Source organism: Impatiens glandulifera, chromosome 5 (assembly GCF_907164915.1).
Source record: "Impatiens glandulifera chromosome 5, dImpGla2.1, whole genome shotgun sequence".
In the NCBI taxonomy this organism is placed as follows: domain Eukaryota; kingdom Viridiplantae; phylum Streptophyta; class Magnoliopsida; order Ericales; family Balsaminaceae; genus Impatiens; species Impatiens glandulifera.
Genome location: NC_061866.1, coordinates 40,697,733 through 40,769,821, shown reverse-complemented (window position 1 = coordinate 40,769,821; position 72,089 = coordinate 40,697,733). Strand labels below are relative to the sequence as shown.

The 72,089-nt window shown below is 30.3% G+C and overlaps 5 protein-coding genes and 1 pseudogene across 5 annotated transcripts; 3 read left to right on the top strand and 3 right to left on the bottom strand.

Annotated features, from left to right (window-relative positions):
- Positions 1-4,290: 4,290 nt before the first annotated feature.
- LOC124939350 (transcription factor bHLH92-like) lies at positions 4,291-5,155 on the bottom strand. Its single transcript, XM_047479830.1, has 3 exons — positions 4,850-5,155; positions 4,437-4,772; positions 4,291-4,365 (listed from the first exon to the last, which is right to left on the bottom strand). Exons 1-3 carry the CDS (start codon positions 5,153-5,155, stop codon positions 4,291-4,293), a joined length of 717 nt encoding a protein of 238 aa, XP_047335786.1.
- An 18,390-nt stretch (positions 5,156-23,545) lies between these two features.
- LOC124939349 (transcription factor bHLH92-like) lies at positions 23,546-24,323 on the bottom strand. Its single transcript, XM_047479829.1, has 2 exons — positions 23,995-24,323; positions 23,546-23,914 (listed from the first exon to the last, which is right to left on the bottom strand). Exons 1-2 carry the CDS (start codon positions 24,298-24,300, stop codon positions 23,546-23,548), a joined length of 675 nt encoding a protein of 224 aa, XP_047335785.1. The 5' UTR covers positions 24,301-24,323.
- An 18,457-nt stretch (positions 24,324-42,780) lies between these two features.
- LOC124939348 lies at positions 42,781-43,895 on the top strand (annotated as a pseudogene).
- Positions 43,896-46,369: 2,474 nt separating this feature from the next.
- On the top strand, positions 46,370-48,243 carry LOC124937745 (DNA-directed RNA polymerase V subunit 7-like). Its single transcript, XM_047478065.1, has 2 exons — positions 46,370-46,500; positions 47,475-48,243. Exon 2 carries the CDS (start codon positions 47,483-47,485, stop codon positions 48,056-48,058), a length of 576 nt encoding a protein of 191 aa, XP_047334021.1. The 5' UTR covers positions 46,370-46,500; positions 47,475-47,482; the 3' UTR covers positions 48,059-48,243.
- An 80-nt stretch (positions 48,244-48,323) lies between these two features.
- On the bottom strand, positions 48,324-51,289 carry LOC124937744 (protein transport protein SEC23). The gene is made up of 2 exons (XM_047478064.1): positions 50,447-51,289; positions 48,324-50,248 (listed from the first exon to the last, which is right to left on the bottom strand). Exons 1-2 carry the CDS (start codon positions 51,128-51,130, stop codon positions 48,656-48,658), a joined length of 2,277 nt encoding a protein of 758 aa, XP_047334020.1. The 5' UTR covers positions 51,131-51,289; the 3' UTR covers positions 48,324-48,655.
- A 2,707-nt stretch (positions 51,290-53,996) lies between these two features.
- On the top strand, positions 53,997-55,419 carry LOC124939347. The gene is made up of 2 exons (XM_047479828.1): positions 53,997-54,362; positions 54,991-55,419. The coding sequence occupies exons 1-2, from the start codon at positions 53,997-53,999 to the stop codon at positions 55,417-55,419; spliced, it is 795 nt and encodes a 264-aa protein (XP_047335784.1).
- The last annotated feature ends 16,670 nt before the right edge of the window (positions 55,420-72,089 follow it).

Here is a 72,089-nt window from a genome sequence, read left to right as displayed (position 1 = left end):
TTATATTATTTATTTATAAAACCATTCATGATAAAAGATTTTACCACGTGTCCTTGTTCAATTGGCCCAGTTCTTAGGAGTGAATTTTTATAGTTTGATTTTAAAATTAATAATATAACGAGAATTATTTAACTGAGTTCTTAAAGAGGAAATATTAAAATAATAATATTAATTGAATGTTTAATATTATAATAGTTTAGAGTTATATATTTATAATAATAATAGAAAAGTTAACTAACATGTAAAAATTTAAGAATTAATTAATTAATATATAAAGTGTAATTAATATGAGATAAATCATAAATTTCTCTCATTTGTTTAATATTTTATCATCCTTTTAAAGCGAAAAAGTGAGACAAACTGTGATTTGTTGCGTAAAAGTACAAATCAATGAGAAGCAAGACTTTTGGTGAAAATATCAGCCACTTGATGTTTAGTAGGAATGTATTGAACAATTTTTTATTGAACAAATTAAAAATTGATTTAAATATGTTTTGTGCGAGCATGAAATGCCGAGTTGGATGATAAGAATGCAACACCAATATTATCACACCATAAACTGGAGAAGAAGAAAGTGAAACTCGAAGTTCATTATGTATAGATTGAATTCAACAAAGATAAAAATTGAATATGCAAGAGCACAATATTCAGATTTAGGACTAGAGCGAGCAACTACTTGTTGTTTCTTAGAATTCCAAGAAATGAGGTTGTCACCTAAAAAAATACAAAATCCAGTTGTTGAACGACGATCATCATGACATCCTGCCTAGTCAGCATCAGAGTAGGCAACAATAGTGAATTGTGAAATTGGACAAAGAAAGATCCCATGACGAGGAGCATGACGAAGATATCAAAGAATACGTTTAATCGCGCCCTAATGAGAAGAAGTGGGAGTTTGCATGAATTGACAAGCTCAATTGACAACAAAGGCTAACTCAGGACGAGTGAGTGTAAGATATTATAGAGTCCCTACTATACTCTGATAGAGAAACAAACACCATAATGTTTAGAAAGAGAGGAGCCAACAAAGACGAGAGTGTATAATGATTTTGCTTGAAGCATATCAACTTGAGTGAGAATATCGTCAACATACTTGGATTGACAAAGAAATAAACCATCTTTGATACGAGTGACTTTCATTTCAAGAAAATAATGTAATTGACCTAAATCATTAATTAGAAATAGTTTATTTAATTGAAGTATAAATTTTGTTAGAAATGATTTAAAGTTTCATGTGAGAATAATATCGTCCCCATATATTAAAAAATATGCGGTTATTTGAGGTCTATGAAATCAGGTGATAATAGAGCAGTTTAGAGAGTAACATACCAAATACGAGGATACTATTTAAGACTGTAAATTTCTTTGTGAAGTTTGCATATATGATTATAAATATATGGATGGACAAAATCGGGTGGTTGTGACATGTAAACTTCTTGTTGTAAAGACTCATGAAGAAATGCATTACTAATATCAAGTTGATGAATGAACCATGTGTAAGATATTGACAAAGAAAGAATAACATGAATAGTAATCGGTTTTGCCACAAGATTGAATGTCTCTTCATAAGCAATACCTTATTATTGATGGAACCCTTTAGCCACAAGACGTGTTTTATGTCGATCAATAGACCCATCAACTTTATGTTTGAGTTTGAAAACCCATTTATATCCAACAAGATTATGAGATGATGTACGAGGAATAAAAAACCATGTTTTGTTCTAAATAAAAGCATTATATTAATTTGTCATGACAAGACGCCATTGCAGATCTTTTTTAGCTTTAGTAAAACACGTATGTGTAGTAGTGAAAGAAGTAGTAGTGAGAGCTTATGAGGACATGTATTGTGCTTTGTTGTATGTGATCATCTGATGAGTAGAAGATTTATGTGCATTAACTATGGTGATAATTGGTTGTGATGAAGGAACGATAATAGTAGTAGAATATTATGATATAATGTTTGGTGATGTTGTGGAAGTCGAAGAGGGTGATGGTGGTTTAGACAGGTGCACAAGGACCTTGCTTTTAAATGGAAAAGTAAGTTCGTCAAAAGTGACACGTCGAGAGATAAATATTCGTTCATACAAAATGTGAAGACACTAATAACCTTTGTGAGATGAGTTGTAATTAAGGAAACCACATTCAATTGTATGAACATCGAGTTTGTGTTGATTGTACGGTCGCGTGAGTGGATAGCAGTAACACCCAAATGTCTTAAAAAAACCATAGTCATGAGAAGTGTTAAATATAATCTCAAATGATGAACATTGATGTAACGTCGGAGTAGAAAAACAATTGATAAGATATGTAGCCGTTTCAAAAGTTTCACTCCAATAATGTAGTGACATAAATGCATGACCCAATAAAGTGAGACCAATTTCTGTAATGTGACAAAATTTTCATTCAATAATATTGTTTTGGTCACTAGTATGTGGACAAGCTAAGCGAGGTAAAATACATGATAATTCGTTAATGATTTGAAATCTCTTTATTCTTCTCCCCATTAGTTTGCAATATTTTAATTTTACCACTAAACAAATTTTGGATAAGTCGAAGAAAGTTGATAAATGTATTCAAAACAACAAACTTTTTATTTAGCGAATATATCCATGTGAATTTGCTAAAATCATCCACAAAATGTACGAAATAATGACAACTAGTAGACGGAAATTCAGGAGTAGATCCCCAAACATCCGAATTACTAGAAGAGCCATATATATAGATTTAGAAGCCGAAAAAGGTAATTTATGTGCTTTTCCATATTGACATGATCCAAAAAATATTATTACTACTAGAAATAAGTAAATTAAAGTGTGATATAACTAAATATGTAGTAGCACTAGAAGGATGTCCAAGTTGTGAATGACGAATTTGAGCCGGAGATCGAATACTAATAAACACTTGTTTATTAGAACATGTTGAAAACGAACTTTCAATATAGTCAATACAATAAAGTCCGTCCTTGAGTAATCCCTTAAAAAGCACTGTCTTCGTATCTTGGTCTTTAATAAGACAAACATTCGGGTGTAATTAAAAAAACACGTTATTATCTGATGAAAATCTCGCGACACTCATCATATTTTTGGTAATATTCGGAACGTATAAGATATTCAGAGGCATATCATTTCCGACTTTAATAGTTTGAGTACATGTATAAGGAGCATGTACATATATATTATTAATATAAGAAGTAATATTGTCGATAACACCTAAATCTGGACACCAAGTGTGATCTACATTAATGGACGGTTTAACTAACATTGTCGTAGGATTTGTAGAAAAATTAAAATGAGAGCACTCAAGAGAACTATGTCCTTGTATATTACATATTTGACAACGTGGATTATAACAACAACTTTCGGAGCGATGACCAATTTTATGACAAAAATTACATTATGGACGATTATTGTCTCGGTTCTGTCTTTGGTTCTTTCCGCCTTCATGCCCATAAATATAAGCAACATTCGCCGAAACGTCTAAGGAAAAATATTTTCATAATGAAATTTTCTTTTTTCTTGAATATGAGTCGTTGTTCATGATTTAGAAAGATGTTTATCATCTCATTAAACGATAGATCTTGTCTGGAAAGTTAAAGTACATATAATTGACTCAAATTCGTCTCCGAGCCCGTTGAGTAGAGTTAGTTGCAAATCTTGATTAGAAACATATTGTTCAGAAGACATCAACGATAAGTGCATATGACAGGTTTCTTCTATGTTGAATGAAGTTAATAAAAGAATCACTACTTTTATGTACGTTTAGGAGTTGACTCTATAACTGAAATAGTCTACTCTTTGATTGAGAAACATAGTTTTTTTTAGGGTTTCTCCAAGTTTTTGCGCCAAAGTTGATTTTGAGACTTGTTGACGAATCTCGTCGGTCAATGTTGAAAAAAGTCATGTAACTACGATTTAATATTGGATACACCATTGTTTAAACTTTGAATTACTGATTTGAATTTTATTCTTTTGATCATCTGTTTTTTGAAAAAAATTGTAAGAATTTTTAAAATTCCCTCATACTATATCCATAAAATCATAACTTATCATGATTAAAATAACTTGTGATTTTCAATAGATATAGCTATGTTTATCAAGTTTTACGTTTTCATATATCATTAGTAGAACTGAGAAATTATATTGTTCTTTCTGGAGTTTTTCTTTATAAACTCTATTACCAAGTTTGATTTTAGAATCGATAATATAAACCATAACTAGATTGATTGAGTAATAGAATAATTAACTAACATGATAATAAGACAAACCATTTTTATCTCCTTTATTTAATACTTTATCCTCTTTCAACTTGAATCAATGTCTGCTGTACAGCCTCTATTGCTGCTTGTGCTTCTTTCCAATCCTTGTCCTATAATCATTTTCAAAATTTTGTAAATACATTTATTAAAATTAGTTATCAAAAAAACTAGAAATTTTTACCTGTGAAATTAGGATATGAAGAAGAGCTGAAATCTGATTGTTAGAGAAACTGGATTGAATAGATTTAGTCTTGAATCCATTGTTCTTTAAATATCTAAGCACTTCCAATATATAATTAACACCTGAAGAAGATGAAGAAAGATTCTCCACTTTCAACATAATCTTCTTATATTCTTCTCCGGCGACTTCATCCCCTGAAAATGACGTCATCGACGATCTCTTATAATTAGCCAAACGCTCCTCCAACTCTTTGTTTCGATCTTCCATCTCCCGCCGAAGCTTCTCCATCTCCACAACCTCTTTCGCCGCCACTTGTACGATCGTGTTCTTATCATTCTAAAACATAATAATAATTTATGATTTAATTCATGAAAACATCATGTAAAATTAATTTGAAACAAATTAATCATTACCTTTGTTCCATGGGGTAAAAGAGCAAGAAGGTTGGAATAGCTTTCCTTTTGTTTCTCTCTCCTAATCCTTTCATTAATCATATGCTTATAACCCCTTTCTCTCACCTCCATTTCCGCCGGCGCCGGCTCCGGCGAACTCCATGTCCTCCTCAAGAACTCCACCATTCTGCGATTCACATTAATCCGGCTGCCGTCGGTGAGCCTTGGTAAGTTGGTCCGGTGATTATAGGGGATGAAAGCGCTGCTGCTTCTACGGACCGCCGGAAAAAATGGGGTGGTGAAATCATATTGGAAGAATTCTTCCATTCTTAATTTCTTCGATCGTGGGAAACTTTAATTTATATACATATAAACGGTCTTCTTTGGCGCGTGAATGAGACAATGCGAGCATATTGCCAGTTCATTTAGACAAGTGGTGCATTAATTAGACGGTCAGTTGGGTCAACTTTGATTTTGTTTGTTTCAATTTATTTTATTATAATATTATCATTAATTTTGAATTAGAATATTGCCTTTTTGGTTATAGATATAACAATAATAATAAAAATGTACATATAGTGTAGATATAGGATAATAATATGTATAATAGATTTAATTGGTGGTTTGGTTGCTAAATTATCTATCTATACTATATTATATATAGTATAAATTATATCCTAAACTTGGTATAATATCATAAAGGATAGGAGTATTACTATTTTTTTTTTCCTTAGTTAACCTTACATATAAAATAAAAAATTCTCAACATACTCTTCATTTTTTATCTATCATTTTATCTCTCTTCAATCCTAATCCATTTCTTCTTCTTTAACCTAGGTTTAAATCTAGTATGAAATTAAAGTCAATCTCAAGATCAACCGGAAGAACTTAACTTATCTTTACTTTTGCAGAAGAAAATACTAGGGTTAGAAGTTTATCCTTGGTTTGATGGACTATTGTATCTTGATAAAGAGGAGTCATCGCCACAACTAAGCGAAGAAGAGCTTGCAACCCATATGTCTATTATCAAGATGATTCAAGAATTCTATATAGATTATATACTTGATGAAAGCAAATTTTTGCAATCTAAATCGCTTTTACAGCTCATTTAGGCTCCAATCTTTGTTGTTGGACGACGTCGTAAGGGTGATAATAATCTTCTTGAAGATGAAGCGGTTGCTGTCTTTTGCCTTAAATTATTAATTACAGACACACTGAATAACCGCGAAAGAATTATGTTTTTTTGGTAGTGTGTTTTTGAACTCACAGCTAATATTGTCAAGTCAACTTCAATGCCTTGTCCTTTGGTGGAAAAGGCTATTTTTGAGCTAAAAAAAATATGTCATCTACTGCTACTATTCAAGGAAGATGTAACTGACGAGCTTCTTAAGTCATTGTAAGTTGAATTGAAGCTCAATACCAATGTGTATTATGAACAAATAATCTAGTAAGTTGTGCAACTAGTGAAAACAAATGCAATTCAAGTCAAATCTAATGTATGTTGGCGAACGATAACTTCCCTCGTCTCCATCACTGCACGGTAATGTGAATCGGTTTGTCAGATCTTTAGTTCTGATGGGAGGCTCAGTTTTCTATCTAGCAAAATTATGTGGTGCTTCTGAAGATGAATGGGAGATGTGGTTGATGTTGTTGCTGTTGTTGCTGTTGGGAAAAAACGTATATTCTATTCCCTACTTGATTGAAAAACATAGGAGCAAATAAAACACAAGTAAAAGCGGAAATAAATAACACAATGCACACACAATATTTTTATGTGGAAAACCTCCTCAAATCAAGGTGTAAAACCACGGGACTTTACGTCCAGTTCAAGCTTCACTATAATCAGAGTCGGGAATACAAACAAGGTATAACAACCTTTTAATACCGTAGAAAGATAAAAGGGAATAACCAAAAAGACACAACTTTTGGTCTCAAACAAGTCAAATAAAAAACTCAAATTAGGAAGAACCTTTAAGCCACAGAAAACTACGTTTGAATCTCCGATCGTGAGTTTGATGAACCTGCGCGGCTGTAGGCGAAAATCTGCTACAAGATTTTCTCTTTCTTCCTCTCTTTTAATTTTTTACATCTTCTTCTTGATGACGTCAGCCGCTCTTTAAATACTAGAGCAATTAAGTTATAACATAACCCTTTAAAATTTTATAATACCCTTAATGAAATAAAAGTGAACTTGAACCACTATTGGGCCTTTTCATAGTTAGGAGCCCAAATAAAACCCAACAAACTCCCTCCTCACAACTATGGGAAAGATGTTGTCAACACAACGGTTGAACAACAAAACTTGAACTTACTTTGAGTTAGTGCCTTAGTCATCATATTGGCGTCATTATCGTCTGTATGCACATTTTCTAAAATTAACAACTTTTCATCTAACGCATCCCATATCCAATGATACTTTACATCAATGTGTTTAGATCTAGAATGAAATGTTGAATTTTTTGCTAGATAAATATCGCTTTGACTATCACATAGAAACACATACATTTCTTGCACAATATCAAGTTCAAATAATAACTTTTAACCCAAATCAGCTCATTACAAACTTCTATTGCTGCAATAAGTTCAGCCTCCGCGGTTGACAACGCAACACACTTCTGTAGTCTCGATTGCCAAGAAATAGCTCCCCCTCCAAAATTAATCAAATAGCCTGAAGTGAATTTTCTTGAATCAACATCACCTGCCATATTTGAGTCGGTATAACCAACTAAATTCGGATTTTCATTTCCAAGACAAAGTCTCATACTTGATGTGCCTTTGAGATATCTCAATATCCACTTCATCGCTTCCCAATGTTCTTTTCCCAGATTTGAAAGAAATCTGCTGACAGTACCAACAACATAAGCTAAATTTGGTCTTGTGCTAACCATAACATATATAAGACTACCAACAACTGAACTATAGGGAACATTCTTCATATATTCCTTCTCATCATCGTTATAAGGACTATATTCAGAGCTCAATTTAAAATGAGCCGCTAAAGGTGTGCCGACACTTTTAGCATTCTCCATATTGAATCTTTGTAACACTTTCTCAATATATTTTTCTTGAGACAACCATAACTTTTTCATCTTTCTGTCACGACTGATTCTAATTCCAAGAATCTGCTTTGCTTGTCCAAGATCCTTCATTGCAAAGGACTTCCCTAGGTCTTGTTTCAACCTATCAATTCTCGCAGCACTTTAACCAACAATAAGCATATCATCAATATAAAGTAACAGAATAATAAAATCATCAGGAGATAATTTTTGCACAAATACACAATGGTCAGAAGTAGTCTTTTTATATCCGTGCTGCTTCATAAATAACTCAAACTTCTTGTACCATTATCGTGGAACCTGCTTCAAACCATACAAACTCTTATTTAACTTGCAAACACAATTCTATTTACCCTTGACCTCAAAACTATCAGGGTAATCCATATAAATCTCTTCCTCTAAATCACCGTGAAGAAAAGCCGTCTTCACGTCCATCTGTTCAACTTTCAAATCAAGACTAGCTGCCAAACTCAATATAGTTCTAATTGAAGTCATCTTAACAACATGAGAGAAAATTTCGTCAAAGTTAATTCCCTTTCTTTGACAACCAAACGAGCTTTGTATCGTGGAGCTAAAGTGTGATCATCTTGCTTCAGTCTGAATACCCACCTGTTCTTCAAAACTTTCTTTCCTTTTGGTAATTTTACCAACTCAAAAGTATGATTATCATGTAGAGATTGCATCTCATCTTTTATAGTTTCAACCCATTTATGCTTGTATTCACTATCCATAACTTCTTTATATGACTCTGACTCTTCCCCATCAGTCACTAAAACATATTCATTAATAGAGTATTTCGTAGAAGGTTTTCTATCTCTTGTCGATCTTTTATATGGAATTGTAGATAATTCCTCTTACTCGTTACTAATATTCTCCACTTGAACGTCATGTTCATCTTGAGAATCATCCTGTTGCAGCTGATTTTCTGTTGAACTGGGTGATTCAGATAATTGAACTGGATTTGAATCTATCCACTCACATTTTCCCTTCAACTCACTATTTTTAGCTTTATCAATGTTTTCAATAGTCTTATCTTCATAAAAGATGACATCACGATTTCTGACAAGCTTCTTCGCAACTGGATCGTATAATCTGTAATCAAATTAATCTTAGTCATAATCCAAGAAAATGCATTCTCGACTCTTCACATCCAGCTTTGATCTTTCATCCTTTGGAATATGAATAGAGCACCTGCATTCAAATTCTCGTAAATGATCATACACAATATTTTTACGAGTCCATACCTTGTTTGGAACTTCACCGTCCAAAGCTACTGTAGGACTCAAATTAATAACATGTACTATTGTGAGTAATGTTTCACCCAAAAACGTTTGAGATAACTTTGCTTCTGAAAGCAAACATCTAATCCTATCAACAATTGTTCTGTTCATCCTTTCTGCAAGGCCATTCAACTGAGGAGTCTTTGGAGGTGTTTTTTGATGTTTAATTCCTTGTTGTCTGCAATATGCATCAAATGGACCACAATACTCATCACCATTATCACTACGAATGCACTTGATCTTCTTAACGATCTCTCTTTCAACAAGAGCATGGAACTCTTTGAACTTGTCTAAAACCTCATCTTTAAACTTCAAAACATATACCCAAAGCTTCCTGTAATGATCATCAATAAACATTACAAAATAAAGAGCATCACTAATAGTTTGTACCTTTAAAGAACCACAAACGTCTAAATGCACAAACTCTAAGACTTTTGACTTTCTTGAAGGAAGATTATGCTTGAACGATACTCTAGTTTGTTTTCCAGCAACACAATGAGAACATTTCTCCAAATTGGTCTCACTCAAACCAGAAATAACATTTTTCTTAACCAACAAATTCAACTCCTTTTTCACTAATGTGACCATGTCTTCTGTGCCATAATTTGGAAACATTTTTACTCCGTACAACATTCACACTATCCTTGCATATCGAAGTTTGCATGAAATATAAATTAGAATATTTTTCTCCTCGAGCTATAATCAAGTTACCTTTAGAAATTTTCCATTTTCCAGAACCAAAACTACTCGTGAAACCATCATCATCAAGTTTTCCAATTGATATCAAATTTAGCCTAATATCTGGAGCATGTCGAACATCCTTAAGTAATATTTTCGACCCATTACCAGAATCCAAGCAAACGTCACCAATACCAATAACCTTACTTAAGTCGTCATTACCCATCTTCAATACTCCAAAATCACCTGAAGTATAAGACGTAAAATAGTCTTTCCTTGGCGTAACATGCAAGGAAGCTCTAGTGTCAAACACCCAACTCGACTCATTACATACAAGGTTGATTGTATTCTCGTCGTGGACAATGACGAGATCATTTGAAGTTGCTAGTGACACACATTCTTCTCTAGTATCTTTATTTTGATTAGATCTACTCATTTCACATTTCAGCTTAAAGCATTCTTTCTTAATGTACCCCTTTTTACCGCAATGATAAAATTCAACTGACTTGTACTTTGATCTGGACTTACTTTGACTCTTATGTCTCGCATTGTCTTTTCCACCCTTGTTCATCCGTCTCTCCCTATTTTCAGTAACCAACACATTTGAATTTATCGAAGACCCTTGAGATTTTCTTCTCAATTCCTCATTCATGACCCCACCTTTGGTCATCTGTAGAGTTACTGCACCATTAGCAACAGAATTACAAAGAGAAACCTTAAACGTTTCCCACGAATTGGGTAGAGTAGTAAATAAACAGAGTCCTTGAACATCATCTTCAAACTTAATTCCCATGTCTGACATCTGATCAAGAACACCCTAAAACTCATTTAAAGGATCAGCCATAGAAGCGCTATCATTATATCACAAATGAATTAATTTTTGAAGCAAGAATAATTTATTACTTCTAGTCTTTGAAACTTATAAATTTTCAAGTTTATTCTATAAAATTGTGCATTTTTCTCATGTTGGATGTGGTTGTAAACATTCTCTTCAAAAAACTGACGAATAAAACCACATACATGTTCATGCTCAAAATTCCATTCCTCGTCAGATTTGGATGCAAGTTTCTCACTACCAAAAATGGGTAAGTGTAAAGCCTTAACAAATAAAAAAAACTTTCATCTTTCATTTCCAAATTTTATAATTTGAACCATTGAGCAAAATCATCATACTTGTGTTTATCTCTATAATTCAATCAAGTCCTAAATAGTTAACCAAGCTCTGATACCACTTATTGGGAAAAATATATATTCTATTCCCTAATTGATTGAAAAACTTAGGAGCAGATAAAGTACAAGTAAAAGCGGAAATAAATAACACAATGTGAACACAATATTTTTTACGTGGAAAACTTCCTCAAATCAAGGAGTATAAACCACGAGACTCTACGTCCAGTTCAAGTTTCACTATAATCAAAGTCGGGAATACAAACAAGGTATACCAACCTTTCAATACCGTAGAAAGATAAAAGAGAATAACCAAAAAGATACAATTTTTGGTCCCAAACAAGTCAAATAAAAAACTCAAATTAGGAAGAACCTTTAAGCCCCAGAAAAATTCCGTTTGAATCTCCGATCGTGAGTTTGATGAACCTGCGCGCCTGTAGGCGAAAATCTGCTACAAGATTTTCTCTTTCTTCCTCTCTTTTAATTTTTGACTTCTATTTCTTGATGACGTGAGTCGCTCTTTAAATACTAGAGCAATTAGGTTATAACATAACCCTTTAAAATATTATAATACCCTTAATGAATTAAAAGTGAACTTGAACCACTATTGGATCTTTTTCATAGTTGGGAGCCCAAATAAAACTCAACAATTGCCTCACAAAATCGAAGAAATAAGAACCAAGTATCAAAACTTTTATACAAATTGCCAAACGCAGTGAAGAGAACCGAATCGAGGCACAATTTCAAAGAGTATCAACGAACATTATCAATCAATCACCGATTATGTTAAAAACAAAAACCGAAAGGGTCAAAATAAACCAAAACCCACACATGAAACATGCCCATGACCGACTCCTACGCCGATTTTATATATATTGGATATATAGTTAAAATTAGAAAAAAAAAATAATAAACAAATTGAAATGTTTTGTTTTTTTTGAATAAAGGAAATAAAAATATTTAGTTGATAATGAGAATAATTATAAGAGTTTGTTCTTCAAATTATCTTTATAGAATTACAAAGAGATAATTCTATTAAAAAATGTATTAAGTTAAGTGAGGTAATAATTGTAACGGTTGGTTGGGTAATGTTAACTTTCTTAGGAAAATAGTTAATTAAACTTTTTATTAACTATTAATGGAATTTTTCAATTAAAATATTAAATTGGTTTATTTATTTTATAAAATAGAAATAAAATAATAATAAAGTACCTAGTGTCAAAGACTTAGTCAACTAGGCTATGAAGTTCAAATCAAACTGGGCCTTGAGCGAGATGGAATGTTAAGGTAAAAAAAGAAATGGTCATAATAATGCATAAGACAAAATAAGAAAATGCCAAATTAAAGAAAGAAACGTGGAAGGCCAGGGAAATTTGACGAAAAAACCATGAAGATAGGGTTATTTGATCGGGTGGTCACTTGATAAATTTATTTGCTCTCATAGTCACTTTTATTTTTTTTTACGAAATTATTCTATTCGCGTAACGCGAAGTGGATTAGAGTTTTATATAAATACTCAAATTTTTATTTCATTCATTTCCTTTCTCTTTCTTCTCTCTCTGCTCTTGTTCGACGGCGGCAGCGAAGGCTACGACGACGGCGGCTACGGCTAGGGCGACGTCAGAAAACATCAAAGATAAGAAAATCCTAACACCTTAACCCTGAATCGATGTTCATCATAATGTTCTTATTACTATTATCTTCATTTCAAACAATTTATGTTGTTCTTAATCAAACCCAAATCCTAAATCAATTTAATATGTTCTTATTATTCACATTGGTTCATATTGGTTCATATTTTTGTTCATCTTATTGTTCATATTTGTCGATGATGATATTTGCAGATCATATGGGTTCCGTTTTAAGGAAGATTCATTTCGCGTTTCGCTAAGTACTTCGCGTGCCGACTGTGCCGCTTCGCGTGCCAACCGTGTCGCTTCGCGTGCCGACCGTTCTGTTTCGCGTGCCAACTGTGCCGTTTCGCGTAACGCGATGTGCCTTCGCGTGACGATCGTGCCGCTTCGCGTGCCGACTGTGCCGTTTCACGTGCCAACTGTGCCGCTTCGCGTAACGCGATGTGCCTTCGCGAAACACAAAGTACTTAGCGAAACGCGAAGTGAATCTTCTCTGAAACGGAACCCATATGATCTGCAAATATTATCATCGACAAATATAAACAATAAGATTACAAAAATATGAACCATAAGAACATATTAAATTGATTTATGGTTAGATTAAGAACAACATAAATCGTTTGAAATGAAGATAATAGTAATAAGAGAAGTATGATTAACATCGATTCATGGTTAGGGTGTTAGGGTTTTCTTATATTTGATGTTTTCCGTAGTTGCCCTAGCCGTAACCGTCGTCGCTGTAGCCTCCGTAGCTTTCGTCGCCGTTGAACAAGAGTAGAGAGAGAAGAGAGAGAAAGGAAATGAATGAAATGAAAAAATTTGAAAATTTATATAAAACCTTAATCCACTTCGCGTTACGCGAAAAGGGTAATTTCGTCCAAAAAAATAAAAATGACCACGAGAGCAAATAAATTTATTAAGTGACAACAGGTCAAATAATCTTATCTCCAGGCCATTTCGTCCAATTCCCCGAGGGCCATGTATTTGATTGAAGTAGGGACCCACGTTCCTTCTTCATAAAGAATACACGAAAAAACTTCTGTTTTTTGGGAACTTTTCTTCAAGTTGTTAGAGATTTTTCCTTACTTTCAGAAAACCTAAAAATCACTAGGGACCACCGTCTTTAAAATGAAACTTTCCAGCTATCTACTGAACTGAATCATCCTGTTCTTCTTAATCTGAAACAAAAACAGATTGTCTGAAACATTTTAATAGCGAAAATTGTATTCATGGTTGTTTTTAGTTAAGCGTTTGCTATTCCTAAATGTCTCATGGTGATGCTAGAAGATTTTGTTGATGTAATGTTGCTCTTATGTTATTTGAATGGCTGAAATACGATTTCTAAGGTGATAATGAAGAGAATAATGATTATATTTTCTTTAGTTTAGTTGGAATAATCGATTAGGTATCCTGGTATTCAGTTTGATTTGACTGTTGTAGTAAGAAGAACATAGCAATAACAAAAGTTGTTTTGATTGAGTAAATGCAGTAAGAAAAGCCACACAATAACTCAAATATATGATATAGATTTTGGATGAGAACTCAATGAAATGATATTTGAATGATGGGTTGATGATTATACTTTGCCTTATTACTCTTGCTTGACGATTATGATCATTCTTTGTATAACTTTCTTCAAATTTAGCATATATCCTTCTCTCAATTAAAAAAAAACAAACAAATAAATAAAATTCCTTACAAGACCTCTTAATAGTTAATACACAACTGCACCTTGAACCATCAAAGCCAAAGACACATCCTATTCAATCTTCTCTTGCCCAAACTTACATTGGGTCTGGTTTGCCTAGTCAATTACCTATGTTTGGTTGCAGATTCATTTTGTAATTACATTAAGTCTTGTTTGGAGTTTTTTTTTTATTTTTATTTCTTTTACTATCTCTCTTTTATCTCATTTTGTTTTAGGTATTATTGATATACCTTCATCCACAGGTAATTATCTTAATTTTTATCTATTTATTTCTCGTACCATGACAATAACTTAGACGCATGCCTTAAGAACAGATTGATACAAACCTGTAGTCGCATGATTAAGTTTGAATTTATCCTTATACGCATATATTACGGTGGATTAAATAAACAAAGTGTAAAAGAAATATTTTGTGTAAAATGACCAAGAGTTTATAATAGAGACCATCATTGGATGGGCATAATTGACATATCGTTGTTATTCTTTCTCACGTGTAACCAATCAACGAATCTTGATCACAATCTCTTTTATTCGCGTTCGAGAACGCACAATATTTTATTTTTCCGATTTCATAAAGAGAAAATTGTGCGTCGATTCTAAAAAGTCAAAACTAGTCTAATCGATATCATTAAATCATATTTCGGTTCTTCACCTCATTTTATACGAGACGACTTCTGAGAAATTCGTACTCTCGTTTTTTTACGAGGTTCGAGAGGTTCGAAAGGAAGGTAAGCCATGTGATTTAATAAAATCTACATTAAGTTAGACTCTAGTTTAGAATATCATTTTGGTTCCTTATTTCACTCGTGATTTGAGAGTAATGTAAATTATAAGGCAAAAATTATCGAGTCGAATTAACGTTTTAATATTTTGACCGATTTTAGACGTTACAAAATTATTATTCGAGAGAAATTTTTAATAAAATAAAATTTAGATAACTAGCTGATTTTCATATTATATTTGTTCCAAACTCTGGTTGCTCTTACTTTTTTCTTTAAATAATATATAACTTATAAAAATAGAAATTTACTAAATGTTTGTCTAAGAGATCAAATTTTATAAATTTATTCATTTATAATTTTATAAATTAAGTTAGATAAGCAATATCAGATTAAAAATGATACTTTCCTAAATAAAAATATAGATCTAAAAAAATCGTGTTAGCCAAATTGTTACATGTAATAGTAGCAATCATTTTGAATATTATATTTGCAAAGTTTGGACAAGTTTACAAAATGTATCAATCCATTATAATAATTAAATTGTCAACATATATTGTATAAAAAATCATATTATTCAGGTTCAATTCTAAATAAAAACGCGGATTATGAAATTATTATAACTACTTCGAGGAATAATTAGGATAAAAAAAGATTAAAATGTAGTTTCAATTGAAAATATAAAGTTGCTAATACTAAAAAAAAATACGAAAAAAAAATATTTATCTTTATAGCATACAATATAAATACCTACATACAAAGTTACAAACACTTTAGAAAAAAAGATTTTTTTTAATATTAATAACTTTGTATTTTATAAATATATTGTTATCAAATTTGTATCTTATTATTATATTTATTGTTTCCTTAATAAAGTATAAATTTTTGTAACCTTTTTAGCTATTTTGAGAAATATTTTGGCATGACAACTATTGTTTGATTATATTTTGGTAGTCAAAGTTGAAAGAACTTTATTTTGATTTTTATCGGTACTGATTCCAAAACTAAAATTCTTAATGTAAGAGATTTTAAAACATAAACTAATTAATATATATATATATATATATATTATACCCAATATAGAATATAAGTAATGAGTAAAGATTATTCTTTATTTTAATGCAAAATTACTTCTGATGAAAATGTTCGTTTAAGTTTTATAGTACTAATAGAAATATTTAATGTATAAAAAAAAAATCTAATTAACTTAACATCAATTCACTAGTCGTACGTTAAAAAGAGACGAATATCCCTAGTCTTCCTAAGGTTCTGGGTTCGATCCCCTCAGACAACAAGTTCTGTTCGTCTGTTTTAAATTGGTTAAGTGTATTTGCGAAATATGTGTTTAACCCGCGGAGATTAGTTGCACCCCAAAAAAGAAATAAAACCCAACATTCTACCAAAAAACGATCAAACCATTTTTTTTATAATTTTCAAAATTTATGCTTAAGATATTCCAACATATATGTTTAATAAGACCTATTTTATATAGGTACGTCTTATCTCATCTGATTTATTAACATCATATTATATTATATGTTTTCTTTTTCAGAATCTCATTCAATACATTAAATAATGAATAATTTTTTTTTTTTTTTTTTGTTTAGAGAATAAGTTGGAAAACTTTGACCAGTTTGACGATCTAATTTTTTTTTATAAAATAAAGATATAATGTCTTTTATTTATGATTATGAGGAGTGATAGGGAGATGAAAATTAAGGGAGAGAATAAGAAAGAATGACTTGACATTACCTCATTTGTTGGAAAAAAAGAAAAATAGGAGGAAAGAGAGAAGATAGAGAAATTATTTAATTTTTTCAGCCAATCATATTGCGCCACATCATTCATCTCTTATTCCTTCACCCAAATTCCCTCCCCAATTATTTCTCTTTATTTATTTGCACTATCTATTTATTTAGATATTTATACCTTATTTGTTATAAAATATTATTTGAACAAATAATTAAATATTCTCAAACTATATATTTATATTATATTTTAAGATAAATTAAACCATTCAAGTTAAATGAGTATTTTATCGATTAATTTGATTGGAGTGACATAAAACATAAGTTTTTTTTAAAATAAACATTCAATGAAATGCAACTAAAAATAAGTTAAGTGATGTTAACTTTATAAATTCTCAATGTTGTAAAAAAAACCATAAAATTAGTTGTAAACATATTATACATAATTAAATTAATGACAATACTTTCAATTATATAGAAAGAAATAGAAATTATGCACCTTCTAAATAAAATTATTATAATTATTTCCTTATTATGGATTTAAGCCCACTCAACCTTAAGCCGTGTTCTATTTGGGTTTTAAAAAAATTCAAACAAAATTAATTTTTCAATCAATCACTTTTCAATAATTACATCATTCATTTCATTAATCAAAATATTAAAATACCATCTTTTAAATTATTATTTTATTTTATTTATATTTATCAATACCTTTAAATCTTTTTACTAAAAATAATCATCACCTTCTCAAAATCATCAACCATCATTATTTTTTTCTTCTTCTAAATTAAAAAAAAAACTCAATCCGAACAAGGCCTCAACTTATCCCCTTATATATATATATATATATATATTTTGTAACTATTAAAATAATAAACAAAATAAACTTAAACTATTGAATAATAGAACATTTCAATTACTAATGATTTTATTATAGAAATAAATTTTTTTGAATAAATAATGAATAAATTTAATTAAACTTCAAAAGCTTGATCTTAGTTACTCCACATGAATTATTGGTACAAAAGTTCATCATATTTGATTAATACTTAGAACGAATAACTTAAATTGAAGTGAATATAATGATTTTGGAGATAATGTTAATTTTTAACCTAAATTTTTTTTATCAATGGTTAATTTATGTATCCTTAGGTATTTTTAGTGATCTTAATTCATTATTAAGGAAAAACCATGACTACCTCACCATATATTGGAAAAAATGTCCATATAAATTTACTTACCATTAAGATTTAGAATATTCTTAATTAATAGTAATATCTTTGGAATTTTATTTTATATTTTTGAACAATATTTATAGTTTTGAGCCGCTAAAATAATCTCATTTTCATGATCCATTTTATATTATACCGTTTTTATAGAAAATAAAATATGAGACATTTTAAATCTTTTAAATAAAACTTTTTTATACTTAAATTTCTATATTGTTTTATAGACATATTTAGAATCAAATTCTTTCACTATCATTTATTGCAGGTCATTAAATTAGAATAATTCCAAATTTCCAATCAACAAAAAAAAAAAAGAATGATAAGTTAACAATTAACAACAATGAATTATAAGAAAGTAGTTTTAATATGGAAACAATGGGAACACATAGATAATTATATTATAGCAGGTAGGATTAGTAATAGAATTGGTCAGAAGTTAATCTCTAAATTATTCAACAAATAAGACTAATCAACAAATAAGATTTTAATCTTCGTTCCAAGATGTCCTTCCACACATTGTTTATACTTTATTTGAGTTGGGCTGTTTTTAAAATTTTAATTTATTTTATTTAATAGATTATCAATTATATTATTTAATTTATTAATTAAAATATTAAAATATTATTTTATTTAAAATTTAAATAAATTATTTATTATTTTATATAGGAATACAATATGGATAACCATGAATACACTATCATATTTTATTATTTTCTTAACAGTTTAAGATTTATTATTATAGATATTTATTATACCCATTCACAAATCAATTTAAGTTGCATTTTTTTTCCCCATATCATAAGTTTAATATGTGATATATTTTTTTACCTACATTACCAAATCATTATCAAATTTTAATATAGTTTACCAATTCCTCACTAGAATCTCATATATAATTCGAGTACCTGATTTCTAATGGGTACCCGAATTTTCGATATTGTGATATTTTTCTTTATAATCTTATATTTGATGCAACCTTCAATTTAAAATAAAAATGGAAAATGATAAACTTAATATAGAGAGAAAGATACGAGAATATGAAAATTCTAAGATCATTTTAATATATAATAATTATTTTTATATATGAATCGGGTATAGGTTTTCGACCTGTTATCAAACACTACATTTCCTCGAATCCAACGGTTATTCCAATTTTATTCCAAATCTCTGATTTGACCCTGGAGAATACTAGTGGGTATGTTTATTTACCCATTCTTATTCATAAGTATATATTAATATGAAAAATGCAGAAGGGAATTTGGGAGAAAAATATCTTAATATATAAAATACTTAAATAAAATATAAATATACTATGATTTTTTTAATTTATAATTATAATTTTAAAAATCAAACTAGTCTTAATTAATTATCTAAAAGTACTTATTACAATTGAAATATATCAAATGTTGCGAAATGAATATGATAAGAGAAATGTGAAAGAGCCCAAAAATAATTGAAAATTAAAAGATTAAGTCAGAGAGAGAATAAATTATTTTTTTCATTGGTTATCAACGACCATCGAATAATAAATACATGCATAAATAAATCATCTAAATATTTTTTTAAGAAAATTGAAAATGAAGACAGAAGTGGCATATTGAAAGAGGGAGTCTACATAGAATTTTAAATTATTATTAAATATATATATATTTATATCATATTTATATTAAATATATTAAATATTATATGTAAATAAAAATTAATATATTCATATCATTTTATTTAAAATATATAATTTTTAATTTAAATAATTTATTAATATTTAAAATTATATAATATTTTAAGAAAATAATATATTAATATAATTTATTTTCAAATATACTATTTTTTAATTTAAATTATTTATTAATATTTAAAATTAAATTAATAAATATATATATATATTTAACATTCTATATATATATGATTAATTATTAAATAATATTATAAATATAAAAATTAATAAACTGGACATATAAACTCAATCAAACCTAACCAAATTTAACAATTAAATATCATTTTAAACGTACTTACAAATAAGCAAATAAGCTGTTGTTAATAAACTAAGAATAAGTTAATTTAAATTAGTCCAAATCTATATATATATAATGATGCTTAATTTTTAAAGTGTCCGGATTGTCGGGTCGAGAGCTGTGGTTAATTTGGATACTTGGGTCGGATTGTGAGTTGACCCGTCTTTAAATTTAAAACGGTTAAAAATAAAATTAAAAATGCTAGAGGTATGTTTCGAACTTGCAACCTAACAAAACAAATACAACTTTTTAACCAACTAGGCTACAAAGACTTTATATTTTAAATTCAACACCAAATTTGATAAACGCGGGACGTTTTAATATTAATATAAGTTCAACTTTTTAACTAACTAATATATATATATATATATAATGATGTTTAATTTTTAAAGTATCCGGATTGCCGGGTCGAGAGCTGTGGTTAATTTGGATACTTTGGTCGGATTGTGGGTTGACCCACACATAAACTTAAAACGGTTAAAAATAAAATTAAAAATTTTATCCGTAATTTTTTTCACGATTTTTTATATTATATTCGTGCAAATGCACGGGCTAAATGCTAGTTCTACTTAACAAGACATAAATAGAGAATAATTAACTGCTCAGAACTTAATTTTGAAAGTTAACTTTATTGAATGGATGAAAATTGGATAATAAAAGCTATAAAAGGAAAATGAGCCGTTCAAACATTTGTGTTAGTGTCGTGTCTTAAGATCTCTGTTTTCTTAATAGAACGGTAAATTCTATATTATTTCGTTGTATTTAAATTTGATTAAAATAAAATAAATATATTTTAGTATTTTATTGACAAATTAAATTATCAGATAATTGAAGAAATGAAGACGCAATAAGAGTATTTTATTAAAAATACAATGATCCAACGTATACCCATTTTCTAATGAATTCATGTCACACAAAATCATCTATTTTCATCCCTGGTCTTCAATCCATTCAAATTCAAATCTACCTTCCATTACAACTAACATATTTGAATTTCAGAAAGTAGAAAAAAAAAACATCTCTAAAATCTTGAATAACATAAAACATTGATTTTGAGAGAACTATATATGATATCCCATTTCTATCTATTCGTTTTTTATTCCTCTTACCAAATCAACAAATTTACAGTCTTAAAATTATTTTTAAAAGGAAAGAGTAATATATAAAGCATAATTTAAGAAAACATGTAAATTCAATTTCATTAAAATTAGAATTTCAATTTCTTAGTTTAAGTTTTCAAACACACATTATTTGAGATTGCACTTGTAATTCCAATTTACTATTTTACCGATTTTATTCCAAGTTCAAAAGAAATCATATAATTAATTTCAATATTAAATTCAATAGTATATTATACAACAATAGACCTCTCTTGTTGCACCTCAAATAAAATATAGATCTTTTAATAGAAAATTGGACTTTTAACCAAACGATGTAATCTTTCCTATTTCAAAAAGTTTCAATAATTCAATATATCAAGCTCCTATCAACTATAAGAGGTAGTTGCAAGAAACAAGGTGCAAAAAGGATAAAATTAGTATCTTATGGGCAACCATGGTATATGATACACTAACTATGTCCTATTTACATAACTTAGAGTGGTTCGATTAGAATTCTCAATTGTAGATTTGATTTGGTTGGATGTGTTCACTTTCATTTGTCGTCGTAAAATTGCCAAGTTCTTGTGTTGAGAAAGTGTGAGTGAATTTTCTCTTAACTTCAATCAATGTTTTTTCAACTGCTACTTTGGCTTCTTCAATTTTCTTATCCTATTTTGAACACAAAACATGAATATATATAATTATTATTCAAGAGTATTGATTATGTTGGTAAAAAATTTACAATAAATTGAATAACTATTAAAATAATCTATAAAAAAGACATGTAAAATAAAAGTTTTTTGAAAATGTATTTTTTTAGCAGTTTCTAGCAGGATAATAAATAGTTGTGAAATGTTTTCAAATAAGTTTAATCAATATAAAGTAAGTGACAAAAAAAAAAAAATTAAAAAAAATCAATTATGGTTGAATAGATTATTAGTACAAAACATAAGAGGAAATGATTCTATTTTTTTAATTCAAGCTGGTGGATCGGTTGAGATTTTTTTTTATTAATTTAATCTTATTAAAACATCATTTCACCCGTTAACATCATCCAATTTAATAATAAAAATACTAAAATATTTTTTATTTAAAAAAAATAATTGTATTATTTTAAATTAACACATTTTTTTTTTATAAAAATACAAACATATCAACGTGTTTTTGTAAATAAATCAAAATTTGTTTAAGTAAATATATAAATTAACTTAAAACAAATACATATAATAGAGTGACAAACAAAATAAAAGATACAATAAATATAAGAAAAAATAATATCAACTAAAATATTGTATAAAAAGAATAATATCTTTTTAAAGTCAAACTAAATGTTAAATGGAATAAAACTAAAATAATAAAAAATGACTTAACAAAAAAATAGGTACAAAAATGAAATATAAAAAGAGAGTAAAATAATTGAAATTTTAAAACTTATAATTATAAAAAACTGAAACTAATAGAAAAACAGAAATAATTAATATTAAAAAACGAAACAAGTTAAAAAATTAAAACAACAAAAAATAAAATAAAAACTAAATAACAATAAAAACAGAAACTAATAAAAAAATAATTGATATAAAAAGCTATTTTTTTAAAAAAATAAAAAAACAACAAAACATTTAAAAAACTGAAATTAAAAAAAAAAACATAATAAAAAGTTAATTGATAAAACTAAAATTAAAAAATACATTAGAAAAATGAATTTTAACTAATTTAACTTCAAATCAACATTTAGTGCAAATTAAACAATGAAAAATAATATAAGAATTGAAATAAATATAAAATAATTTTTATAAGTTAATTTAATTTTATATTTAAGTGTATAACAAAAATTAGTTTAAAATTAATTGAATATATATATATATAAATACATATAAAATAGACAAATTATGTCTTGCGTAACAAATATAACAATGCGAAAAGAATTTCTTAAAATGGAATATTTGTATTAGAAGGCTAAATTTGATAATTCTTTTACAAGTAGTATTAAATTTGTTTTTTATCTACTTTATTAGACCCACAAATTAAGAGTCTGCACTTTAATTTCTTTTGTTTTAAAATACAATTAAATTATAATTTAGGGTTTGTTTTTCAGTTATTTAAATAACTCAAAAAATTAAATATTATTTTTTTATATGAAATAATTAATTCATTAAAAAAATATCCTTTATTTAAAATTATTATTATTTTATTTATATATTAATACTTTTTAAATTATTTTCCAACAAAAACTAAATCTTCCATCTCTCAAAATTATTACCGATTATATATATATAATTTTGTTCTATTCAAGTGTTTAATTATTCCCAAGATTAAAATAATTCATATTTGAAAGAAAAAATGTGTTAAAAGGGCCGATCATCAAATGTAAATTACAAAATTGCCCCTAAATTTGAAAACTTTGGAACAGAGGAAAGAGATAATTTGTTACCTGTGAAAAGATGTGAAGAACAGCTGAAATCTGATTGTTAGAGAAATTGGATTGAATAGATTTAGCCTTCAATCCATTCTTCTTTAAACATCTAAGCACCTCAAGAACAGAATCAATTCCAGAACAAGAAGAAGAAGGATTCGCCATTTTCAACATAATCTTCTTATTATAACTTACAGATCCCTCATCTTCTCCATCCAACGAACACAATCTCTTACCCAATCGCGCCGCCATCTCTTTGTTCTGATTTTCCAGTTCCCGTCGCCGTCTCTCCATCTCCACAATCTCTTTCGCCGCCACTTGTACGATCGTGTTCTTATCATTCTATTATACACAATAATAATTTATGATTTAATTCATGAAAACATCATGTAAAATTAAATTTGAAAGAAATTAATCATTACCTTTGTTCCATTGGGTAACAGTCCACGAAGGGTAGAATAGCTTTCCTTTTGTTTCTCTCTCCTAATCCTTTCATTAATCATATGCCTATAACCCCTTTCTCTCACCTCCATTTCCGCCGGCGCCGGCGCCGGCGGACTCCAGGTCCTCCTCAAGAACTCCACCATTCTGCGATTCACATTAATCCGGCTGCCGCCGGTGAGCCTTGGGAAGTTGGTCCGGTGATTATAGGGGATGAAAGCGCTGCTGTTAGTACGGATCGCCGGAAAAATTGGGGTGGTGAAATCGTATTGGAAGAATTCTTCCATTCTTAATTTCTTCAATTTCGATCGTGGGAACTTTATTTTGAATATAACAAGCCAAAGTTAATTTCTTATATATATATATGAGTAACGGTCTTCTTTGGCGCGTGAAAGAGACAGTGTGAACATATTATTAATATTGCACATGGAAATATTATAAAGAAAACGTGGTCAATTGTTAAATAACAAATAAAAGAAACAAAATGTGTTAAATTGAAGTGGGGACATTAATGAATAATGTATATACTCTATACTCGGGTTGTGTGCACACTGGAGTCTGGACTATAATTATCAATTATCTAGGAACTCGATTTTTTCTTTTTGGAATGAGTTGGAGTTAGATTGAATTCAAATAAAATATCATTAATATATATAATTAGTGTATATTTTAAAATATTATATTATTTAAATTGATATTTTAATAAGATAATTATTATTTTTCCTTAAATTAAATTTTTTATTCAAAATATCAAGAATTCTCAAAAACTCACCTTAAGATTATTAGTCTTATACTTATATATATATATATATATATATATATATATATATATATATATATATATATATATATATATATATATATATATATTATTTATTTTATTGTTTTGAGAAATGATTATTTTTATTTAACTAAAATTCCGAAAGTGAATAAAGATTAGAGCCGTTGAGTTGGTCCGCACCGTCAAACAATTTAGATGGGTTGAGTTGATATATTAGCAATGTATTTGGAAATGGGCCTACACGGGTCAGCTCGCTCGGGTCGAGGGCCTAGGCGGGTCGGGCTTGAGTTGGCCCGCGGGTTGGCAAAAAAATCTAATCCGTTACTTTGTTGGCAAAAATTTCTATTTTATGAATTTTTTAAATTTTAGTTACTTTGTTGAACTATTTGGTCAATTAATGAGTAATAATAGACAAGACTTTTGTTTGGTGTGTATTATGACTATTTAATCATGTTCTTGAACTCTTATTCTTTAGATTATTAATGATTTTTATTTGTAGTGAGACAACCAGCGGGCTGACCCGCCTAACCCGTAACCCACCTTGGGTTGGGTTAGGGATTTTCAGCCCGTCGGGATGGCTGACCGGTCCACCGTTGACCCGTCAAATGATGAGTTTTAGTGGGTAGGCTCGCCCCGCCAAGGATTGACCCATCTGACCGCTCTAATAAAATACATTAGTTATGAAATTATGACAAAACAATCATTGTCCTAATAAGCAAACAAACTTAGAAATTAAAAGTTCAACACTTAGAAAAAATACAACATACAAACAAACCCACAAGAAAATACATCAAGCAAACAACATTTTTTTTAAAAAAATCCAACAACCAAGCATAAATTTCTGTCTCACCTTGAATATTGTTTCCTTTGTGACTTCATCAAACTCCATCCCCATCTTTGACAAAGCTTCCAATTCCTTGTAGTGATTGAAATTCTTCTCATTGTGTAAATAAGATATAACCATCAACAACAATATCATTCCAAAATTATTCTTCATTTCTCATTGTTCTAGAGAACACTTTAGCATTTCTCTCCATCAAAACATGATACATAAGAAATCCATAGAAGTATTTGAATAAATTGACCTCAAATGAGTTTCCTTTAGTCTTTGAAAGCACTAAATTTCTTATACTACTCCAATCAAACAAGGGGATTTGTAAACTGAAACCGTTGAGAAACTTTCCCTAAAGATCTTTATTGAAGTTACATTCACCAAATAAATGAGAGATTGACTATTCACAATCAATGCATAGGTCACAACTAGTGTTAGGGATAGTCATGAACTTGCTCAAGCGATCAAGCAATCTCTAGTCACCAGTCTATGTCTATGAACAAGCAAAAGCGTAATATGATATCTAAGTATAATCCTAGAAGACCATACACTGTGACGCCACTCCACAATCTGCCTTCTAGAGCGAATGCATTGCCAATGCCAAACTAGAGCTAAATTTGTTATTGATCTCAACCTTCCATTAATGCACATCATGCCTTTCATGAAATGTTATAAGATTAACATCATAAAGGATTCTTGCCATATCTAGATTTAACCTTATAATATCATTGCATTGACCTTTCTTAACATCACACACGGTTACCAACTGATGTCTTCTTCTTATTTAGATGTTTCCAACTTCATATCTCATAACCACGAATCATACCAGAATAGAGTGCCCTTACCATCACCAAATCTGACTTGATATAGCAGTTCCACATTTTGTTTTAGTTTCAGGATCTTCTTTAACGACTAAGAAATGTTCTCCTTCACCTTGTACATCTATATACTTCTATCCACTTTCAGGAACCTGTACTCAATTGAACAAAAGCGAATCTTCCTTTTTTGCAATTGCCCAAAAGTGTTTATAACTAACACTTTGTTCAATTCTGTGTAGTTTTTGATACCGATGCCTCCTTCTTTCTTGGATTTACAAACATCATCCCATTATACCTTCTTGCCTCCTCTCCCTTTAGTGCCCCAAATAAAGTCTCTCATTAGTTTAGCAAGTTTTTACATCACCATTTTAGGAATAACAAGTTATTGTGCTTAGAATCCAATGCTGCCCATTATGATCTTAGTAACCAACTCAATACTACCCGCATATGATAAGCTTTTCGAGGCCTAACCGTTTATTGGATTTTTGACCTTCTCAATTAGCAATCTGAAATGTGTGCTGTTTGGACGAGAGATGCACTCCCAAGTACCAGATAGGCACTGGAGACGGCGATGCTACACCGTGGTTAATAAAAATTAACAGCGTCGGCGACATAACTGCCATGGTTAATAAAAATTATTAGTCACGGCATGTGACGCTGTGGTTAATAAATATTATTAGCCACGTCTTTCTTTATTGGTGCCGTCGGTAATAGTCTGTCTTTCCCGCCCTTTTCCCGCCATTATTATCAGGGACAATTTTCAATGTGAACACCATGACTAAATTCAGGTTTCCCCACCTTTCCTCGCCATTTTAAAAAAGAATATTAGTCACGACGATATCATAATGCCGTGGATAATAATCTATAATATTAGTCACGAAATTATGCTATCGTCGTGGCTAATATTCTTTAGAATATTAACCACAACATTATGTTATCGCCGTCCCTAATAGTCTTCACACTATCAACGACCTACTAAAAAATGTCGTCGCTGAAATTCATTGCCAAATAAGTTTTATGGCCTATAAATAGCACGCTCTTCTCTGGTTTCTTCTTAAAGAATTTGAGATTTCCAAATAAGTGAAACTATTGATTTCCTTCTAACTAGTATCCAATTGAAGATTGAAGATTGAAGATTCAACCGGTTAAAAGGAAATTGAAGATTTCTTAGAAGATCACGATTGAATATTGGTTAGAAACACATTGGTTGAAACCAATTCATGCAATCACTAAGAACACTCCTCTCTCTTTTCTCCTTAATGAATTTTCTCATTGATCATCAATCTCTTCCACGAAATCTCCATCTTCAATTGGTTATACTGAAATTGAAGATGGAGCCCGAGATAGTCTAATTATCTATTGGTTAGAAGCACATTGGTTGAATTTTTTCAATGATCATCAATCTTTTCTTAAAAATCTCCCTCCTCTTCAATTAGTTAGAATGAATTATTTGAAAATGGAGATTTCCAAGGAGAGCCTGATTATCTATTGGTTAGAAACAATTCTCTTTAATGAATTTTCTCAATGATTATCAATCTCTTCTAGGAAATCTCCATTTTCAATTGGTTAAAATTAAGTTGAAGATGGAGATTTTATAGGAAAGCCTGATTGTTTATTGTCTATTCAAGTCGTCCATCAATGTGGAATATCAAGTTGTTGGGCCCAGAATTCAATGTTTACCATTATGACCTTAGTAACCAACTCAATTCTTCCTGCATATGATAAGATTTTCGATGCCCATTCGTTTATTGAATTTTTGACAATTAGCAATCTGCAATGTGTGATCCTGAGCAATTTGGATGAGAGACACTTCCAAGTACCGGATAGGCAGTTGACCCTCTTTGATTCCAATGACATTAAAAATATTCTTCTTAGTTATTTCATTCACCCTCCATAAAAAATAACACTCTTCTCTTCATTTATGTAGAGGCCAATGATACTTGAGAATTGATTAAGAACTTCCTTTATGGTATTAATGGAGTCCACATCTGCACACTAATAGAATAAGCGTTTTTAGTGACCAACACTAGCGACGACGATGCTACGTCGTGGTTAATAAAAATTATTAGCATCGGCGACATAACCCTCGTGGTTAATAAAAATTATTAGTCACAACGATGTTACGCCGTAGTTAATAAATATTATCAGCCACATATTTTTTTGTCGGTGCCGTCAATAATAGTCTGTCTTTCCGGCCATTATTATCAGCGACGATTTTCAATGTGAACACCGTGACTAAAATTCAGGTTTCCCCACCATTTTTCCGCCATTTTCAAAAAGAATATTATCCACAACGATAGCATAATGCCGTAGCTAATAATCTATAATATTAGCCACGACATTATGTTATTGTCGTGGCTAATAGTCTTTAGAATATTAACCACGATAGTATGTTACCATCGTTCCTAATAGTCTTCACACTATCAACGACATACCAAAAAATGTCGTCGCTGATATTCATTGCCACATAAGTTTCATGGCCTATAAATAGCACACTCTTCTCTAGTTTCTTCTTAAGAAATTTGAGATTGCCAAATAAGTGAAACTATTGATTTCCTTCTAACTAGTATCCAATCAGGGTCTTCTCAATCTCTTATGAGATATCTCTATCTTCAACTAGTTAAAAAAATTTGAAGATTTCTCCACGATTGAATATTGGTTAGAAACACATTGGTTGAAACTAATTCTTACAGTCACTTAGCACGCTCCTCTCTCGCTTCTCCTTAATGAATTTTCTCAATGATCATAAATCTCTTCCGCAAAATCTCCATCTTTAATTGGTTATAATGAAATTGAAGATAAAGATTTCTCAAGAGAGTCTGATTGTCTATTGGTTATAAGCACATTGGTTGAACTTTCTCAATGATCATCAATCTCTTCTTAGAAATATCCATCATCTTCAATTAGTTAGAATGAATTAATTGAAAATGGAGATTTCCAAGGAGAGTCTGATTATTTATTGGTTAGAAGAACTTCTCCTTAATGAATTTTCTCAATGATTATCAATCTCTTCTAGGAAATCTTCATCTTCAATTGGTTAAAATGAAATTGAAGATGGAGATTTCCTAGGAGAGCCAATTGTCTATTGTCTATTCAATTCGTCCATCACTATTGTTTATTTAATTACTTGATTATATATTATCGACATATAAATTCCTTTATGGGTATATTAAAATATTAGTAGCGTTGACTTTAAGGTAAGGCCGACGTTAATTAATGTTATTAACGTCGATACATGATAACGCCGCCGTTGATTCGTCTTTGCCACTCTATTAGGGACGGCGTTAGCATAATGTAGTGGCTGATATTATATATTATTAGCCACAACATTATCTTATCGTCGTCCCTAATAATCAATATTTAGACTATCAACGATCCACCGACAAATATTATCGCTGACAGTCTTTGCCAAATAAGTTTCATGGACGATGTTGATAAAGAACGATATCAACGTCGGCTTTGCTCCCCTAACGTCGACGTTAATATCGATTTTCATCAACATCGGTTGTCCTCCCCTAATGGCGACGTTAATAATTGAATCAGAAAGGATTATCAATGTTGGCGTTAGGGGAAGATCTCCATGGTTAAATATTATAATCTTTTAACGACCAAATCTTTAGCATTTACGGTCGACGATTTTGTTTGTCAAACGCTAATAATTATTAACATTAACATTTGGGTTTTAACGACGGCCGTCTCTGATAGTGTATTTTCTACTAGTGGTATGAGTTACAATAATAGGACATCTGCAAAAACAAATATAGGTAATTTCTTCCAACAAACAAAAAGATGATAAACAAATATTAGTTTTATACGAAAAAGCTTTAAGCATATTTTAAGATAATATACCTTTTTTAAATAATTAAAAAACTTTTAATGTCTAGTGTGGGGGCCTTTGAGAATTTTAAGTCAGTTTTAAATTTATTTTTAATCAGTAAGATGTTGCAATATATTACTAAACTATTAATATTAGGTGGAAATTCATAAATACATCATGTTAGACTAATTTGAACATATTTATATAAAATTTAAGTTACAAGTTTTATATTATAAATTTTATAACGATACTTAAAAATATGTCAATGTCACGAAAATTATCGCGATCGAATATCAAATTATTAGAGAGTTGCTTACACTGTTTTAAAATATATAAAAGATATAAAATTCGGTCATCTTTTATGCAATTTTAAAAAATCACATGTTTTCGGTTCGACTCTCGTTAAGAACACTCTAATTAATCGAGAATAATGACTATAAAAGATCATGATAGTGATCATGAGAATAAATTCGAGTATTTTTTTTTTACAAAAAGACCATGTTAATTAATTTGTTACGTACACATATATAAAAAGTAAGGTCTCCTTTATCGCACGAGATAGTGTGAACATTTTATTATTATTGCCCAAGTAACATTAAATAAACTAGGAAAATTTCTGTGCGATTCAAACATATACAAATATAAATAAAATAATTTTTTTTATAATAATATGTATTTAATATTTACATTTTTTAATAAATCACCAACAATATATTAAAATAAAAAATAAAACACTCTCATTTCATATTTTCTTAATCGTCGTAGTGATATCGCGGCCTTGATGTACTATAAGGGTGCAGGGGAATGATCCCTATAGCATGAGGGTCATTTATCTTTTTTAATTTTATCATTTGTATGAGATGTAATGAATTATTTGATAAAAAAAAAGAATATTGAGAAAATGAAATTATATTTTTTTTATGTATAATTTTGATATAAAGAAATAAGATTAACATAAAAAATTTGATATTTTGATATGGTAATACAATTAGGAAAATATTGTGACAATGTTTTGGAACTTTCAAGACAAGATATTGGTGTTGACTTAGTTGGAACTTATTTAAATGTGCAATCTCAGACACTTTACAAAGTTAAAGTCTTTTCATTTAGAACTTTTAAACTGACTTCAGTATCTGTCAATGTTTTAGGGGAGATCGAATGTTATATAAACTAATGTCATAACCTTAGACTATCATGATATATATATATATATATCCTGATCTCCTTAATAATTATATCTTTTCTAGGTGGACGTAACTATGTTTTATTTTGGTGAATCACGTTAAAATCATGTCATTTTATTGTTTACGTCATCTCTCTTAATTTTTTTTTACAACAAACTTGTATTAAAACGAGGTTAATTCGATTGTTTGTTCTTTCAATTGAGATGACAACAATAATAATTAAAATCGATAAGTTCACAAGGAGAAACAACTTCAGTCTATAGTAGATCAAGATGCGAGCTTTACTAAAATAACAAGGCTTATGAGATCGCTGAAATTGTCGAAAGGAACAAAAATAATTGCTGAGATGGTCATTTTCGAGGAACAATCTGACAAATCAAGATACAGGCTCTACTAAAATAACATGGCTTATATGGTTGTTGAAGTTGTCGGTAGAAGTAGCAATAATCGCTGAGATGATCATTCTTGAAAAAATCAATATGAAAGTTCAAGATGCGAGCTCTACTAAAATAACATGGTTTATGGAATCACTAAAGTTGTCGGTAGGAGCAGAAATAACCGTTGAGATGATCATTATGGAGGAACAGAATGACAGATCAAGATACAAGCTCTACTGAAACAACATGGCTTATGTGGGCCGTTAAAGTTGTTGGTAAGAGCAAAAACAATCGTTGATATGGCTATTTGGACATATTCAACAAGTTTTTTTGTGTGTTTTTTAGATATTGTCATCATCGAGGTCTCAAAAGAGAAGACTAATACATATGGGACATCTTAAAATATTCAAGTCAATGTGGATATTTGCTGAATTGCCTTGAATTGTTTAGTGCAAGGAAAAATAATATTGATTAAAAAGAAACTATATATTTTGGTGTATAATCTTGAAATGAAGAAATACGATTAACACAAAATGAAATTTGATATTTTGTTATGATAATACAACCAAGAAAATATTGTGACAATATTTTGAAGACTCCAAACAAATATTTGTGTTGATCTAGTTGATGCTTATTCAAATGTGCAATCGGACACTTTAGAAAGTTAAAGCCTTTGATTTGAGAGCATCACTTCTAGTCTCAATTTTATATCTATTATAGTTCAGGAAAAAACAAGTGGTATATAAACTCGTGTCATAACCTTAGACTATCATGTTGTAATGTCTGTCATGATCTCCTTAATAATAATCTCCCTTCTAAGTGAACATAGTTAAATTTTATTTTGATAAACCACGTTAAGATCTGTGCCATTTTATTATTTACATCATCTCCCGTGTTTTAGTTACAACAATTTGGTTAAGAAATGATGAAAATAAACTCTCATCAGTTTTTCAAATAAGACTACTACTTGTTGGTCGCAAGAAAGAAGCTCCTCTAAATGAAACGATGTCGTTTTTTTTTTTATCTTGAGCACTTCTTCAGCCGCAAATGCACGATGGGCGATGTGAGTTGCGCTCCACGATCCGCACGTGGGCCTATCTTCTGCATGGTTGACTTGGTCCCTTCCGCATTGACTGGGCCGACTGACTGTAGTCGGATGTCTCGTGGCCGCACAAGGCAGTCGCCAGCTAGTTCCGATCATTTTTTTTAATTTTTTTATCAGCAAAACAAATATAAACAATATATATATATATATATTTTGTTATTGTTTATATTGTTTATAATTTAGCTTAATTATTTAATTATATATTTGTTTGTATTATTATGTTTTATTGGAAAAGAGTCTGAATTTTATTATTTTGGAAAATTATTGATACAATTTTATTTTAACACCGGTAAAATGAACTTGTATAAATTAAAATAAAATTAAATTAAATAGCTCGAAATTGTTTAAAAATTATAAATTTGGGATACAAAAATGAGTGTTGAGATATGAGTATGAAGATTCTTATTGCTTTGAAATGTGAGTATTGAGTTGATTGGTTTTTCTCCCAATCTTGTTATGATTTTGAATTTTTGTTTTGGTTATTTGTCTTTTTATATTATTTAGTTTAACTTAGAATAAACATTCTCATATTAGCGTAAATTTGTCCCGAGGTAAACACATCTACATTTTTTTTTGGTAAGTGTCTATTTACTAAATATAAGTTACTTGAGTGTATTTATCCCTTTTATTAATTATAATACATTAATGATATAAGAATTTTAAATTTTGTTTTATTATAACTTCAAAAACAACTTGTTAAAGAAAAAAATAGTTTAAAACAACCTAAGTTATGTTATTTTCTTCTAAAAAGAAAAATTTTGTTTCAAAGAAAATAAGAGAAGATAATCAATGAAGCATCTTAAATACCTAAAGTATTAAATAAAACAAAGATTACAATTCAATTTCCATTCATGATATCTTAAATAGAAAATCACTTGATGATATAAATGTTTGATTATACAAAATATAAATATGAAAAAAAATGGGACAAGTAGTTCGCAAACTCATTTAACCGGGCGTAAAACTTGTCGTCTCACGGACTCACACCTAGAACTCGCACCTAGAAATTTATGGTTAATAAATTGACAATTGAGTACAAAAGTAGGGATGCATAATAAAAAAAATATATATATTATACCCTGACTTGGTTTTCATGTGAAAGCAATGGGAACACATAATTACTTATATCTGGTAGGATGAGTGAAATGTCAATCTCTAATCCCAACAAGAAAGAATGTCATCTTGGACTAGTCTAAACGTGCTACTTGTTTTAAATAAGCACATCATGACATGTACAATAATAATCAACCTCTATTTTATTTTATTTTATGTTTTTGTTTGGAATAAATTAGTCATAACTTCCCTTTTAAGTTTGAACTCAGTGGACTGCAATTGAAGCGATGCTTGGTCATATTATATATAATATTGTTGATATATTATATATAATATCAATCAACAAGTCAATCAATGACTATTCTCAAATTTTGTTTTCAAGTTTGGTCATGTTTGAACTAGTGAGTTATTTTTAAAATCAGGTTATTTAAAAAAAAGATGATGCGGATGATTTTAAGAAAATTATAATTTTTCTTTTTTAAAAAGACTTAAAAGAAATATTAATATATAATAATAAAATAAAATAATTTAAAATTAAAATATTTTAGTATTTTAATTTATAAAATGAGCGATATAATGAATAAAAGTAAGAATATACTATTGCTGTTTGTTTTAATTATTGAACCTAATAAGTTATTCTAAAAGAAAAAATAAATAATTACTTATTTATAATTTATTGAAATTTGATTTATATGATTTAGTTGTAAATTAAATTGTAATTTTATTCTTTTAGTTTTTATTTCACATCTTAATAATATAATTATTTAAATCATTTTAATTTAAGGTAAAAAGTAAAATATTATTTTTTATTTACACGTTTATTTGAATATTGTATATATATATACATATATATATTAAAAACGTTAAGAATAGTTTAAATATAACGACAAAATATTAACATTAACAAATACAATTAAAAATAAAAGTTAAAAACAAGAAAATAAGAAAAATATAAAACACGTTAACTAATATGTTATCAAACTCGTAAATCTTTAAGAAGAAATAAATAACTCCCCCACCAACTTCACCGACTTTCCGAGACGAAAATTAAAAAGTGTAATAATAATAATATTATGAATAATACACATCAGACAATTACAATTATTAAAAGTTTGACGATTTTTCTCCAACTAAATAGTCAACCATAAAATAATCGGAATGATAACCCAAATATGTATTCTCATCATATTAGTTGCCTCAATTCAAATTTCAAAGCAACTACTCAAAGACTCAGACATCACCTAATGAGTCCTATTCATACTCCATAAAAAAACTCAAAATACTATAGTCACATTTGATAATACAAAACTAAGTGAGTCATTGATCCTAAAACACATATGATAACAATTTAGCATAATACATTTTTTTTTCTATAAAGCCACAAGAATCTCACTAGACGTCCTATAAAATCAAGAGCATCTCAACCACAAACCGTCAATAACATAGATCTCTTACAATATATTAATTCCTCTTTCAAATTTTAATTTCTCTAAAATAATATAAGTTACAACCAACGATACTTGTATTATCTAGGTCTAAAAAACCACTATGTTCATTAAAAATTCACAAATGAAAAATGACTTAATGATGCATCTTTTCACACTATATTGATTCCATAAACGTTATAAGCAATACTATTTCAAATCATTGATAAAATATAATCGAAATAACTCTTTCTCAGCTTCGAGCCACACTTCCCCTTGCATATAATAATGTGGTATATCATTTAGTGTTTTCATCTCACAACATTAGTAATTGTTAGATGAAGAATGACTTAGGTGGAAAGCATGCAAAAGGGCATAATCTCGCACATGTTGGACCACACTTTAATCTATGATTCAAGGACTACCCTGAAGAGGGATTTGTTTTCATCCAACGTTATATTATGTGCCGAAAATTCAATTAAAAGATAATCTCATTGTCATCATAATTTGGATGAGAATCCACTAATTTCTTATCGGACACATCATGAATGAAAACTAATAATTCATGATTTTTTATTTGAGGATAAAGGGTTATAATAGGGGTGTCTTAAATTATGTCTATGATAAGTGTCCAACATCAATTTTCTACCCGATCAATTACTCCTTGTTCGGACAACAAATCCGAAATAGGATGAGGGGTTGATGACCTCATTTTTTGATACTCTACCACTTATAACATTTTACCAAATCTTGTGACTAAAGAAGAATCATTTGAAGTTACATTTAGACTTGGTAAAGTAAAATGGGGACCCTTCTTGGTCCTAGAAATCTCTTGCATGCACTCCCTTTTTTGGACATCTAGAGTGGCATCGCAACCTGAAGATTGTGAAGACAAATACTCGGTCTTAACCTCACGAAAATACGTTGGCTCAATAATCTCTTCTCAGTAGGGATGGTAATGGATACCTTACCCGTCGGGTAGTAAAGTATCCATCCCTGAACCCGATTTTTATTTTACTACCTAATCTCGAACCCAACAAGTATCCCTATTTGTGTTCTCATGCCTGATTCGTCGGGTACCTGATCTCCGATGGGTATCTCATTACCCAATTAAATATTTTAATATTTTAGATGTTCGAAAACAAGAAATATATCTTTAAAACTAATGTTATAAACAAATAAATAAAAACATTATTTACCCATACTTATGTTGTAGTGTTGAAGAATATAACAATATAATTGTTATTATGATTGAAGAAAAACTAAAAAGAACAAAGCAGAAATAACAAAGTGGGGCTCTTTATTGGGTCTAATTGCAATTTGGGACCTCTTTTTTTAACCTCACAATTTGGAGCTTCTTATTGGAAGTCAATTGCAATTTAGGACTTCTTCTTTCGAACCTCACAATTTGGGGCTCCTTGTTGTGGTCAATTATAAAATCAAGAGCATCTCAACCACAAACCGTCAATTACATAGATTTCTTACAATATACTAATTCCTCTTTCAAATTTTAATTTCTCTAAAATGATATATGTTACAACCAACAGTTCTTGTATTATCTAGGTCTAAAAAACCACTACGTTCATTAACAATTCACTAATGAAAAATGACTTAATGATGCATCTTTTCACACTATCATTGATTCCATAAATGTTACAAGCAATACTATTTCAAATCATTGATAAAATATAATCGAAATAACTCTTTCTCAGCTTCGAACCACACTTCCCCTTGCATATAATAATGTGGTAGATCATTTAGTGTTTCCATCTCATAACATTAGTAATTGTTAGATGAAGAATGACTTAGGTGGAAAGCATTCAGAAGGGCATAATCTCGCACATGTTGGGCCATACTTTAATCTCTAATTCAAGGACCACCTTCAAGAGGGATTTGTTTTCATCCAACGTCATATTATGTGTCGAAAATTCAATTAAAAGATATTCTCATTGACATCATAATTTGGATAAGAATCCATTGATTTCTTATCGGACACATCATAAATGAAAACTAATAATTCATGATTTTTTATTTGAGGATAAAGGGTCTTAATATGGGTGTCTTAAATTATGTATTCGATAAGTGTCCAACATCAATTTTCTACCCGATTAATTACTCCTTGTTCGGACAACAAATCCGAAATAGGATGAGGGGTTGATGACCTCATTTTTTGATACTCTACCACTTATAACATTTTACCAAATCTCGTGACTAAAGAAGTATCATTTGAAATTACATTTAGACTTGGTAAATTAAAATGGGGGACCCTTCTTGGTCCCTAGAAATCTCTTGCATGCACTCCCTTTTTTGACATCTAAAGTGGCATCGCAACCTGAAGATTGTGAAGACGAATACTCGATTTTAAACTCACGAAAATACGTTGGCTCATTAATCTTTTCTCAGTAGGGATGGAAATGGGTACCTTACCCATCAAGTAGTGAAGTATTCATCCCTGAACCCAATTTTATTTTATTACCTAATCCCGAACCCAACGAGTATCTTTATTTGTGTTCTTATGCCTGATTTGTCGGGTACCCGATCTCCGATGGGTATCTCATTACCCAATTAAATATTATAATATTTTAGATGTTGGAAAACAAGAAATATATCTTTAAAACTAATGATATAAAAAAATAAATAAAAACATTATTTACCCATACTTATGTTGTAGTGTTGAAGAATATAACAATATAATTGTTATTATGATTTAAGAAAAATTAAAAAGAACAAAGCAGAAATAACAAAGTGGGGCTCTTTATTGGGTCTAATTGCAATTTGAGACCTCTTTTTTTAACCTCACAATTAGGGGCTTCTTATTGGAAGTCAATTGCAATTTAAGACCTCTTCTTTCGAACCTCACAATTTGGGGCTCCTTATTGGGGTCAATTGTAATGTGGGACCTCTTCTTTCGAGTCTCACAATTTGGGGCTCCGCAATGTCAGGTTTATACAAAATGGGGTTTTGTCATAACAAACATGATCGTCCGTCAAAAAATGTATTACGTGGCATTTATAATTAAAAAGTTTGTAGTGAGACATAATTCTAAATTTCCTAAGTCTGACTCAACTTTATTTCATCGTTAAGTGAAGAGGGGGTAAGTTATGCTAGGGTGAGGGTAGTCGACTGTCGAGGTGAAGAGTAGGGAGTCAAACTAGGCTAAAAGGGATGTTGTCGGGGATAAAGTTTAATTTGAGTTGGGATGTATGTATGATTTTCTTTTTCATTTTTTGTTTTTAATGAATTAAAATTTATTTATATTTAAATAGGTGACATTTATAAGTACTTGTCACTATTATTATTTTTTAATTATAAAGGTCATGTAATACATTTTTTTACGAACGTCCATGTCCGTTATGGTAAAACCTCATTTTATACAAACCTGACCATGCGAAGTTTCAAATTGTGAGGTTTGAAAGAAGAAGTCCCAAATTAAAATGACCCCTAAAAAGAGTCCCAAATTGTGAAATTCGAAAGAAGAGGTCACAAATTACAATTGACCCAAATAAAGATCTCCAAATTGTGAAGTTCGAAAGAAAATGTCCCAAATTGCAATTGGCCTTCAATAAGGAGTCCTAATTTGTTATTTCGGTCAAAGAATAAATATTGAAAAACTAGAGAGAATAATATTAAAAATAAAATCGAAAAAGTAAGAAATCACATTTTGTTATTAAAAAATGTGAAGATGAATGGTAATGAGTAATAAATATTTTGGTTGATGTGAAGTGAAGTGTAGGTGAGTATAATAATTGATATATATTTATTGTAATAATTATAATGATTAATAATTTGAAAAGTCACCTCTTTATCAAAAATAAATTAATATTAATATAGTCGAATTTTGGGTTTGAGTTTGGCACACTCTCCATCCTCGATCCAATTAGGTAACCCCGACTCCGAACCTGATTTAAAATATTCGAACTCGGCCATCTGGTACCCATTGATACTCCTTAGCCAACACGACATCTCTCCTACCATATCAAATCTCTCCAATTTTTTTATATCAACAAATAGCTTTTTAACATTCGCGAGACTAGCCATACATATTCGATCAACGTAAAATGAGGTTATCACCGACTCTCTAATTTCCTAAACGAAGTCGATTACTCTAACACATGCAAATTTGATGTGTTTTTTTTCTGTGAAAGAGACACGGCAATATGACATTCAGACCATACTATCACATAACACATGTGTTCCATTATCAACACTGACTAATTTTAGATAACGAATATGTGACTAATTTTAGATAACGAATATGTGAATCAGAGTGATGTACCCTCATTGTAACTCAATTGATCTCCTGCAATAATGGGTGTTTCATTGAACTCAATATAAATATTCCAGGATCATTACCGGCCCGACTAAAAAGATAATGATTCAACATATTCGTTTACATTTCAAACAATTAAATTCATGTACCATCTTTACCAACGTGAGGTCTTATGATGTGTTTGTGCGTAATAATCAATGAATTCTTAATGTTAACGACTCATCATCAACAAATCGTCAAATTCCTTTTTTGACTAAAAGTCTAATATACTTATCAATTGAACACAATAAATATTTTTTTACTTCATTCCTTAAAACATCATATATTTCTCAAGAATAGAAGTCAAAAGACGCTCTAATTAGGCCAGGGCCGAACCCAAGATGCTCTCAATTTCAAGCCGGTGTTTGATCCCAACTTATTGACTTTAATTGTATAAGTTTATGCAAATTAGATTTTGTAAATAAGCGTAAGAATGTATAAAGATATGTCCATCTATGGAATGTCTAGGTTCAAGTTAAAAAATGGAGGTGAGAAAAAAATGTATTTATAGTTTTATCTTTTTATATTTATTCATATATATGACATTCAGATGATGTGACATCCATGTTTACATGAAAAACATGGGTTCCTCAAAAAAACAAAAAAAATAAAAATAAATAAATATCTAAAAAAAATAAAAAAAATCAGAAGACCTAGGCAAAACTAAACAAGAAAATCAATCACAAACTAAATAACATTATTATTACCCAAACAAATTATCATCTTGTGTCGGTTCGGATTGGAATTTTTAAAAAACTTAAAAGGAGAAAAATATAATGATGGGCAATGATTTTAAGAAAATGATGATTATTTTTAGTAAATGATTTAAAGAGTATTAATATATATAAATAAAATAAAAATTAATAATTTAAAATATATGATATTTTAGTATTTTGTTTAATAAAATGAGTGATGTAATTATTAAAATAATTGATTGAAAAATTGATTTTTACCAGTTTTTTTTTTTTTTTTTAATCCAAAGAGAACACAACCGTGTAGTCTCTTAAATGATGTATTTGAGATCTTCATTTACTCATATCAAGAACTTTATCTCATCTAAGGAATTAGCTATACTCATTGCAGATGGTTCCGGGTCAAACCACAACATACTATTTAAAATAACATTTTATTTTAACCATAAATTTTTTTTTTTTGCTACATGTTTTGAACCTTCTATTTTGTTAACCAGGTTAATAACAATCATTAGAATTCAAAATAGAATGTCTTCTTCTCTATTTTCAAAGGTAAAGTAGGAAAAAAAAAGAAACACCAGTAAGAATATGAAAGTTAAATAGATATTAAAAAAACTATACATTAATTCAATGCCAAATATAAATTTACAATAAGAAATATAATAATATATAACCTAACCATGTTTAGTCAATTGAAATAAAAACTAAACTAATTTAATAAAATTAAGAGAAATAAAATTGTTGTCTATATAGTCCACAAAACCGAGCTTGCAGGATAGCTAGACAAATTAAAAAATGGCGAAAAATAAAACTCGACAAATCTTGCTAACCCTGAATTGGAAGAGGCTGCAAAATTGTAGCAAAATGAAGTTACCAAAATCTACAATGTCAAGAACAATTAAACATTGTATTGAAATATTATAAAATCAGAACACTTGTTTCTATCAGGAAAATTCAGATTCAGTGTGACGTCGTGTCTGGAGGCGAGATTAATTATTAACATGTTTGTTTTTTATATTTAAAATTTAAATTTAACAAAAAATAAATTTTATTTTCAAATATTTTATTTGATAAATGAAATAATTTTATAATTAAAATAATAGTGATTTTATAGATAAATATTAAATAAAAAACAGTTTAAATATTAAAATAAAATAAAAACGAGCTTGTTAATTTGGTATTGGTTTTAGATTTTTTTATTTTGGGTTTTATCTAAAAAAAATCTTATTTGATAAAAAAATCTTATTTAAATTTTTAATTACTAAAATTATTTTATATTTAAAATTTAATAAAAATAAAATAAAAATATTTAGTTAATTATATGAGTTATTTGATAATTAAAATAACAATAATATAATAAAAAGAATTTATGTAAAAAAAAACTAATAAAACCTAAAAGAGAAACTTCAGATATTTTAAATCAAATTTTTATTACTTAAGTTAACATAATTTATTAATTTTTTTATGAAATATAAATATTTAATAAATGATATTTTCCATACTAAACAAATATGTGATTTTAGAATATAATATGTTGTGGGATCTTTATAGTTGAAAAAGTAAAAATGTAAGTATTCTAGATCATTTGATAATTCAAAATTAAACCGAGATAGTTTCTGCTTTACTCCTGATTTATAATATAATTCTAAAGGGAAATTTGACGAAATAACCCTACTAATAGGCTTATTTCCAAACTTAGCATGGGCATGATAAATTTTGCAAAATTAACCTTTTGTCATGGGTAAAAGACAATTCTACCCTTAATTAAAAATTTGGGTTATTTCTATTTATTTTCCTCTCTCTCCTCATTCCTTTTCAGTTTCTCCTCGACCGACCTTTGGTTTTCCTTTCTCTCATTTCAGTTTCTCCTATTTCAGTTTCTCTTCTCCCCCGACGATCTAAACGAAGCAACGAAACAAATGAAGCCGATAGATCAACTCCCTGAAGCAACGCCCCGGAATGTCTTTATCATTTCAGGTGAGTTATGCTCATTTTTCTGTCGTTTTCCTTGCATTAATGCTGAAATAGAATAATAGTTTAGGGTTTTAGCGTTTTGAGGGGTGGATGAATGATTTAAGGTTTAATATGCATCTGTCGCCTGCGAAAAATGCATCTGTCGCCTGCGAAAAATGCATCTGTCGCCTGCGAAAAATGCATCTGTCGCTTGCGAAAATACATTTTTCGCCTGTCGGAGTTCACAACCTTCGTTGTTTGCGCGATTCTACTCGGAATCCTAGTTACTTTGATCATACACTTTTCTTTCTAACTTTTAGATTTAGAATCTCATGAAGTTTTCTGAAATCTACCCGTGAATAATACAACAAATCTAGTTATTAAGGGTTGAAGTTTCAAATCTGTAACGCAGGTTCTCAGTTATTAAGGAAAGATGCATCCAGCACAAATGACTTATATTGCAACAACTTGTTGCTTGGTGATTACACTGTTGGTTTCTACTAAATTAGTCTTGACACATATATTATGCTGGAGGGAACCAAAGGAACATAGAATGCTATATTGGTTATCATTCTCATGGCTCCTTTATATGTTGTTGTATCCTACACTGGTTTGTTACATTTTACATGGAACAGTTCTTATTTTACTTTTTTTGAATAAATCAAGGAATGCTATGAAACTTTGGTAAGTATAGTACCAAACATTTTTAAGGGTTTTGTAATTCCAATGGGAGATTATTCTGTTGTTGTTATAAATGCAGATGATTGCTAAGTTTATGGCATTGATGTATAGCTATTTGGAACATATCCTTGAGAAAGAACATAGTTCCAGATAGGGTAAAAGTAAGAAAAATTCACCACTCGTTTCAATGACTCGCTTTCAGGTGCGTAAAACTTGTTTTTTTGGGTGTAGTTTTTGAAAATTTTATTTCCTCTGTTTCAAATATGTGGTTCTTTTTATACTGATTGCAGCCCCATACAGTTCGGTTGAATCACCAATCGCTAAAGCTTCTAAAGTAGTGGACATGGCAGTTTGTATGTTCAATCTTGATGATAGTTCTTCAAAGAATGGGAATATATCTGAGTTGGATCAACTGGACATTCACTATTATCTTAAACGTTTTAGTCTCACTTGCCTTGTATTTTCTTGTGATCTTTTACCATATGTTTGATAAAGAATTGAAACCACACAGCCCTCTAGCGAAATTCTTGTGCATCAAGGGAATTGTCTTCTTCTGTTTCTGGTAGGTAATATTCTAACCTTCCGTTTGAATATGGATCCAAATCATTATATTTGTGAATCATTCAATCTATTGTGTACAAACAAAACAGGGGATTGTGCTTGAGATTCTAGCTGCCATGGGGTAATAAAATCCCATCATATTTGGATTGATGTGGAGCAAATTGAAGAGGCGTATCAGAATGTGTTGGTGTGTCTGGAGAAGAAAAATTGGTGTTGTATCATCTTCATCGTCAATCAAGGAGAAGAAGAAAGTCAAGTAGCTTCATCTCGTTTGTATTTTGTCGTGGGAAGATGATGAATTATGTCAACTTTGTTCTATTTTTGTTAATTATGTTGTGGGATGTAACTTGTGTTTGTCTTGGATTTTATTAAGATCTTGAGATTTTTGTTCAAATAAATTATCAAATAAATAAAACATATATTATATCATTTGAGTAAGTTACCAAAAAATAGAGACATATTAAGTTTAATTTATGTTAAATGATGATTATATTAAAAAAAGTTCCTCTATGCCTTTTGTAGCTATGAAGACAAAAAAAAGATCAATCATAAATCCAAAAGAAAAAAGAGCATCCAAATTCTTCTACTGTGTTCTACTCATGTCATATTGTTTCAATCATATTTTTTTTAAACATCTTTGACGAGTTTGTTTAATACTTTTTACAATATCCCATTGTAGGAACAAAAACAAAAGGTGTTTGTCCTGTTTTACTTAAGTAGTTTACTATTACAAAGACTCAGCTATCGTCAAGCTAGTTTCCATCATAGATTAAAATCCAGATTTATCTGATTCCAAAGGAGAAGTGAGTCAACACATAATGCAACAATTGTAGAATGACTAAACTTATGGAGTATTAGATGAATTGTGAACCTTTATGGAGCTAGTTCAACTGACAAGATTTCTCTAAGCAATGTACGTAGAAGAGACATAGATCCAATATACACACATATATATATATGATTTTCAGTGATCAATTAAGATATTATTATCACCAAATGATAAGAAGGAAATAACAAGTTTTAAATATAAATGCACCCAATTCTCACGAGCAAAACCTTTATCTTTCACGAGGATTTACTAACTGCGAGAAAACAACACTTGTCGCCACATCTTACTCCCCATAACTCGCACCCTCCACCCTACTTGCTCTGTTGTTATCAAACGCCTCCATAGGTGGAGGATTCAATGCAATTCCTTGAATATGATTCGTGCTGTTGTCTTCCGGTTCTGTCAGAGCCGATGAAGATTCCTCAAGCTAGAGATCGTACTCCAAATTCCACAAAACATCTCCAATTGACGGCCTGTCAACCCCATGCTCCTCTAGAAATTTCTCCCCCGTATCACTGTACTTCTTCAGGGAAGCAGGTTCACTTTCCTTGAAAAAAATAAAGAAAAAAATGATACTTTTATCTTACAAAACACAAAGGACAATAACATTTTACTTAATTTTTTGCTCAACAGCAAGAACTCAACACATGCAAATGCAATTTTCGTAGGCGACAGATGCGCAATTTTCGCAGGCGACAGATGCGCAATTTTCGCAGGCGACAGATGCGCAATTTTCGCAGGCGACAGATGCGCAATTTTCGCAGGCGACATATGCATATTCGTCTGCGACATATGCATTTTCGCCTGCGACGCCTACGACAAATGCATATTAAACCCTAAATCATTCAGCCATCATTTAAAATCTTAAACCAAACCCTAAACTCTAAACCAATCTTTCGTTTCAGCATTATTGCAAGGAAAACGATGGGAAAACGGGCATAACTCACCTGAAATGATGAAGGCGTTCCGGCGTTGTCTCGGAGAGTTGATCGATTGGTTTCTTTCGTTTCGTTGCTTCACTTGGATCGTCGGAAGACAAACTGAAATGGGAGAAACTAAAATGAGAGAAAGGATACCAAAGGATCGGTAAGGAGAAACTGAAAGTGAACGAGGAGAGAGAGGAAAAGAAACATAAATAACCCAAATTTTTAATTAAGGGTAGTATTGTCTTTTACCTATGGCAAAAGGTTAATTTTATAAAATTTATCATGCCTATGCTAAATTTGGAAATAAGCCTATTATCAGGGTTATTTCGTCAAATTTCCCATTCTAAAATACTATTTTATTATATTAAATTTTAAGTTTCTTTTCTAAACGAGATAATAAATTAATAATATATCTACATTACTAAGTTGTTCTATATATTGTTTACAATAAAAATGGTCATAAACTGAGACTTACCTCGTGTCGTGTGCATCACAGATAACAAAATATTGTTATAATGTCCAACGTTTGGTGTTAAATTTAAAATATAAAGTGCTATTAACTTAGTTGGTTAAAAAGTTATATTTATTTTGTTATGTTGCGAGTTCGAAACATACTATAGCATTTTTAATTTACTTTTAATCGTTTTAAGTTTATGGACGGATCAACCCAGAATCCGACCTAAATATTCATTTACTCTCACATATATATCTAAATTAACCATAGCTCTCGACCTGACAATCCGAACACTTTCAAAATTAAGCATCATTATATATGTATTATATATAGATAACACAATTTTTTTTCAAATTAATATTGGAGCTCATGCCTTAAATTATATTATTTATCTTAAGAGTGAGTAGTATTACATATCTTAGACATCCTTATTTAGAATGCTTGCCTTAGATTGTTTTTTTAACCTAATTAATTTAGTTTCTTAACCAAACAAAATAAATGTTTGCAATAGTAGGACCCGGCGGCCGTCTTCAAAAAGGTCAAATCCCTAGTCTCTCTATTTCAAGTATCTTCTTCACCACAACCCTTATATCCCGCTTCTCTTCACGACCCCACCACGGCAATATTTATGCTAGAACCAGCATATATTCAGTAGCAGCTGATTTTTTATAGTCTTCCGGCCTCTTTTAAGGTAACAAATCTAATTATTTTCCCCTGAAATTCTCTTATCCAGTCATAACCCGATTTCCTATTTCATTTGCACCGTTGTTTCCGTGTAATTGGATCTGCATTAACTGACTAGACACCATTGATTTAGACACCATTGATTTGTAGATTTCAATTTATATGAATTCTTTTTTGTTTAGGAACAAGATGATTGATTTAGGAACCAAGATTTAATCCATTCTAATAGAACATAGGATATACCTAGAGGGTTAAATTGGATATCATAAGTTATTTCATAATTGGGTCTATTCAATTAAGGGTTTCACTTGAGAATTTTACCCTAATTTTCCATTTTAAGTATGATTTGTATTACCCTGTTCTTTATTGTTTTAGATTAGTGTTGGTGAAATCTCTTAAAAGGGATGCAACAAATAAATCTTAGCTTCATTGGATTTGATTTACTGGTTAACTTTTAGAGAAGATGGTAATCCTACACTGATTGATGTATCTTGAATTATGTAATAAACTATAGTACTGATAAGGAAATGTTCCTAATATGATATTATGACAATTTCTAGGATTTCTAATAAAATGGTGACAGTAATATTATCTCAATTTCTATATATATTATTACCATATATGTTAATACACACAAGAAGGCTCACATTTCCACAGCTGTCCCGTGTTTGTGTCTTAATTATAGGTCGTCTTGCTTAAAGTTCTTAAAGATACTTCCATCTATTTAAATTCTGATTCTGAATGATCTCGTGCTAATAAGAAAATTGAGGGTTTACACTGTCTCTAGAGTTTAGTTATGCAGATCATTGTCGCATCTATCTACTTTTTCTTTCGTTTTAACAGCTTCATTTGGCTTGTTTTCGAACTCATATGAGATATGTTTTTCATTATTTGGTCAGATGACCTCTTTTGAATCTACTTATCTTCATTTTCTAAATTCAAGGCTGCAAACATAATAAAAAGAGCTTTGTTTTTGTGTAGAGAAAGAAATGATACGCGAACAGGAAATACAAGGGGGCATTATTCTCCCATCCAAGAACCTTAAGAGAAAGAGATGGATTTCGAAATTTGAAGTGATAACAACTGTCTTAAAGGAGTTGCTGCAACTAAAGTCCACTGCAAAACATGGCTATTTCCTTTCAGTAACCAATGTGAAGGTAGAAGGTGAGGCAATTGTGAAAGACAATTCTGACCAAATTGAACTTCCAGTGACAATTTTTTGTCGAACTTTACTGCCCAAAACGGGAGATATTACGACGGGTGTTGTGCATAAAGTATGTAGGATGGGAGTTTTGTTGAGATGTGGGAACCCCTTGAATCATGTTTACCTATCGGCTCAAAAGATGGTGGATTATAGGTATGTTCGATTGAAATCGAGTGAAATATTCATGAAGAAGGATTGTTCTAGGATTGCGAAAGGTGTGGTTGTAAGGTTTGTAGTGTTTGCTGTGAGATGGAATGCGGAACATCAAGTTGGGAAAAGGGAATTATTTGTTCTTGCGAGTATAGAAGGCGATGGTCTTGGACCTGTTTCAATGGCTGGTTCAGATTCTTTGGATCTTTAAAAGGTATACACAACTGTTTTGTGTTATGGTTTTTTCTTCTTACTACAATGGATAGTTTTTATTATCTTACTGCACATTTGCATGTAAAGATGCAATTAGACTTGATTTAGACAAATGATTAAATCTTGTTGTCCATCATCAGTTTCAGTTGAAAAAACTTGAGAAATATTTTGATTAATCTTTGTTGTCACAATTACAATCCCATTACAAATTTTAGTTTTATTATAAGATTTTTTCAAATAAACAACTAACATAAGAAATGAAATACCATAAAAACAGTCCACTAAGTTTATATAATACCCTGTTTCTAAATAAGATTCCAACTTGAACACAACTAAATGAAAAATCTGACAGAAACCCGAAGGAGAAATGTGACAAAGATCGTGTTTCAGACAATAATATCTGAATAAACAAGCGCCTCCTTAAAATCTGTCTTTCGTAAAAAGCCATCATTCTTAACCAAGAACAACAAGACCTCAACATTAATAATAATACATTTCAGCGGCGAAACACTATCTTGGTGCCAAATATATTGAGCTATGATGCGTTTCTTAATATCTGTACAAGGAATACTTGTCGTTTAACCAGATTTATAAATCAACCTTGAACAGCAAGAGCTCGCAAATGTTCAACAAAAGTTTGCAAGCTCATATCATCGGTATAAATTATTTCAGTTTGATCTGTATAAACCGAATCATGGGTAACCGACGGATTCAACTTAGCCAAAAGAAACCTGGCTTGACTGCTATACTGATCACATTTTATAACCTTCGGTACAGGAAATCGATCAACAGTCAACTGCTCCGCCTCAACCACCACTTCTTCCAACATCTTCCTTAGACTCTCGTTATTCATATCTTGATCATAACCCATCTTCCTCCATTGCCCAATATGAGCTCCATAATGGATCACGACATGAAAAAATGAATCAAATAGCAAGATTGAGTCTGGAGTGATCGAACACACGTCTAACACAACCGGAACAGGAGGCCCATGAAAAGAATATCGTAAAAGTGTTGGTTGGATCATTATGAGAGAACCTAATACCCCTTCTCTGTTTAAAACCAATCTGAAGAAACCCGTCTCGTCTGGCGAGCTGTTGAAGACTACGATGAACTGAGACCTTCTTAAGTGATACATAAACTGCGGGTAAAGAGAAAAGTTTGATGAGAGTTGGAAAGTCGAAGAATCTTCCGGAATGTAATCTCCAAACCTCGAGGAAAACCGAACTAGCATCTTGTCTAGCCAATGGATGACATCTTCGGCCATCTCCGATTCTGCCTTGTCAATTGCCAGTCTAGCCATGATACAAGCAGCGGCCTCTTGATCAAATCCCGAAGATATTTCCGGGGAGCGTTTGGTTACCCATCTTCTCGAAGCAGTCGTGACTCTTTTCCGTATTGACATGTCTCCGTCGCGATACCGCGTGATGATTTGTAAGAAGAACGCGGAATTGGGCTGTGATTTTGGTTCGTCTGCCACTTGAAAGAAGAACGCTACACAAGTTTTGCTCGTAACCGTCCCCAATTTCCATGTACCATTCTTATTCTTAAGAGGAGTTATAGGACCAAGGGCTCTGAATACCTTGAAGTCTTTCGACGTGACTATCTCGATAGTAACGTCGAAACACATCTTCAAGCTCCCGTCTTTGTCACGATCAAACAAATGACGTAAACTCTTTCTGAACTCTTCTGATTCAAATGAATCCCCTAGCATCATGAATCCACCCGAATTCTCAACCGGGACCTTCACCTCGGCTGCCCCCACTTGATCGAGCGAACAAGCAAAGAAGTCGAGAACAATCGAGGAATCTGAAAGTCTCTCCGATAACTTCTTATAGAAACCCGAAGCCTTGGCATAGTGAAAACCACGGTCATTGAATATATCTTGGTGACTTCGGATGGAATTCGCTAAATCCGATTTCACAATCATTCCCGGGCCTAGAGTGGCAGGCCCTGACGTGAAAACCAATATTCTCGAGCCATTATTGATCGATAAACCTTCCAAGAGCCCAACCGATGCTGATATAGCTGCGCCTGTCGAACGTGAAGAACGATGCCCGCGTTTTACTCGGGTTGAGGAATGGATATCTTCAATAGCTGTAGTGATGTTGAATTCACATTCAGATAATGGAAGTAGAAATCCTTGCTTTGACGACGTTTTACGATCGATTCCCAATAACTTCTTCATCTAGGATAATGGAAAACAGATCAAAACGAACATAAGGATTCAAATTTCCTCTCTGTTTCATTGCAAATCAAAAACCTTTCTTAACTTCAGTTTCTTATTAGGTTCATCATGGTATTGGAACAATCATCATGTTTTCAGGTCTAAATTTAATGAAATAGATCAACAATGAGAGTAATTAAGGTATATATATATATATACCTGATCAGAGGATTGTTCGCGATCGCCGTGAAGAACAAAAACCCTCAAGCAATCAGTAGAACTAAGATCATGAATTCTAACCATTGAATCAAAAGTGACCAAACCCACCAATGAATTTTCCGGCAATGACGAAACAACATACAACAACTCATTCTTCAGCGCTAAAAGTTCATCCCCATCAGTACAAGCATCCACCACAAACACGAACGCCGGCGCGATCCCTCTATGTTCAACAGCCGCCGGTAGCAAAGAAGAAGAAGATAAAGCCAGGGATCCTGAGGAGCCGAATCTGTTTGAGATTGAAGGCGGCGGCGGTGGCAACGGCGGAGGAACTTTCTTCCCCAAATGATACTCAACAGTACTGTAGGTTGGAAACAACTCACCTGGAAGATTATTCTCACCGATTCCAGAATAAGATCGAGGAAAAGGGTTCTTCTTTGTGCAGAAAGGGCATACCCAGATGCGAGATTGGTAATCTACGCGGGCATAAGGGTTCAATACGGCGCCGCATTGATTGCAGATTAGAGGATCGTAAGGAAGAATAGGGAGCTCGTTGAACTGCATCAATGGCGTGCACATGACCGATAGTGGTATTACAAGGGCATCGACTTCTGATTTGGTCGCCGGCCATGAATTCCATGTCCATCGGAGGCCTTCGGCGGCCTCTAACTCGACGAAATCCATAGATCAGAAATACCCAAAACGAATTGAATTGAAAAAAGTTCACTGGATTTGCAGTCGATGGCGAGGGTTTAAGGAGCAAAAAGGAAGGAACCAATCAAGACCCAAGATTCTGGCCATCAAAGTAGAATCGCAGCTCAGCGGTGAACTCATGACTTTAACCATGATAGCACCAAGTACTCAATCAACAACATAATCAATTAATTATCACTGAAAAATTGCCAAAGTAAAAGATGAATCATTTAATTTAATACATTAATTATAAAGTGAACAATAAAATATAATTAGTTCAAAGTAAACTAATTTAGTAAGAAACATTGGATGGGAATAAGTAAATCATACTCCACCTTACAAATTTTAATAATATTGGGATAATTTTTAAAAAAATAACTCAAAATAATTCAAATAAAAAACTAAGATAATAGTTATATCTATCAAATTTGGGACACGGAATTGGCTAAAGTCAAGTTGTTGCACTCGATAGACCAAGTTATTATGGTCGAAGTTCAACGTAAGGATGATGATAATTTTTTCGATTAGACATTGTTTACGGCAGCAACTCGGGTTCGGATAGAAGAAAGTTGTGGGACAGTTTAAGGGCTCGGGTAGGCAGCGGTGAACCATGGACAGTTTTAGGTGACTTTAATGTTAAAAGGGTTGAAAATGAGATGAGCCCGGAATCCGAGATCATACAAGATATGATAGACTTCAATGATTGTATAAGGAACATTGATTGTATCGGGCCTACAAACTATGGGAACTTCTACACATGGTCTTCGATGAGAGGGAATGAACGAATAAGGAAAAACAGAATTGATATAGAGCTAATTAACAGAGAATGGGCAGTTCAGTTTCCGAGAAGTCACATACACGTTTTGAACTCGGGGATAACGGATCATTGCCCGATCAAACTGTTTGGGGAGAAAGAAAAGAGAATGAGGCGGCCTTTCAAGTTCTTTAAATTTTGGATGGAGAATGATAATTTCAAAGGGATCTTGAATGAGGTATGGGCTAAGCAAGTTGCCGGCTCCAACATGTTTCGGGTCTCAGAAAAGCTGAGACTTCTTAAGAACCAATTCCTAAAGTTTGATGAGAAAATACAGAAACATATCAAAAAAAGGTAATGGCTACAAGAAGTGAACTTGAGGATGTTCAAAGTCGACTACTTGAAAGTGATGATGTTACTCAACTCCAAGAAGAGGAGAAGGTTGCCTTTACTTCATTTAGGAACTTGAGCTCGTTAGAAGAAAGTTTTACAAGATAGAAATCGAGACAACATTGGATATCACTTGGAGATAAAATACAGCTTTCTTCTATCGAAAGTGTTCAACTAGAAATCTTCAGAATAGTGTGCACAAGCTAAGAAAGGACAGTGAGGAATTTGCGCAAGGCATGATCAAATGCATGAGGTGGCTGTCAAGTTTTTATTTTTTGGGAATTAAAGGAAAACTAGCATGACACCCCACAATCATGGTTTCCCACTTAAACTCAAAGTGCTTTCAAATGGAATCGATCCCGTGACCTTTTTGGTCTCTTAAGCTGACTCTTACCATTGGACTACCTTGGTGGGGTAAAAAAATGGGACAACGGATTAAGTATGTAGCCCACAAACACACTTAACCATTTAACTAGGCACAAAACTTGCCGCCTGATGGGCTTGAACCTAGAAACTTAGGGTTAAAAATGAGACAAAAAAATGTGGCAATGGATTAAGTATGTAGCCCGCAAACACACTTAACCATTTAACTATGCGTAGAACTGAATGTCTAACGGGTTCGAACCCAGGAACTTAGGGTTATTATCCACCTCTTATTGCCGCTAGGCTAGAAGAGGGGATTATGGGACAATGAATTAAGTATGTAGCCCGCAAACACACTTAACCATTTAACGGAACTTGGGGTTAGTATCCACCTCTTATTGCCGCTAGGCTAGAAGAAGGGATAAAAAATGAGACAACGAATTAAGTATGTAGCCCGCAAACACACTTAACCCTTTAACTAGACGCAGAACTTGCCGCCTGACGGGCTCGAACCCAGAAACTTAGGGTTAGTATCAATCTCTTATTGCTGCTAGGCTAGAAGAGGGAATTTGACTGTCCAGTTTTATAAGCTACTATTGGGAACGAAAAATCAGTAACAACATAGTTATCTTAATGCATTATACCAAATCATTGATAAGAAAATTTTCGTGGTAGATAGTCGAGTTTAATTGAGGTAGTCACAAGAGAGGACGTCAAAGAGGCGTTCAACATTAATGGTAATAAGAGTCCGGGTCCGGACGGTTTTAACGCTAAATTTTTCAAAGAGAATTGGTCTATTGTGGGTCATGACGTCAACACGGGGGTGTTGGAGTTTTCCCGGAATAGAAAGATGTTGAAGCAAAGGAACGTAACGGTTTTCAATCTAATCCGAAGAAATCTATGTTAGAAAGGATCTAGGATTTTAGGCCAATTTCGTGTTGCAATGTTGTTTACAAGATAATTTCGAAAATACTTTCAAAACGTTATAAAAGTGTGATATCTAAGATTGTTAGTCTAGGCCAATCCACATTTATCTCCGGTAGATCTATATCGCATAACATTCTTCTCATGCAGAATATTTTAAAGGGTTATGGTTGGAAGAATATTACCCTGAGAGGTGCTTTCAAAATTGACATCCGAAAGACTTTTGATTCGGTTAGATGGAAGAATATTCGAGATTTCATGCTAGTTTCTGGTGTTCTGTGTATATATATATATCAATTGGATTATGCAATGCATATATACCTCTCATTTTGTAGTTAGTGTCAACGGAGTTCACAAAGGCTACTTCAAGGGTGAAAGCGGTGTGAGACAGGGGGATCCCTCTCTTCATATCTTTTCGTCTTAATCATGGAAGTCTCTGAGAGTGTCTTTATGACGTTCCGAAAGAACCGACCATACATCCACCATTCGTTCTGCGAGGAGGAGGAGATTACACATCTTTGTTTTGCCGATGGCTTGTTCATTCTTGCACATGCGGATGTTGAATCCATTAAAACCATTAAATATGCACTTATGTTCTTTTCTAGTATTGTAGATCTTTTGATAAATGAGGAGAAAAGTTTAGCTTTCTACGGTGGAGTCTATAAGGAAACGAAGGCGAGGATATACGAGGTTATGGGAATTGAGGAGGGTTGCTTTCCGGTCAGATACTTGGGGATCTCATTAACGACGAGGCAAATTCAGATTGTTCATTGTTGTCCGCTAATAGAAAAGGTAAAGAATACTATTATAGGTTAAGCAGCGAAGACACTATCGTACGTCGACCGAATCGAGTTGGTTAAGAGTGTCATCATGGGGATAATCGGGTATTGGGCTTAAAAATTGGTTCTCCTGAAGAAGGTGATAAAGGAGATGAATTCTTTGATGCGGGACTTTAGTTGGGGCAGCCAAGAAAGAGGGGGTAAAAAAGTGAAATGGACATATCTATCTAAGCCGTAGGAGGAGGGCGGTATATGGCTAAAGAGTCGTGTTGAGTGGAACAAAGCCCACACATTCAAACATCTTTGGGCGATTGAGCGAAAACAAGATTCACTTTGGGTAAAATGGGTTCATTCTTAATTTATGAAGTGGGAAGCGAGTGTTTGGATGGGAAAAATTAAGGAATGAATGGGCTGGTCATTGAAGAAAATATAGAAACTCAAACACAAAGCTACACCACTTTTTAACATACGATTGGGAGATGGCCGATGCACATTGTTTTGGCACAACACATGGTCTGAAAACTGGCCACTAGTTCTTAAAAAAGAGTTCCAAAATGTACGTATAAAAAGGGATTGCTTGGCTGCCACGATAAGAGAATTTAGGGATCGACAATGGGGTTCACTCCTACGGCACATACCAGAAGGGCAACGGGTTCTTGAATGGCTCAATGACATTCACTTTCACGATAGAGATGATTCACATTCATGGTTCACATTCATGGGAAGTCGAGGAGGACGGAAAACTAATTTCCAGCAAAGTATGGGATGCTATTCGGGAAAGGGGGCAGGTTGGAAAGTGGGATCCGCTTGTTTGGTCTTCAAAGATCGCACCGAGGCATCAGTTTATACTTAGGCTTGCATTTAGGGGAAGATTGAACACAAGAGACCGGGTAATGAGGTATATGGAGATTCCGGATATAAGCTTCCTTTTGTGTGAAGGAAACGAGGAGTCGATCGATCATCTTTTTGTTGGCTGCCTGTTTGATAGCACAGTTTGGAGGAGGTTTGCTTTGACCATGGGTATGTATTCATTTTCGAGAGAGTTGGAGGAGATCAAGGTTGCTTCCTAACTAAAGCCAAATGTACAAAATTCCAGCAAGTGTATTTAGGTACAGTTTTGGTTCGAATGTCTACCATACGTGAGGTGAAAGGAGTGCAAGAGTCTATGGGAGAGTTCGTAGAAGTGTGGAAGAAGTATGGAGAGATGTTATAGTTGATTGTCGGGCTCTAATTCCTATGTGGAGGCGAGTTCCCGAAGACGAAAGAAATTGGGCTATTTGCAAACAATGGGGATACAATATTTCGAAGTCACAAATCTAAACGACTTTAAAGTGAGATAGATAAATTTGTTTGATTCTTTGTAATATGTCGTGAGACTTGTATTTTTTTTATTGGTTTTTACTTTTCATTAACCATGAACTCGTGTTTCTAGGTTGTTAGAATGATACAATTTTTTCCCTTTGAGATATTTTTTAATAAATAATATTAAATCGTTTTCCAAAAAAAATGTTCTTCTAATAAACCAAATAAAAAAAGGTGAATAAAAAAAATATAATAAGGATATCAATGTTTTTTTTTTATAATATTTTTTTAAAAAATTACCACAATATATATATATATATATATATATATATATATATATATATAATATCCTTAATTTTCAAAGTTTTGGGATTGTCGGGTCGAGAGAGCTGTGGTTAATTTGAATATATATGTGAGAGTAAATGGATATTTGTGTCAGATTATAGGTTAACCCGCTCATAAATTTAAACGGTTAAAATTTAAATAAAAAATGTTATATGTATGTTTCGAATTTACTCATAACAAAAATAAGTACAACCCTTTAACCAAATAGGCTAATACGATTTTATATTTTAAATTTAATATCAAATTTGATGAACACGCCATATTTTATTAATATAAGTTCAACTTTTTAACTAAATAATATATATATATATATATATATATATATATATATATATATATTCAAAATGTCTGGATTGCCGGATCGAGAGTTGTAGTTAATTTGGATATATATGTGAGTAAATGAATATTTGAGTCAGATTGTAGGTTGACCTGCCCATAAACTTAAAACGGTTAAAAATAAAATTTAAAATGCTATCACATTTTTATCGTAATTTTTGTTTCACGGTTTTTTATATCATTACTCATGCAAATGCACGGGCTACATGCTATTTTTATATAATTCATAGATATAATTTTTTAAATTAATTTTATTCTTAGGAAAAATCAAACTTTTTAATAAATTAATAAAAATTGTTTCACTTAAATTATTCACATAAATCTATTTAATGATGATTTAATTAGTGTTGGTTGGTTATATATATATATATATATATATATATATATATATATATATATATATAATTATTTCTTGTTTTGTAATCCTCTTGTACTTATTAAAATATGTAAGATTTTTCTTTGAAAAAAAATAAAAATAAGATTTTCACATATCGCATATTAAAATAAGTTTTGTAATACATTTTTTTTTAGTTTTTGAAGGAAGGATTTTGAGTTTTTGAAAAGAATGAAATTTTTGACAAAGGAGAAGTGGAGGATGTAGGGATTAATGGTCAAAAATCAACTTCAATTAAACAGGGTATAATATACGTCATGACTATTGTGTGCTTTAATTGATTAATTTGTTCTCACCTGTTTAATTTAATTATGTGTTTATTAAATGTATGTAATTATTGTTTTTTAAAGATAAAAAAATCATTATTTTATTTAAGAAAGTTGACATAATAAAGAGTATTGAGATAAATATAATAGACAGTAGGACACAATACATTAATACATTAATGAAGTTATGAATTATATACATGGTTCAAATATAATTATTGAAATATGACTTCGTTTCTAGCCAAATAATTCATAAAAAAAATAATAGGTATAGTAATCTAACTATTCAGAACGATTATATCTACTACCTTGATCCAAACATCCCAATAATTATCGAGAGACCTAAACATCACCCATTGAATTCTAGTTATACTCCAAAGAAGACCCAAATACCCGTCACCCCACGAGGGCCACAACAATACAGAAGAAGATAATATTGAAAAATAATTATTTCTATCAAATCAGAACAGATTCATATAAAGAAAGAAATCAAAATAAGAATATACAATATTCATCAACCTTTTCAGTTCATCTCTCTTTCATTGCAAGAGTAAGGGGAAGAAGAAAGACAATAGGAAGAGGAAGACAACATGTTGATACAACAGGTTAGTATGAAAATAAAAATTATTATTAGGATAATTAAGATTTGATAAAGTTTATAATCTTTGTTTGTAATATTTGTTTGTATGTTGATTGCTACTAATCAGGTTTTTTTTAGGGTCATTTTTGATTGTCATCATTTAATCATAACTAGAGTTTGTCTAGTTTCCTTGACCCTCTCACTTTTTAGAATAATCATAAAATAGTTTTAACCCAACGACTAATCATAATAAATTATTCATAAAATGTTGTTGTTCAATTTTTATTTATTTTAATTATTTTTATGCTATTTTTTTATAAGTTAAGTAATTTAGAAGAAAGAGTTCACATTTACAGAAAACATATTTTAGTTTATTTATTTTAGGCCAACCTTGCATATAATTTTATTTTGTGATCTTTGGTATTTATGTATAATTTTTATCATTTGAAATATAATTATAATTATTATTCTATTAATTTCAATTCAATATCCTAAGAGCCAAATTAACAGTCAAATGGTTTATAATGAATTAATGAAATATGAGATTATATATATTGACCTTTTATATAGTTCAAACATAGTGAAAGAATTCTATTAACTTGTTTGACCATTTCATTATACACAATTCAATAATTTGAATTGATCAGGTTTATTTATTAATTTCTCTATTAACAAAATTTCTCTTATAAAAATTCATCAACAAATCCAAATTAAAAAAACAATGGATTATAGGACTAATAGCTGATATTAATTAATTAATTAATTAACAATCTAGTGTAATAACCAAATTGATTTTCTTTTATAAATTATAATAATTAACATTTTTTGGACCCTTTCAAGTTTCAAAGTTCAATTAACAGCGTAAAATGATTAAAAAAAATGTCAACAGTCAACTGATGATCACCTAAAAATTCACAAGTCTACTAAACGAAAGACACTAGGCAAATACATGCCAAAAATGAACATATAAAATGGCATTTCATGACCACCTTCATTCATTAATTATACAAGATTTCATCATTCATATCTTCATTAATTAGTTATTATTCAATTAATTTATCTGTCTTGTGTTATAATTGTGTGTTGAGATAAATATATCATATCCATGGGAGTAATAATTAAAATTTCAATGATCCTTCCGGTTGTGCTTCTTCTTTGCATGCCAATGGGATATTGTAGCAGAGTATTAATGGAATTGGAAGCTAAAGAATTAGAAGGAAATTGGATGATTATAAGGAAAAGTCATCTTCTACAGTCTCTTCAGTCTAGACCCGTCGTCCCACCGCCCGGTTCAAACCCTCCTTCTTTCATTCCGGCAGCCTCCGGCAATATTGCTTCTACCATCAACGAAAGAGCCTTCGCCCATCGTAAAACCTCCACCTCCACCGCCACCTCCCCCTCCACCGCCACTATCGCCATCGCCAAAGATTAATGAGATTAATGAATCATTTTGTGAAGAAGATTAGATCCAACTAATTAGGTACCCCCAATGGGACCTTCCTATGGCTTTTTCTCTTTGTTTTATTTTTTTATTATTTTTGTTGAATTCTTTTACACTATTGTGGTCTTTGTGATTTTATGATAATTAATAATTGTTATTTTAAAAACAACTATATATGGACATATATGTTTGTATTCAAGTAATGAAGCAATTGACAAGATATCTATTTGAATATTTATTCACATGGACGGATCAATGTTAAGATTTAGGTGTGCTTTCGCCAACCCTGAAAAAAAAAATACAAACACGTTGTCCAACAACCAATTATGGGACTCACAAATTCTTGAGAAAATCGAATAACTCACTGAATAATTCAACTCAATTTATAAAACGAATTTTTAACATTCATAATAAACTTATTTGAATTATAATATATTCATATTAAAAGAATTCATAAAGAATGAAAATATAATATTGACATCTGATAGTAAATTTGTTCATAATAATTAATGTAACTTAACGAATTTTAATGTTTCCCGGTTCTCAGATTTTTCTTCATTTCAGGTATATGTCTAATATTAGAAAGAGTTCTATAAGTATCATCATACATTCAGGACCGGACAGACCCTAGGGTAAGGCAAGGCAATAGGGCTCCCAATTTTTCATATAATGTTATTATTAATTATATATTACATTATAAATCTTATTTTTTCCCTTTTTTTCTCTTTTAATATTAAATATATATTATATAATATATATATAACTTTTTTATCTCTATTTTTATCTCCTTCCATATTATAATATATTACTCATTTTATATTATATATAAATATTAATTAAAAAAAATTATGGGCCACAAAATTTAAATTTGAATTGGGCCCAAATTCTCAGGGCCGGCCATACTGCATTTTAACTTTGAATTTACTCATGCCATTAATATTACATCATCTATTGTCACCTAAGTCATAACCAAAATTACTTAACTCGTATGAATTGAACAACTATTTGTTAGGCGTTATGTGATGTGAACATCCTGAATCAAGAATCCATGCATCCTTGAATTGACAGTTTGTAATTGAAATTACAACACAATCATTCTGTTTTGAGTAGTCTTTTTGGACAACGTTCGCCGATTTGGAAGATTCAACATCATTAATCGTTTTGGACAATTTTTCTTTATATGTTTTAGCTTCCTGCAGTTATATCAACGAAACTTCTTTTTTACTCCTTGATTTGAATCTGGATTTTCCTCTTTCAGAATACTATTTTCTTTGTTTTCTTCCACGACTTTAATTTTCTGTAACATAAGAATGTCGGATTGAGAATTTACTCCATTATCCTACTTTCGAGCCAACAATGTTGCACTAATTTCTTCAACCTTGATGGTTTCTTTCTGAGTCAACAATGCTGCACTAATATCTTCAACTTTGATGGTTTCTTTCTTATATGTTATAAGATTAATCACCGACTAATTCAACTCACTCTACCAAACTAATTTTTTACTTTCATACTAAATTTATTAGAATTATAATAAAATCATAGTAAAGGAATTCACAAATAAATGAAGATATAATATTGACATCTGATAGTAAATTTGTTTATATTAATATAAATTGTTCTTAGAATATTCTCAAAAAGACTTTGTTTGATAAGTTTAATGATATTTATATCTCATTAAGAGAATATTTTATGTAAGCTCCAAGTATTTGTAATCAATTCATACAATTTGACTTAGTACTACTTGCATTGCCTTTTGGTTATTATTATTGGAATATTAAATATTCAAACTAAGTACTTTTATACACTAATGGTGAGATAATAAAGACAAAGCATTTACTATTGTTCCTTTGTTAGACCCATCTTATCGAGATAAGAAAAAGTGGCTTCCAATCCAACAATCATGTGATATAATGTTTGGCTAGAAAAATATATAGAAAGATTTTTAATAACAAGAAATATTTTATTTAAAGTTTTATCACATATTTGAACAATCTGGTAGAAGATTATACTTTTATACTTTTGCTTAGGATTGTTTCCTAAATTCATTTATATAAATTGATTTGGTCATTAATTATCATTCACAAAATTAAGAAATTATTCTTTTGATTCTTACTTTCTGATATATCTTTTAAGTCTGAAAATCATTTTTGTTTGTGATTGATATTCGATTAAGGTACATTTAATCTTTGATATAAGATCTTAACACTACCACACTACCTTAGTCGAGGTTCATAATAACAATCGATGACCTATACGATATACAGGGCCGACTCTGGGGTAAGACAACCAATGCAATTGCATAAGCCTCCTCACCTTTATAGGCCCCCATTTTTAATATTTAATAATATTAAATTATTAATCTTATCTTTTCCTTTTATTTCTCTCATTTAATATTAAATATATATTATACAATATATATATAACTTTTTTTATCTTCTTTTTAATCTCTTATTTCCTTATTATATTATATTAATCATTTAAATCTCATTTTATATAATTAAAAATTTACCACTCTAAAAGCCCAAAATTTAAATTTGTATTGGGCCCAAAATCCGGCCCTAACGATATATAACATAAAACTCCAAGACGAGGTTGATGCTCCTTCCTTTCCTCGACCCGACCCGACCCGACTTCTCTAATGAGTTATCAGGTGGACTCCAATAGTTTCTATGTTGCATCAATTTTTATAGTGTTTATTTTTCTATTTTTTTTATTGTGTTTTGTATTCTTCTTTTTTGTTTTGCTTAAATGTATATGAATGAAACTGTTTTAAATCCAAAGGTTATTGCCTAGCTAAGTATTATCTTATTTTATTTATTTGCTTATAACTATTGAGATGTTTGTTTTTATATATATAGCTTTCATTTTAAATAACATATTATTTCTTTACTAATATAAGATTTGAAAATCTTGGGGTATACTCGAGAATAAAGAGACCGTTGATAGTTGTAAAAATGAACTTATAGAGTTTACAGTGGAGTGAGATGAATTGTTTTCTCAAGTATCATAACACAATCCATGTTTTTTGAAAAATAAAAGAGATTCGATTCGAGAATAATAACATAGGTGTGACATTAGAGAAAATAAAAAGTCATTAAACATGATGAAAAAAAAAACACTGTTACCCACCAGATTAAGTCTCTGAGGACCTAAAACACGTTTTCTTAGAATTCATTTTTTAAAGGTGAGACCAAAGAAATAATACTTATTTAAAAAAATTTACTACTTATTTTTTTGTTTGTTTGGTATTTAAATTTCGTTTTACAAAGGAAGGATTTTGAGAGTTTGAAATTTTGACAAATGAGAATAGCAGTAGAAGGGATTCAATGGTCAAAAATCAACTTAGACAAGGAGATATCCCTTAGTATCTATTTTCTCTTATTTACTTTTCTATTAGTTATATTTAATAAAATCTAAAAAAACTAATTTTCCATCTGTCTAGTATCCTCAAGAACTATCAGAAAAATCTGTTCACATGTTCCATAGAGGAATTTTTACATGAATTATGTATAATATATACCTTATATTAAATTTATAAAAAAATAATATAATATAATAATATAATAATAATATTATCACAATATTATTAAAATGTTGTGATAATATCTTACAATACTCTATTCTATAGGACAGATCCTTTCACAAACTCAAAAGGTAAAAAGACTTGGACAACTTGAAATTGAAAACGAGATTGTGAATTTTATGTTATTTATTCTTTAATCCCGATAAACTCGTGAGCGTTGTAATCTATTAACGATAAAATGACAAGTGTGATGACTAATAAATTATCGAAGAAGATATTACTAACTTAGGAAATGAACACGGCATAATATAAGATGGTATTTGTTATTGAGGACACCCTTATATATGGTCTGTATTAATTACTTTAGACTCTATTATATGATATCCCCATTACATTGAACAGTTTTTTACTTTTGATATTTAAAATGTACAAATACTAAATATTAAAATTTAAATAATGTTTGAGTTTATTTTAAATAAGATCTTTATCAAATAAACAATTTAGCTAGAGAAAATAAGTTTGATTTTTTTTAGAAAATGATTATCATTTTAAATTTTATACATAAAAATTATATGATCGTTGAAGGTATAATTGTATATGTATTATATTCTTATCAATATTATTATGTATAATTATAGGCGGTGCTACATTAGCATATTGTGTAATAATTGTATCATGCTCTTGAACTTGATTTGTTTATTTGGATGTATTATTACTTTTTTTTCTCAATGATGCAGCTAGGGCAGTAATGTAATATACAATAAATATATGGTTATGGAATATAAGGAATAGAAGGCTTAGAAGGATTGAGTTGGTTAAATTTAACATAAACACAACCTGTTATGCACAACTTCACTAACAAATAGACATAGAAGACTTGAGTTTGACTATGGGACATTGAAACTAACCCAGTCTTAGGAACAAAATGGAGAAAATAATACTAAATGAAGCATTATAAACACCTAATTTTGATTGCTTAGGTTTAGTGAAAAAGAAATAGAGCTTGTATAACACATTTTTGACATTTAAACATGTTTTTGCACATTTAACATGTTTTTGACATATTAAACATGTTTTGGCACGTTTAACACATTTTGACAAGTTTTGGGCACGTTTAACAGATTTTTTGCAAATACAACATGTTTTGGCATGTTTGACACATTTTGGCACGTTTAACACGTTTTTTACATTTATTTTGCATGTTTAACACGTTTTTGATATGTTTAACAGATTTTTCATGTTTTTAACACGTTTAACACGTTTTTTTTACGTTTTGGCACATTTAATACATTATTGATACATTTAACACGTTTTTGACATATTTAACACGTTTTTGACATGTTTAACACATTTTGACACATTTAACACGTTTATCATATTTTTGGCACGGTTAAACATGTAAAAGCGTGTTAAATGTATTAAAATTTTGTTAAACGTGCTAAAACATGTTAAACATGTGAAAACATGTTAAACATGCTAAAAACGTGTTAAATATGTCAAAATGTGTAAACATGTCAAAAACGTGCCAAAATATGAAAAACATGTTAAACGTATAAATAATGTGTTAAACATGTCAAAAACGTGAAAAACGTGTCAAAATCGTGATAAATATGTCAAAATGTGAAAACGTGTTAAACGTATTAAAAATGTGTTAAACATACCAAAAACGTGAAAAATGTGTTAAACATGTGAAAAATGTGTTAAACATGTGTAAAATGTATCAAATGTGTTAAAAACGTGAAAAATGTGTTAAACGTGTCAAAACGTGTTAAATGTGTCAAAAACGTGTTAAATTGTGAAAAACGTGTCAAAACGTGAAAAACGTGTCAAAAACGTGTTAAACGTGTCAAAACGTGTTAAATGTACCAAAAACGTGAAAACATATGAAAAACGTGTTAATCGTGTCAAAAACGTGAAAAAGTGTTAAACGTGTCAAAATGTGTTAAACATGCCAAAAAACATGAAAAACGTGTTAAACATGTTAAAAACGTGTTAAACGGATAAAAATATGTTAAATGAGTCAAATACATGTTAAATGAAAAAATAAAAAATTAATTTGAGTTACTCAATCCATACCCAACCCATATTAGTAAATAATATGAGCTGGGTTATGGGTTGGGTAAATTTAGTTTTGGTGAATATGGGTTGGGTAATACGGGTTGGGTTTACCTGTTTGCTCACCCCTACCGGAGGGATCCGTCCAAAGGGCCTTGTCAAAAGTTCTTTGTCAGGAGGGTTTCGACAAAGTGCTTCATAGGGTATGATGGGAGGAATTCAGAGGGTATGATGGGAGGAATTCAGAGGGTTTTAGTGGGAGGACTGCGGAGGGAGTGCTTCGGCTAACGGGATAATAAGAAAGATAATGTGTTACGAATATTAAGAGTTTTTTAAGCTTTTAATTATGATTGTGTTAAAATACTTTCCTCAATACTCATTCAATAAATACCGATAAAACTAGGATAGGCTTACAAGGGTATTGATGACCGGATTTAACTTTTCGGTATTAAATAGGTTTTAATTAGGACTAGATTTAGGCTAGTCGGTAATTTAATTTGATTAGGAAATGCCCAATTTTTACTATTGTAGAATTTCATGGGTATTGATTGTTGAGACAAAAAACAACTGAAAAAAAACCTATGAAGTTAGTTGTGAGTAGAGGGGTAAGTGGTTCGTTTCTGTAAATGTTTTCATAAAAAAATTCATCCCAAAATAGTTGTTGCCGATTTCTTAAAATCTTCATATGTTGATTGACAATTAAATGTCGATTTAGATTAATTTGATTGGTTATAAGATCGTTTCAGTCTATTTATAATTTAATCGTTGAAAAATTAACAAATTTATATAATATAAAAACTGAATATAAAGAAATAATAAAAAACTAAAATTAAATTATATAAATTTATTTTTTAAATCACTAAGTAAAAAAAATATTTAATTTAAAAAAACATGTTCGAATATTAATTAAATAAAATAGTTTAAATAAAAATAATTTAAGTTCAACTTTACGATTAGACTAAAAAGATATTTATTAAAATATATATATATAGTTAAATCGTCAATTTTTTATTATTTAAATCGCCAAACAAACTAACTCGGTACAGGAAATTATGAACCAATCACAACTCGTTTGATCGATTTTTTTTGTTGATTTAGTTTAATTTTTTCGGTTTTTGCTTCTATCCGTTCGTGAATACTGTTGCAATCCATTCAACAACGGGATACTAATGTATTAACTAAATAAGTAGTAAACAATCTTATATGGTTGAATTAGGACCAAGAAAAATATAGGCATTAATTGTTGAGTTGAAACCAGGGGCGGAGCCAGGATGAAAAATTACCTGGGGCTGACTCCAACTTGCATCTCAGATTTAACTTTCTATGCTTCGTTTTTTTTTTCGATAAAATTTTCACGATTAATAGAAGATGGAGACTCGTCATGCCCTCTCAATGCACACGCTTGCAAAGTGAGCCACCGAGTGCTTTTAATAGTTGTTGTAAGCCGTAATCTGTTATTTTATTTTTCATCTGAAGGCTGTGCATTTAGTAATTTGTCAATATGACAATAATATTCATTAAATTATCAAGATATTCAACTGCCCTATTATGTGGTGAAATATTACATCCTATATGCATAACAAAAGAGCATTTATCCTCATCATTAACTCGTTTTCAATATTTGAATTCATCTATTGTAAATGTAGGTTTTTGGGGTTGCTTATGTTCAAACAAGAAACATGAGAAACAAAAAACAACATCTTTCAAAGGAGAGTATTCTAACCAAGTAAATTTCTTAAGCCAATGACTTTGGAACCGTCGATTTTGATTTCCAAATTTGGTCGGTGGGTACTCATCCTTAATAGGTTGATATGATCTCATCTTGATATAAGCTCGTCTAATTTCATCCATTTGATTAAAATGATATTTCCATATCGGAATACATTTAGATTGCCAACTGAGCTATCAGTTACATGTTAAACATTTATATAACATATTTTATTTTAATTTTTTAATTTAGGTGGGGCTGGAGCCCACCCTAGCCCCTGTGTGGCTCCGCCCCTGGTTGAAACAACAACTAAAAGAAAAACTACGAGACTATAATAGCTGAATTAAAATGAAATATCTATAATAAAAAAAATATTATTAGAAAAATATAATAATAGATTTATTAGAGAACTCAATCAATTACTAGAGTAACCATTGATGAAGGCAGTGGAAGAATATGGGTTGGTGTAATCAAGAACTGAAAAATAGCTTGAAAACCAAGAATAATGAAAAATTGTATTAAATGATATATATACAATTTACCTAGGTAATGTTTAATATATATACATTAAATTAAGTTTATAAAAAACTAATATAATAATGATACAAACACTATTATAATATTGTGATAATATGTTAAAAATATAATATTATATATATATATATATATATATATATATAATAACAATGAAGAAAAAATGATGTCTCTTCTGAAAAAATGATAAAGATGGTCGGTAAATTCATTCATTATTTTGAGAATTTTCGAGCTCTTAATGGTAAATTTTATGAAATGTTTGCTTGTTGGTGATCATTTTACATTATACTTTTACTGTTTTTCTTTAAATAATTAATCTCATTTGTTTTGAGAGTGTTCACTTGTATTTTTGTTGTTATTATGTTTAAACGATTCTTATTTATATAAGGTTGTATGAACTATTTAAAAAAAATTATTACCGCAAATTAAATAAAAATCGTTTAAACAATGCAACAAAAACTTAACATTAAAATGTAGATTACTAGAAAATAAAATTTAATACACTTAATTGGCTCGAAAGTCCCGAGAAAAGCAACGAGGTCCCAAACGAATCATTATATTTTTTCGTTGATCTAACTTCTGACATCGTTATAATAAAGACATTATGAATAATATTAATGAACTATTTTGTACATAACATAAATTAAAAAAGTTTAATTTCAATTTCAGTTTTTAAATAAACATCCTAAGTGCCAAATTAATAGTCAAATGGTTATGAATTGAAATGTGAGAATACTATATTGACATTATATTTCAAACATAGTGAAATAATTTGATTAACTTCTTTGATAATTTCATTCATTATACATTTCAACAAGTTTGAATTGAACTGGTTTATTAATATTTTCTAGAAAAGAAACATTTCATTTTCATTAAAAAAAGTTTAAACAAACAACTAGCAATAACATAAAAGAGAAACATGATTAAAAAAACAAACAGAGGATTTAGTTAATAAAATTTATAATATTACATCTGGGATCATTTCCATTTTCCACCAAAACATTTAACTTTTTTTTAGATAATTGTACTAATAATCTAGTCTAGAAATCATATACATATATAATATATTATTTTTCCCTTAATCTAGCTAGGACACTTTCAAGGTTCAAGCAGAGTAACAAATTCATTGAAGTCAACAGTCAACTGTAACACCTAAAGAAGCATTATAAGTCTATCAAAAGAAAGATACTAGAAAATTCATGCCAAACCAACACATTATGAACATATAAAATGCCACTTAATTCACCATAACCATTTCAATTCATTATACAAGAATATTTCATCATTCATTCATTAATTGTTTGCACCAATCTCCGTCCCATTAATTTCTCTTTCGAATATCTATTTGTGTTATTTTGTGTGAGATCGAATAATGAGATCATCCTTGGGAGTAAGAGTTTCTTCAATCCTATCAATTATGCTTCTTCTTTGCATGCCATTAATGGGATGTAGCAGACTACTAATGAAAGAAGATAAAGGATTAGAATTGGAAGGAGAGTGGATGTTAATAATGAAGAAGAACCATCTTTTGCATTCTCTTCAGTCGGGTCGACCCATCATCCCATCTCCGGGTTCAAACCCTCCTACTTTTATTCCCGGACCCTCAGCCAGTACTACTGCTTCTACCATCACCCAAAGAGCCTTTGTCCGACACTTTCCTCGACGCATATCTTCACCTGTCGTCGCCAAAGAATGATTAATTTTAATGCATGATCTATTAATAGTATGAATTTATTTTATTTTTATCTCTTGTTAGTTTGTGAAATTCTTTGGCGCTATTCACGAATATGTGATAATAAGTATTGTTTAGAAAAAATAACTATTGATATGTTTGTATTTATTTATGTATGTATGGAGCAATTTGTTTGATATATTGGGAATATATATATGTATATTTATTTATTTGTATTTTATATTTGATGTATTTAATTCATGCCCAGATCCATGTTTTTTTTAAATGCATCATGCATTCATACAATAAAAATATAAAAGATTTCATTTAAATAAATAAATAAAAACATTACATTATCAGTGAAAGATGAGGCAAAAGGAAACTCACAAAGCACAAGCAGTCAATTGATAAATATAAAGCCCGATGAGTATCAAATATGTGACTGATTAGAACATTTTTAGTAAATTTAGATAAACTAAAGTTACAAAAAAATAGGGTTCTAAATGCAATGACATTAAGATGAATATATATTTTTAATTTAACTTAAAATAATAGAAATTTTATTTTGTATGCCTAATATATAATGTAAATAATGCAACTTTGTAACAAATTAAAGTTGCTAAAAAGCTAGAAATATTACAAAATTTGTAAATTATTTTTAAATATATATATATATATATAACACAAAAATAGAACATTTTTTTATAAATTTGAAATTGTTAAAATATAAAATAATATATAAGTTTCCATGTCTTATCCACATAAATACATTAATTTTATCTCTTCATTCTAACATGATATTAGAGCCTTATTATCGTTCTTGAGTTAATCAAATTATAGTCTTCCACTGCCTTCATTCATGGTTACCTTAGTCATTGATAGAGGGTTCTAATCATTTGTTAGATATATTACTTTTATTATCTTAATTAGTACTTAAATGTATTTTAGTCTATTAACACTTAAGTATTTTAATTTATTGGTATTGATATTGGTTGTTTTGTTAAGAATAGAGAGTTGAATTTTGTTTGGTTTTTCCATATGTTTGTGAAACTTGGTTTGATTGGTCTTGATTTTGATTGTTGTTGTGAATAGGGAGTTGAATTTGTTTTGGGTTTTCTTTATGTTTGTGAAACTTGATTTAATTGGTCTTGGTTGTTGTTGAGAATAAGTTCAATTTGGTTTGGTTTTTTTATAGTGTTTGTGAACGATGATTTAATGAGTTTAGTTTGGTTGTTGTGAATTGTTGATTTTGGTTGGTCTGAATCGAATAAGAGCTGATTTTTGGGTGAATAATCAATGGATTGGGTATAAGAGAAGGAAGAGAAGGAGATTAAGAATGATAAGTACATTCTTGTTATTCATGTTGTTGTTGTAGTGAATTACTGATATATTTACAAAAGTGCACTCGACTTCGCGCTTTCGTTTTCTGATTGACAAACTCTCAATATTTATTTTTGTTGCAGCGTGAGTTTGAGGGAATATTAATATATAATATATAATATATAATATATAATATATAATATATATATATATAATATTATCACAATATTATAAATTATGATAATATCATTATTTTATTAGTTTTCATGTATAATTCATATGTGGAATTCAATCTAATAATTTTCTCTCTTCATTCATAAACAAATCAAAATTGAAAAAAATAAAATACAAATACATTCACTTTAGACCTAATATGGTTTGAAATTTAACTTAAAATGATAAGAAACTTATACTTATGAATTAAAAATATATAGCACAAATATGAATTTTTTCCACAATCTTAGAATAAATCAAACTGCAATTCAAGTTTCAAGGTTCAATTAGCAGCGTAAAATGATTCAAAAAAGTCAACAGTCAAATGATGATACACCTAAAATATCATAAGTCTACTAAAGGAAAGACACTAGGCAAATACATGTCAATTGGCCAAAAATGAACATATAAAATGGCACTTCATGACCACCTTCATTCTTTAATTATACAAGATTTCATCATAAATTCATATCTTCTTTAATTAATATCCAATTAATTTATCTGTCTTGTGTTATAATTGTGTGTTGAGATAAATATATCATATCCATGGGAGTAATAATGAAAATTTCAATGATCCTTGCGGTACTTGTGCTTCTTCTTTGCATGCCAATGGGATATTGTAGCAGAGTATTAATGGAATTGGAAGCTAAAGAATTAGAAGGAAATTGGATGATTATAAGGAAAACTCATCTTCTACAGTCTCTTCAATCTAGACCCGTCATTCCACCGCCCGGTTCAAACCCTCCTTCTTTCATTCCAGCAGCCTCCGGCAATATTGCTTCTACCATCAACGAAAGAGCCTTCGCCCATCGTAAAACCTCCGCCACCACCTCCACCGCCACCTCCCCCTCCACCGCCACTATCGCCATCGCCAAAGATTAATGAATCATTTTGTGAAGAAGATTAGATCCAACTAATTAGCTAGGTACCCCAATGGGACCTTCCTATGACTTTTTCTCTTTGTTTTATTTATTTATTATTTTTGTTGAATTCTTTTACACTATTGTGGTCTTTGTGATTTTATGATAATTAATAATTGTTATTTTAAAAACAACTATATATGGGCATATATGTTTGTATTCAAGTAATGAAGCAATTGACAAGAATCTTTGTTAAAACCTCATTTCCTGATATTATTGATCATTATCGACTATACACACTAGGTAGCAATATATATAGACATACATAGTCATTGATGGGTTATCAATTGTCGATGAAAAAAAAGTCCATATATATCAATAACGACATGATCGTTATTTGAATTAAGATCGTGTAGACTCATGGAAGAGCTATCAAAACATGTATCGTTACAACTATTTGAATATTTATTCACATGTATGAATAAATGTTAAGATTTATGTGAACTTCTGCCCACCCGAAACAAAAATATAAACACCTTGTCCAACTAATTATGGAAATCACATATTCTTGAGAAAATCGATTAGCTAAATGACTAATTCAACTCACTTTATAGAACAAATTTTTAACCTTCATAATAAATTTATTTGAATTATAATATAATCAATAGTAAAAGATTTCACAAAGAAATGAAGATATAATATTGACATTTGATAGTAAATTTGTTCACGAACCTTTACGATAATGGTTTTCCGATTCTCACATATTTTTTGAGAATACACATTTTTCATGTAAGTATCTAATGAGATCAAATTCTTCTTCATTTCAGGTATATGCCTAACATTACGAAAATTTCTAACAGTATCGTCATACATCTTAATTTTGACTTTACCCATGTCAATCATACTACATTATTTATGCATCGTTTAATTTATTGCTTGTAATTGAAATTATATCACCATCATTCCGCTCGAAGTCGTCATTCTGGACAACATTCACCGATTTAGAAGATTCAACATCATTAATCGTTTTGGACAATTTTTCTTTATATGTCCCGGTTTTTACAATTATAACAATGAAACATCTTTTTGCTTCTTGATTTGGATATGAATTTTACTCTTTCAGAACACTATTTCAATCGTTTTCTTCCACGACCTTAATTTTCCGTAACATATAAACTGTCAGATTAAGAA

Bases quoted from the DNA above. Each gene is read 5' to 3' on its own strand.
- LOC124939350 (XM_047479830.1), bottom strand. From the start codon at position 5,155: ATGGAAGAATTCTTCCAATATGATTTCACCACCCCATTTTTTCCGGCG. The intron at 4,773-4,849 runs GTAATGATTAAT...ATTATGTTTTAG, and splicing joins TTTTACCCCATGGAACAAAG to AATGATAAGAACACGATCGT. The intron at 4,366-4,436 runs GTAAAAATTTCT...AAATGATTATAG, and splicing joins TTCATATCCTAATTTCACAG to GACAAGGATTGGAAAGAAGC.
- LOC124939349 (XM_047479829.1), bottom strand. From the start codon at position 24,300: ATGGAAGAATTCTTCCAATACGATTTCACCACCCCAATTTTTCCGGCG. The intron at 23,915-23,994 runs GTAATGATTAAT...TGTGTATAATAG, and splicing joins TGTTACCCAATGGAACAAAG to AATGATAAGAACACGATCGT.
- LOC124937745 (XM_047478065.1), top strand. From the start codon at position 47,483: ATGATACGCGAACAGGAAATACAAGGGGGCATTATTCTCCCATCCAAG.
- LOC124937744 (XM_047478064.1), bottom strand. From the start codon at position 51,130: ATGGATTTCGTCGAGTTAGAGGCCGCCGAAGGCCTCCGATGGACATGG. The intron at 50,249-50,446 runs GTATATATATAT...CCATTATCCTAG, and splicing joins GCGAACAATCCTCTGATCAG to ATGAAGAAGTTATTGGGAAT.
- LOC124939347 (XM_047479828.1), top strand. From the start codon at position 53,997: ATGGAAGTCTCTGAGAGTGTCTTTATGACGTTCCGAAAGAACCGACCA. The intron at 54,363-54,990 runs GTAAAGAATACT...GGCACATACCAG, and splicing joins GTTGTCCGCTAATAGAAAAG to AAGGGCAACGGGTTCTTGAA.